Source organism: Durio zibethinus, chromosome 5 (assembly GCF_047325235.1).
Source record: "Durio zibethinus cultivar Kanyao isolate XHJ-2024 chromosome 5, ASM4732523v1, whole genome shotgun sequence".
NCBI classification, from domain to species: domain Eukaryota; kingdom Viridiplantae; phylum Streptophyta; class Magnoliopsida; order Malvales; family Malvaceae; genus Durio; species Durio zibethinus.
In genome coordinates this window covers 2,295,340-2,358,736 of record NC_143166.1, presented here as the reverse complement: position 1 = coordinate 2,358,736, position 63,397 = coordinate 2,295,340, and the positions used below count along the sequence as shown (strand labels likewise).

At 32.1% G+C, this 63,397-nt stretch overlaps 6 protein-coding genes and 4 pseudogenes across 12 annotated transcripts; 2 read left to right on the top strand and 8 right to left on the bottom strand.

Moving 5' to 3' along the window:
* The first annotated feature begins 6,158 nt into the window (after window positions 1–6,158).
* LOC111282431 (ACT domain-containing protein ACR4-like) lies at window positions 6,159–8,396 on the top strand (annotated as a pseudogene). The gene is made up of 7 exons (XR_016342453.1): window positions 6,159–6,240; window positions 6,331–6,376; window positions 6,464–6,578; window positions 6,689–6,756; window positions 6,847–7,437; window positions 7,549–7,653; window positions 8,056–8,396. The product of XR_016342453.1 is annotated as an ACT domain-containing protein ACR4-like (transcript).
* Window positions 8,397–9,732: 1,336 nt separating this feature from the next.
* On the top strand, window positions 9,733–14,689 carry LOC111283165 (Chaperone DnaJ-domain superfamily protein). Of its 4 annotated transcripts, XR_016342062.1 has the most exons (7): window positions 9,733–9,871; window positions 11,005–12,518; window positions 13,178–13,291; window positions 13,402–13,551; window positions 13,780–13,937; window positions 14,037–14,119; window positions 14,498–14,689. XR_016342062.1 is itself a non-coding variant. In XM_022871598.2 (6 exons), exons 2-5 carry the CDS (start codon window positions 11,019–11,021, stop codon window positions 13,909–13,911), a joined length of 1,896 nt encoding a protein of 631 aa, XP_022727333.1. In that variant the 5' UTR covers window positions 9,733–9,871; window positions 11,005–11,018; the 3' UTR covers window positions 13,912–13,937; window positions 14,037–14,340. The 4 variants fall into 4 exon arrangements, 2 of the variants coding, with proteins under 2 accessions (XP_022727333.1, XP_089616662.1); XM_022871598.2 differs by lacking the exon at window positions 14,498–14,689 and having other exon boundaries at window positions 14,037–14,340; XM_089760536.1 differs by lacking the exon at window positions 14,498–14,689 and having other exon boundaries at window positions 13,780–14,340.
* A 383-nt stretch (window positions 14,690–15,072) lies between these two features.
* LOC111283168 (cytochrome P450 CYP749A22-like) lies at window positions 15,073–17,395 on the bottom strand. The gene is made up of 5 exons (XM_022871601.2): window positions 17,096–17,395; window positions 16,734–16,978; window positions 16,382–16,614; window positions 15,865–16,243; window positions 15,073–15,763 (listed from the first exon to the last, which is right to left on the bottom strand). The coding sequence occupies exons 1-5, from the start codon at window positions 17,370–17,372 to the stop codon at window positions 15,335–15,337; spliced, it is 1,563 nt and encodes a 520-aa protein (XP_022727336.1). The 5' UTR covers window positions 17,373–17,395; the 3' UTR covers window positions 15,073–15,334.
* Window positions 17,396–18,666: 1,271 nt separating this feature from the next.
* Window positions 18,667–21,017, bottom strand: LOC111283167 (cytochrome P450 CYP749A22-like). The gene is made up of 5 exons (XM_022871600.2): window positions 20,610–21,017; window positions 20,255–20,499; window positions 19,903–20,135; window positions 19,389–19,767; window positions 18,667–19,287 (listed from the first exon to the last, which is right to left on the bottom strand). Exons 1-5 carry the CDS (start codon window positions 20,893–20,895, stop codon window positions 18,847–18,849), a joined length of 1,584 nt encoding a protein of 527 aa, XP_022727335.1. The 5' UTR covers window positions 20,896–21,017; the 3' UTR covers window positions 18,667–18,846.
* A 2,407-nt stretch (window positions 21,018–23,424) lies between these two features.
* Window positions 23,425–26,157, bottom strand: LOC111282316 (cytochrome P450 CYP749A22-like). Of its 2 annotated transcripts, XM_022870346.2 has the most exons (5): window positions 25,481–26,157; window positions 25,106–25,350; window positions 24,754–24,986; window positions 24,234–24,612; window positions 23,425–24,132 (listed from the first exon to the last, which is right to left on the bottom strand). In XM_022870346.2, the coding sequence occupies exons 1-5, from the start codon at window positions 25,764–25,766 to the stop codon at window positions 23,704–23,706; spliced, it is 1,572 nt and encodes a 523-aa protein (XP_022726081.2). In that variant the 5' UTR covers window positions 25,767–26,157; the 3' UTR covers window positions 23,425–23,703. The 2 variants fall into 2 exon arrangements, with proteins under 2 accessions (XP_022726081.2, XP_089616661.1); XM_089760535.1 differs by lacking the exon at window positions 25,481–26,157 and having other exon boundaries at window positions 23,538–24,132; window positions 24,754–25,022; window positions 25,106–25,222.
* A 601-nt stretch (window positions 26,158–26,758) lies between these two features.
* LOC149518669 (cytochrome P450 CYP749A22-like) lies at window positions 26,759–27,979 on the bottom strand. Of its 2 annotated transcripts, none has more exons than XM_089761459.1 (2): window positions 27,596–27,979; window positions 26,759–27,470 (listed from the first exon to the last, which is right to left on the bottom strand). In XM_089761459.1, the coding sequence occupies exons 1-2, from the start codon at window positions 27,910–27,912 to the stop codon at window positions 27,035–27,037; spliced, it is 753 nt and encodes a 250-aa protein (XP_089617585.1). In that variant the 5' UTR covers window positions 27,913–27,979; the 3' UTR covers window positions 26,759–27,034. The 2 variants fall into 2 exon arrangements, with proteins under 2 accessions (XP_089617585.1, XP_089617586.1); XM_089761460.1 differs by having other exon boundaries at window positions 26,759–27,476; window positions 27,602–27,979.
* Window positions 27,980–28,066: 87 nt separating this feature from the next.
* On the bottom strand, window positions 28,067–29,155 carry LOC111281481 (cytochrome P450 CYP749A22-like; annotated as a pseudogene).
* Window positions 29,156–30,042: 887 nt separating this feature from the next.
* LOC149518668 (cytochrome P450 CYP749A22-like) lies at window positions 30,043–31,465 on the bottom strand. The gene is made up of 2 exons (XM_089761458.1): window positions 30,838–31,465; window positions 30,043–30,755 (listed from the first exon to the last, which is right to left on the bottom strand). Exons 1-2 carry the CDS (start codon window positions 31,285–31,287, stop codon window positions 30,315–30,317), a joined length of 891 nt encoding a protein of 296 aa, XP_089617584.1. The 5' UTR covers window positions 31,288–31,465; the 3' UTR covers window positions 30,043–30,314.
* A 20-nt stretch (window positions 31,466–31,485) lies between these two features.
* Window positions 31,486–32,406, bottom strand: LOC111282755 (cytochrome P450 CYP749A22 pseudogene; annotated as a pseudogene).
* Window positions 32,407–34,117: 1,711 nt separating this feature from the next.
* Window positions 34,118–35,949, bottom strand: LOC111281480 (receptor-like protein kinase FERONIA pseudogene; annotated as a pseudogene).
* Window positions 35,950–63,397: the final 27,448 nt, after the last annotated feature.

The following is a 63,397-nucleotide window of genomic DNA, read 5'->3' as shown; positions in this document are numbered from 1 at the left end:
TTACATCCATTTGGAAAGAAAATCCTCACCTTTTTTATTTTTGATAAGGATCGCTGAATTCTAAAAAAAAATAAAAATTTAAGCTCAGTTTATCTGACCATCAATGAAATTTAAGCCCAATTTATCTGGCCATCAATGAAATTTAAAGCTCAGTTTATCTGGCCATCCATGAAGCTTTAAGTCCAGTTTATCTGGCCTCAAATGACATTTAAGTCCAGTTTATCTGACTATCAATGAAGTTTTAAGCTCAGTTTATCTGGCCATCAATGAAACTTTAAGCCAAATTTATCTGGCCATCAATGACATTTAAGCCCAGTTTAGCTGGCCTTTTATAAAATTTAAGCTAGTTTATTTTACCCCAAAAAAAGTTTTAGAGTTTTAAAGTTCTATCCAGAATAAAAAAATTTTCGATGTATAACCTTTTGAAAGATCTTACATTTGCATTACTTGTATCATGAGAAAGACATTTGACCTAAAAAAAAAAAGATATTCAAATTTGTATCGCTCATTTGTGCATCATAAAAGGGATATTTGCATTTACATCACTTACATTTGTACCACAAGAGAGACATTTGTATTTGCATCACTTGCATTTGTACTTGCACAAGATATTTGTATTCGCACCATAAGAAAATTCGCATTTGCACTACCATGGCATCCGTATCCTAAGAAAAGGTATTTGTAGGAGCATATACATGAAAAGAACATTGCCATTGTCAAATATAGTTGCATCAAGCATTCGCATTTTTGTATTTGCATTGAGATTTGTATTTTTATCAACATTTGCATTAGCATCATTTGATCAAGATAGATATTTATATCATTGATTGCATTCATTAACTCTGATTGGGGAAAAGCCATTTTCAAATTTTTTTTTTAAAATTTTCAAAGTTCTATTGCCTCTGATTGAGAGAAGCATTTAAAGATCTTGATTTCTAAGACCTTCGAGTATAATTTTAATTTACGGTGTTATCCCAATCGATTCATTATTCTCGACTTACGGTGTTATCCCAGTCGATTCTGTAAGACCTTTGGGCATGATTTTGATTCGCGGTATTATCCGGATCGATTCTTTAATTTTGACTTGCGGTGTTATCCCAGTCGATTCTGTAAGACTTTTAGGCATGATTTCTAAGACTTCCGGGCATAATTTCAATTCGCGATGTTATATCGATCGATTCATTATTCTCAACTTGTGGTGTTGTCTCAGTTGATTCTGTAAGACCTCCCGACATGATTTCGATTCGGATTGTTATCCCAATCAATTCTTTAATTTTGACTTGCGATGTTGTCCCAGTCGATTCTGTAAAACCTCTGGGCATAATTTTGATTCGCGGTGTTATCCCGATTGATTCATTATTCTCGACTTACGGTGTTGTTTCAGTCAATTTTATAAAACCTTTGGGCATGATTTCTGTAAGACCTCCGGACATGATTTTTGTAAGACCTTCGGGTATGATTTTGATTCGTGGTGTTGTCCCAATTGATTCTTTATTTTTTGATTCGCAGTATTATCTTGATTGATTCTTTACTTCTCGACTCGGGGTGTTGTCCAGGTCGTTTTTGTTTACGTCTCGACTTACGGTGTTGTCCTGATCATTTTCTTTATCATTTGACTTGTGGTTTAAAAAATAATAATAAAAAAAATAAAAAAAGAAAAACTTTTGAAAAATTCATGATTTGCTTCCGGACAAAATCGTTGTCTTTATTTTTATCCTATTTTTTATTCTCAATATGTACAAAGAGGGGCAGCTGTAGGTACCGATTTTGTTCGGGTCTACTATTTTCAGTTATTGTTTATTAATAATAATAATATAAAATATAAAATATAGAAAAAACAAAAAAAAGAGGGTATGGATTGGCAGTGGTGCCTTGTACGGCACCACTGGCCACCCACCCCATTGCCAGCACCATACCCTTATCCCTACCATACTCTGATTGCCTAGAACCACCACCCATACCTTACCAGGTGCACGTTCAACCTACTACCACTATCCTAGTCCTATAAAAGATTAGATCACAACCTCTTTCAATCTGGCTGGAAGCTCTCGGACTGAGCACCCATTTGGTCACTACCAGAATCCACAAACCCAAACAACCCCTAAAATACCCAAATAGAAAAACAAATAGATCTACGAAAATCAACACAAAAAAACTATAAAACAGAAACCACAGTCCTCGTCGAATCGACGAGAAACCCAACCCCAAAGAGATCCCTACAACAAAAAAAAGGTTATTAGTTTGAGCTTTTTTTTTAAAAAGAAGAACAAAAAACTTTGAACCTTGATCTACATCGATTGGGGTCGTTTTCGGAGAAAAAGAAATCGGATCTAGAAAGATCGCATTGAAAGGAGCTTCCAGAAGGATTTCAAAATTTTCGATCACCAGCGACCACCACCGGCAGTGGCCCAAGTGACAGCAGGGTCAGCAGTTCGACGATCGGATTTCGGTGGGGCCAGAGAGAACCCAAAAGCTCTGAAAATTTTTTTTTTTAAGAAAATGGTGAAATGAGTTGAAAAAAAAATTGACTTTTATAGAAAACATTAAAAGCAAAACGATGTTGTTTTGAGCGGGCCAAAACGACGCCGTTTCAAGCGTAAGAGGATCCGTGCGTGGATCGAACCCGACCCGACATCCTCGCAAATCGACCTGCCAACCAGCCTCAGCCACCCTCCAGCCGATTCGAACGAACCACCAATGAACCGATTGAACCAGTCTGAATCGGTCCGAACCGTTCTTCAACTGGCTCAATCGAATCGTGTCTCGAACTGAACCTTTTTCGGTCCAACCAAACGACCGTTGATTAGACCGTTGACCGATCCGGTTCAGGTAAAAATTTATTTTTTTTTAATTTTTTTTACATTATTATTTTTTGTTATTTTAAGTATTTTTTTTATATATGTATGCATGATAAGTTTTAAATTTGTTAGGATAAATTTTTTTAATTATTTTAGTAATAATAAAAATGAAAGTAAGTAAGATAATAATTAAAAATATATATTAAAAATGCTTAAGATAATAATAATAATAATAATTATTATTATTATTATTATTATTTTCTTTGCCTAGATGTTGGAAGAAATAAAAAATATATTTCTAAATAAAATAATTTCGCCTAGATGTTGAAAAATTATTATTAATAAATTTTCGTAAAAAAAAATATAAGAAAATTTTAATTAATTTTTAAAAATCATTAAAGCCGAACTTACTTCGAAAATCCACCTAGATATTGGAGATTTTTAGAGATGTTCATATTTTCTTAAAAATGAAACTTTAAACACTAATTCTTAATTTTCAAAATCCTAAAGTCCAAAATCCCTAAAATCTAAAATTCCTTAAATCCAAACCCTCTAAAATCCAAACCCTTAAAATCCAAACCCTTAAATCAAAACTCCAAACCTCAAATTTTAAAATCGAAACCCTAAAATCTTCAAACTCTAAAATCAAAACTCTAAACTTTTCATACCTTAAAACAAAACCCTAAAACCCTCAAAACTTAAATCCAAACCTTCAAAATCTGAATTTTCAAAATCTTAAAACCCTAACCTTGAAAATCGCTACCTAAACCCTTACTTAAAACATCCTAAAAATCCTAAGGATACGTGTGAAAATTTTATTTGAAGCTATTTGTTACTGAATGTCGCCTAAATGATGGAGTATTTAAGAAATTTTACTTCGTTAAGTCTTTTCACATGATTTCTTAATTTGCATTAATAATAAGATTAATAAATAAAAAATATAATAGTAAATAAGAATTTTAAATATAAACAGTCGCACCTAAGCTCTACCTAAATGTTGGAGAGTCGGGGATGTCTCATTATATTTAAGAATTCAACTTTTAAATTGCATTTCATTTTACATAACATTCATTAGCATACATACGTTAACGTATTATCATTGATAATTGTCTACAATATTTTCTCTTTAATTTTTTTTTACTATTTGATGATAAAATATTTTATAATAAAAAAGAATAATACATTTTGAAAATTTTTTTTGTGATATTATAAAAAAAAATAAAAATAACATTCCGAAAGAAATAATTCTTGGTATTCTGCCTAGATATTGGAGAGTCACTAATAATTATTTTCTATAAAGATTGTTATTTCATTTTAAGGATTATTGTGTTAAATCTTAAGCGAAAAGAGTTATTTTAAATTCTGCCTAGATGTTGAAGAATTTTAAGATAATTTTTTAACTTAAAGATTTTCTCAATATTTCTAAATAAAAATTTTAGCAAAAATTTTATTTTTTCAAATGAAGGGAATTAGTGTTAAATTTTAAATTAAAAACTTTTATCCAACACAAAAAATAGCGCGTAATTAAATGCTATCAATTTATGGGCGTTGTGAGGGTACTAATCCTTCTTCACGCGTAATTGATTCTCGGATCCAACCTGATTTTTTATAGATCAAAATTTATCTTTTTGATAAACTTTAAATTCATTTTTATAATTTTATTAAAAAAATAAAATTTTGAATGACCAATCACATCTTAAAAAAAATTGATAATAATTTTTTTTTTTTTTTTAATTTTAAAACATCTTACGTCTGGTTTCAAAATCGTTACAACACCAATTACGAGTGGTTTAGTGGCCAGATATATACAATCTTATTCCAATGACAAAGAAGTGAGTGGCACTGGCCTCCTCAAGATTCCCTGGAGTTGCATTAAATCAGAATGTTATGTGATACCATTGCTGAGGATAAGTTGCTTTGGCGAGCATCCAAGTCTGGTTTCTTAGCCACATATAATATTTGACGGATAGAGCACTTTATCTCGACTTAGCATCAGTTTGAATAAGACCACCTGTCTTTTCTGTGATGATGATGAGGAATTACGTAATCATCTCTTTCATTCTTATAAATCTACCAAGCATATTTGAAGAATGATAATGGAAAAGCTTTTTATCTTTAGGAGCTCGAGGACTGACAAGATGAGTTTCAATGGATTGTTAGCATTCGAAATACAAAGGTATTGTAGTCTGTTACGAGCTACCTAACCAGCATACAAAAAACTTGAGGAAGCTTGACAATGTTGCTCTTACAACTGATGGAATCTTATATGCCATTGTTAGTGATGTACGAATTAAATTGTCTGTTTTTATTGAAGTTATTGATATTCCTGATAATAGATTAATTTCTAATAATTAAAATATTGGGATTGGAAGTACTCGTTAACTTTAAGCAGTTTGTCAGTAGCAGCTGGCATTTTTTCGGGCCTTGTATCATTGCCAGACCTGTGAAGAACTCAGCTTGAAAGTTGTTTATTTGTCTTGGAATCCAAAGGAAAGTTTCGCTTCACTTTCGCACTCCAGGGACAAGCTGAGAGCCAAAGATGTGGCAGGTCACCACTACCAACTCACTTGAAAGGTTTTTAACATACTAACCAAATAGTATTTTCTACCAGATAAAGTGACCACGTTCTGGCCTTTGGGCTAGTGGAAAGAAAGCCCTGGAGAAATAAGCCTATGGCTCACAGACTTCAATGCCCTATGTAACCATCTGGTTCAAATTGGCGCCTTTAAAATAAGCACAAATCACCCTTTGTTGCTCCCATGAGTCCTGCTAGTAAGAACGTTCAAATTGTCCTATTTTTTAAGAATGAAGAGAGAAAAAGAGTTTTGAGTAAGACAAAGCTATGGTAGATAAATGGTTCGAATTTAATTTTAGTCTTCATAACTTCATGTTCTTTATTCAGATAAATAAGTAAAAAAATTAGAGACTTTCGCATGATTTCAAAACTTTAAACTCATCAATTGAAGTTCTTTATATTGAGTTTCATTTCTTAGAAGTATATAAATTCAATTTCAGATAAATTGGTATACTGAAATTCAACTCCATTCAACGAATTTTATGCTCAAATAATTTTAAATGGTCGTGACATAGAATTCAATGTAATACTAATAATATATTTCAAATTCTTAGATATTTTATGCTTACATAGTTTGTTTTTCTTTCATCATACTATTGAAAAGAAAAAAAAAAGAACAAACTTTTTTTTTAAGAGTGAATCAAAGAAAGAGAGGAGCTTTTAGTTTATCCCAGATCACAAATTTCTCAAAAATACCCACATAGGGTTTTTCTTTTGGTTTCTGATTGGACGATCTTGTTTTGAAGTACTATCTTTAGATTCTATTATTGGCTGATCCTGTTTTCTTCTCCCGTTAGAGATGAACATGAGCTTTTCACATGACATGGATTATGAATATGAGCGAACAAGAAAATCGAATCCAACCAAGTAAGCAAAAAATCATCTTTTTTTTTTTGTACTTTCGTTAGAGTTATTGGAAATCTGAAGTAATAATTATTTACTTACCTTTTTTGTCAGAGTTGTGATTGATAATGAAGCCTACGAGAATGCAACTGTGATACAGGTATGACCTTTTGGGTTTTTTCTTTTTTTTTTTGACCATCTCTCCTTTTTATGGTACGTTTTGGTTTTTATTCCATTTGTAATGCAGGTTGACGGTTTAAACAAACATGGAATTCTTCTTGAAGTTGTACAAATCCTTACTGATCTTAACCTTAACGTTACTAAAGCCTACATATCTTCTGATGCCATTTGGTTCATGAACGGTGAGATATGTTCATCTCCTGTTTATTTTTAAATACTTTTTTTTTTTTTTTAAATTAAGTTGTTTACCAAGTAGCAATTGATTCTAAAATATGTTTTCTTTTACAACCAATTTTTAATATTACTGATCAAGATGGAAACAAAATCATAGATGAAGGGATTCTAGATTATATTACAAAGGTAAGCAGTAAAAATCATAATTGGTTTCCTTTTTTCTGCCTAATTTTCTTGCTTTTTTTTTCATGCCTGACTATTTATTTTTGTCTTCAGTCTCTAGAGGCAGAATCTTTCTTCACATCTTCAATGAGATCCGTTGGGGTGAAGCAATCAATGGACCACTCTACAATTGAGTTAAGAGGAAGTGACCAGCCAGGATTGCTATCTGAAGTGACTGCCGTCCTTAGCGATTTTAAATGCAATGTAGTGAATGCAGAAGTGTGAACACATAACGCCCTTGCTGCAGCTGTGATGCAAGTGACTGATGTGGAAACAGGAACTGCAATTACTGACCCAGAAAGGCTATCCAGGATAAAGATACTTCTTTGCAGTGTCCTAAGGGGAAGTGACAAATCCAGTTTAGCCAAAACTGTAGTCTGTCATTCAGTCACTCATACTTAGAGAAGGCTTCACCAGATGATGTTTGCTGATAGGGATTATGAACGAACGGGTGATGATGTCTTGGATGACAGGCAAAGGCCGAATGAGGATGTTGTTAATTGGTATGCGAAGGACTATTCAGTGGTTACCGTTAGGTGTAAATTTAGACCAAAACTTGTCTTCGATACGGTTTGCACCTTGACAGATATGGACTATGTAGTGTTTCATGCAAATATTGATACTGAGGGGCCAAATTCTTATCGGGTAATGCCATTTCATCTTCCTTTGCTAACTGCTTCTCCTGAGTTTGTATTGAAAATTGGTTCTGTTTGTTTTAATTACTTTGCTTATTACATCTTGTGTTTGTAATTGCAGGAATACTACATTCGGCATATAGATGGATCCCCTGTGAAATCAGATGCAGAGAGACAAAGAGTGACTCGGTGTCTTCAAGCAGCAATTGAGAGAAGGGTATCTGAGGTGAGTTTCTGTAATATATATCAGAATTTGGGAGTACGTTCTTGATTGTCTGGAATTTGTTTGCAGTTACTGATCCCTCTTTCCAGTTAAAATTATCTTATGCTACTTAAATAGATTGGTGATGATATTAGCACAAAGTGTATGATAAACATAAATTCATAAACACTATGATCTAATTATAAGTTGTCATAATCAAAACATTGTTGCAGACCTTCTAGTCAAAGATCTCTAGCTGCTGCATTGCTGACTCTTTTGTCAAATTATGGTATCTCATATCTAGTTGTGTCTCTAATAGATGATGTGCCTTGCTTCTGTCAGAAAAATTCTTTTTCTTTTGCTGTTCTATTGCCTGCTTTTAGGGACTCCATTCATTAATATTGCTAATTGACTTGTCTCTTCCAGGGTTTGAAGCTAGAGCTTTGCACAGAAGACAGATTTGGATTGCTATCTGATGTTACTCGTATCTTCCTGCAGAATTGCCTCACTATCACCCAAGCATCGGTCACAACAAAAGCAGGCAAAGCAGTTAACACATTCTATGTTGGTGATGCATCAGGGTATCCTGTTGATGCTAAGATCATAGATTCTGTCAAGAATGAAATTGGGCATATTATACTAAAAGTTAAAGGCAGCCCTGAAGACTCAAATCAATTTCTCAGGAATCTCCAGCCAGGTTCCTTTTTGGTGGTCTCTTCAAATCATGATCTTTTGTCAACTTCAGCTTGGTTGGGTCTTATTCTTAAAGAATTTATTTAGCTCCCTTCACATTTAAATCAAAACCCATTTTGATTTAGCTTAGTTCCTGCTATAGATCTTGTTCAGTCTAAGAATCATTTGTCAGTTCTGGTAAAGGAAAGTCATACATAGAAATCGTGTATCCAATCTAGTTGGATCCACAAAAGCAGAAAATGAAACAATGGATTCTGACTTTTGTATGCCATACTAGTCTCTTTTATATTGAATAGTCTCTTCATTTGGTTTAGCCATATTGACATATTTCTTGGGGTTACGTTTTGACCATAATTTTGGACCCATGTTCATAGCTTTGACATATTTTTTCTTTGCTGCAGGGATTATAATAGATAGTAAATAAACAGATATTCGTTATTATGGATAATTAAAAATGGATAATTAATGAATTTACATAAGAGATTTATTATTCACAACGGATTTAGAGTTGATTAAAATAATATCTTTTGCTTATCTAATATTCAAATTTATTTAAATTTTAATAAATAATAATGGATATCTAAATTCGTATATGAATTCATTATCCATTTAGATATGTAAAATATATAAAATTTTATGCAAAAAGGTTTTGGACTTTAAAAAATAATTTTTATTTATTATTAATTAAGAATAAACTTGAATTTTAAATTAAATTTTTATTTATTTTATATTTTGCTAAATATTTTCAATAAAAAATATTTTAATGAAATTGAATATTTAAACGAATAATATTTATTTTAAAGCTTTCGATTTGGATATTAATATTAAACGTAAACGAATATTTATATTTGATTTATATGAAATTTTTAAAAAATTGAATTTTGGTTTAAAACTTTTAATTTTTTTGTAAGGTGATGTTTATGTCTTTTAATGAAAAAAAGTATACAAGCTAATGATGAATGCAAAATTAGAATTAAATATTTTTAACAATAATTGTGAAACATAAAAAAATGAAAGAATGAAATTGAGGAAACATTAAAGCTAAATACGTATTTTGGGTTGAAGTTGGAAATTAGGCAGAAAAAGAAAGGGCAAAACAGGCACCATGGAATTCCATGTCACCGCTGACGTTAGCCTCCTAGAAAATCCCGGCCACACGCGTCAAACCCCAATCACGAAAAAAATATAAAAGGAAAATTTTGTAAACCATTTTTTGTACTTCCAAATTTGCCCCTTTGACATACCACAATTTACACCAATTGCCCATCCAATCATCAGCTCATTGTTGCTAGCTATCTCCTTTCGTCTGTCACGCTCCGTAAGTCACAGTAACGAAAACCGTCACGCCGTCCGTATCAAACAAGACTTATAAGTTTTATTATTTTATTTCCTTAAACTCCTTTTTCTTTTATCCAAAATTTTTCAAAAACCCTAACCTCCCAAGCGTGCCAATGCTCTCGCCTTTTCATCTCCTGCGATAAATCCCTCGTCTATTCCCTTTGAATCCTTCCTCTTTCTTTCCGTTTCCTTCCTCGTAACTTTGATTAAGGTAAGCTCGTTTCGTTGCATATTAGTAGTTTCTTACTGTCAAAATTGAATTATATACGGTAGTCGTTTCCTGGTTATCTTTTGTGCTTTCTCTTCGGTTTTGTTTCTCCGTTTGCGATGGCTGACTGGAATTAGGGTTTATATTTGCTAATTTTGTGCTCTTTGTGGACGAATTTACTGAACCTAAGTTTGTTAGGTTATTTGACTGCGTTAATATATATATATATATATATATTTTACATTAGTTTAATCTTTTTGTCATTAGCTATGTTTGTCAGAATTTCGATGTTTAATCTTTTCATCAAGCTTCATTTTTAAAACTTCTTTTAACAATTAATTAACTTCACGATCACTGAATGTATTACATTATGCGCTTGAATGTTGCGGCCAACAGTGTTGTGGGTTGTACCAGGGACAAGGGTTTAAGGATGTGTTTGGTATACAAGATTATGATAGGATAGGATAAGATGATATTAGGAATATGATTGTATTAAATAATGTCATCTTATCTTGTGGTTGATGTGTGCAAGGATTATGATAAGATAATTTATTTATTAGTCAAAATTATCCTTCCTCAAAGTTTATACAATTTAAATTATTGATGTAATTTTTAAGGATACAATAGGACATATAAGTTCAATCTAATAGATTAAAAATAATCCTCTCCACTTTGGGGGGACTGAATCATCCTATACTAAGAGGATGATTAATCCTCCTTGTAATCTTATCCCTTTCTTTAGATACAAATCAAACATAATATAGGATAATCATCCTATCCTATCTATCATCTTATGCACTAAACATGACCTAAATCCTTTATACATTGGAATAAAAAAGCTATGTTTTGATTATGGTTGTTAGTGGGCTCATTTTTCTCATTGTAAAATGCTAAAGCTAATGTTGCTTAACTGGAAAAAGTCATTAATAGTCGAGCAAAATTGTGAATGTGATAGTGCCAAAATATATGTTAATGTTTTCTTTTTTGTAAGCTTAACAAAAGGGGAGATGTGTGCTTATGAAATCTTGATGTGAGATTATTGTTATGGGTTGATATAGATTTGTGTCTTTGCTGTTGACCCTGTGATGTTATTGTTACTAACTAATCATGGGTGTTTTATGTATTTGTATATGCAGAAAGTGAAAGTAAAATGAGAGGCAAAGGAGTTATGAGAGGGTTTTCTCGACCTAAATCTTGTTCCAGGAAGAAAACGCTGAAAAGATGCAACATGAAAGGGAAATTTGAGAATGTTGTTCTCATTGACGTTGATGGTGATGGATGTGAGAATGTTATTATCATTGATGCTTTTGAGTCTGTAGGGGAAGATTTACAAGGTTCCAGTGGATCAAAAGGAGGCAAACGATTTCCTTCTCCAGGTGTAATTAGCATTGATGATGATGAAACTGATACTATAGATGATCCTGAAATTTGTGTTGAATGTGGTCCCTCAGATAGTGATGCCTCCTCAAGCAAAAGTTGTCCTGCCCCTGACTTTATGCGGAAATCTGCTGGCTTATATGATGATGAGTGCCAGTTCGTCAGGGAAAAGAAATCTGCTTTTAAATTATCAAAGTGCAAGAAAACCTACACTGGGAAGACTCCTTGCAGAAAATGTTTTGGTTTAAGTCCCGAGTCTGAGGATAGCTCATCCGAAAGTGATTGTTCTGATTGTGAACTTATGGAAGGTTGTTTTGGAAAACTTCGTGAACAGTGGGAGAAAGCTTTCCAACAAAAGAAATATAGTGTTAGAAATGGTCAATCTGGTTTAGAGGATCAGACTAGTGCCTCAGGATCACGTAATGATACTCCTCCAGGAGTTGAACAAGAAAATAGGACCCAAAAGCATTCTGAAACCCCCTCATCCTCTGGTTCAAGTGGTTCAAATATTCAGAAACAGAGGTCTTATGCCTTTGAGACTAATAGTGCTTATTACTCATGTCGTACTTGTCTTAATCGTGGGACAGAAAACCCTTTTGTTGAATCTGATAAGAAAGTTGAACATGAAAGCTTTTCACAGTCAAAATATGGGCCAACTGCTGAAGCACAGTTTTCTCATGTTCTGGCTGATGTCATATTTGAAAGAGAAACATTTATGAAGAATCCTCCTTCAGGGGATGGAGATCGAGTGTTTGCGCAGGCACCCTCAAATCGTGACCCATATCCAAGTGACTTGCAACATGGGAAAAAGGGTTCAAATGGAAAAGAGAAACTACAATCCAAAGAACCATTGATGTCAATGCCTAAATTATCAGAAGAAAAACAGGTTGATGATGGCATGACCCCTTCTGTTGTGGAAGTTGAAACTGTTTTTGACCAATCCTCTTCCGTTAAGACTCCATTAGGGGGAATGCCAGTAGTCAGCAATAAGAACCATTGTGATAGAGAGAAGGTAGTATCTGAGAACAGTTCTGAGTGTGATGAAACTCAAATTACGCAATCTTATACTGAAGCAGAGAAATCAAGTATTAATTCTGTGGCTAACAGTAAAAAATATGATGGAAGGAATAAGTTACATGTTCAAGGTGTTGATGCTGCAGCTTCTGGTGAAAATGATATAATTATTGACCGAGAAAAGCTAAAGGAGACTGATGAATACAAGAGAGCTGCAGAAGAGGAATGGGCATCTAGGCAGCGAGAATTACAAATTCTGGTTCGGCACTTAAACTATTAGTTCTCTTTCTTTGGTTGGAGGCTATTCTCTTTGTTTTCAGTATATTGCTAGGATTTTATGGAACAAGTAATTTTAATTGTTTAAGCAGTTGCTCAGATGAGGTAATCTGCGTTCTACCTCAAGTTTGAATGCTCTAAGTTTAGACAGTGATCTGATATTTTAGGTGTGATGTCAGAAAGTGTGCTGTTGCAATCAGTGCTTCTTCATCACTCATTTAACTTCAAGACAGTTTCTTTTAGCGTCTGTTTGTCATCCTCTATAATATTGACTCAAAAGTTTTATTTTGTAAACATCATATTAGTTATCGTTTTGTTTTATCAACTACAAATAATTTGTTAAACAAACTTTAATTATGGCCTTTTTAACAGTCCTATGTTTTGCTCTTTGGCATTAGCATAGGGTTTAAACTTAATAAAGTTGGATTAGGAAATTAGTTTGCAATTGACTTAATCTTTTTCTAGGTAAAATTTACTTAGGTTTTAAAACATAGGTTTTGGAATTTTTACCTTTTCCATTGAATATAATGTTTAATATCACATGAAATACAATTTTTTGGTTGTTTAAAATTTTTGTTGCAATACATGTAATAAATGCTTGAACTTGTTGCATAACATGTATTTAACTTGCTTCTTTTGCAGGCAGAAGAGGCTCAAAGATTGCGGAAAAGAAAAAGGGCTGAAAGCATTCGTCTATTAGATATGGAGAGGAGGCAAAAGCAGCGTCTTGAGGAAATGAGAGAGACACAAAAGAAGGTTGAGATATTTATCAGTACTTTTTCTTATTATCCTTTTGCAAGTTACTTGTACTTGATTCTTATGTTTGACTAATTATATCTTAATCTGTTAAATGATTTCTACTTCAGGATGAGGAAAATATGAACTTGAAAGAAAGACTAAGAATTGAAGTAAGAAAGGAACTTATTAAATTGGAAAAATCATGCATTGATATGGCCTCATTGCTTCGTAGCTTGGGAATCCCTGTAGGTGGTGGTATTTGTCCCTCGTCCAATGAGGTGAGGGAAATTGGATTAATTTATATATCTTGTTATTTCAGTTCCCAATATATCAAACTGGGTGGTCTGTCCCTATTTTGTTTCGGCAGTTGAAATAATAATCACGTTATTGTTTCATTAACTTCTGCATTCCTACGCTCTTGGGCCACGAGGAGATTATAACTTGTAAATTTTATTCCCATCTCTAAGTTTCAAGTTGTTTCTAATAAAGATTAATGGTCATCTCAGGTGAATGCAGCTTATAAACGAGCCTTGCTAGGATTTCATCCTGACCGAGCATCTAGAACTGATATTTGCCAGCAGGTTGAGGCCGAGGAAAAATTTAAGCTTATTTCTTGCATGAAGGAGAAATTTTTGTGACTTAATGTCACTGATTCTTAACAAAGGTTCAAATATTTTTACTACAATGCAAATTTTGTTTGTTTCATAGGCAACTAGGGTTTCACATTTTTTTAATATTCATATGTTAGAAATTTTTTTGCCAGTTCTGTTCAGGTGTACTGGTCAAAATTGTAAAGCAGTTGTAAATACTTGCAAAGATATCATTGCTAGAGGTCTGAACCATCAGGTTATATTCTACAGCCTATCTTTGAGAATTGAGTACGCGCTGATTAATTGTTTCCTAACTGTGATGTGCTCATTAATTGGATTTTGAGATAAGAGGGCTGTGAACTTGTTTGCTGTGTTTAATCAAAGTGTTTGTACTTCCTATAAAACTTGGAAATAATGTTGTATTTACATTACATTACCCATGACAATGCCATATTATTCTATGAGCGTTTCACTTCACTGACAATTTTTTTTATTATATTCTTACAATTGTCCAATTATAATAGAAATTTGTGTAAGGTTTCATCACTTATTAAGTATGAATTTTACGTAATATTTTGGTGAATCTTATATAATTATAAATTCTGATTGGTTAATTGTATTTTAACTGTTGAAGGTGAATGCTCCCTGTTATTCTACTTTTGGAATATGAAGAACTCTTCCTTCATTGCCCATACCTGAATGTATGTGTAAATGTTACTAGTTTTTTCATTCCAGAATTTTCTTTTATCAAGTATGAAGCGTATTGTAAAAGTAACAAGAAATTCAAGCCAATATTCTTATAAAATTAGATTATTCATTCTATTAACCCTCCATTGCCCTGTAGAATAGTCAAGGGTATATCATACAAGACAATCCAAGCCTTATGGTGCCTATGATAAATCTGTACTTGTAGAAATCAATGCTAAACTCAGCCAATCAGACACTTTTCCTATCTAAGAAAATCGTTTTTTTGCTTCGGGAAAAAAAAAAAAAAGGGATAAACAGAGAGGATTCGTTTCCCCTGGTAAAAATAGAGAGGGGCCTGTTTCTGAATTTCTGGCAATCTATAAAATGCCAATGTAAGCCCTGTAAGAGGGTAAAATCTCTTTCAACAGTTCCAGGCTAGTTCTTTATTTGAGATTTGATGGGAAGCCTGAGCTTATTTACAATTTCTCTTGACATCAGAATAAAAACAATGCTCTGGGTGAATTTTGTTACAGAAAAAAGGATCTAGAAAACTATCAGAATATAAGATAATAAAGTACACAGGAAGAGCATGATCTCCACACTCAATTGCTAAAACATTTAGTTCCAGTACCATCATTTACTACTAAATGGATGGAAACAAGTGCAAATTAATCAACATCACTGTAAAATACTAAAAACCATATTTCACTTTCATTGAGTGAAATTATTGGTTGCAGCAACTGATGTACAAGGCCTTACTCGATTAACAATTCTAGGCTTCATTCTATAGAGAATGAAGCATTAACTGAATTCCATGTTGTGGCTGAAGCATAAGAAGGGTAAATGGTGCGTGGCAGTAGGTTGGGGAAAGGGAAATAGTGTAGCGTTGTAGAATCATTGAAAGAGCAGTCTTTGTTTCTGTCATTGCAAAGCTCATACCCACGCAAGATCGAGGTCCAAACCCAAAGGGCATAAATGCAGCAGCATTATATTTGGTGGCATTGGCAATCCCTTCTGCGAATCTCTCAGGTTTGAAAAGATTTACATCATCTCCCCATAACTGAGGATCATGGTGAAGTGCCAGAATTGGGACAATCACTTGCAAATCAGCTGGCAGTATGAGCTTTCCCAATTGAATTTCATGTTCAACTCTTCTTGCCAGGTTGTTTAATGGAGGATATAATCTTAGAGTTTCATTAATGATCATAGTCAACTGTGGAAAAGGAATAAACATATTCAATCTATTCTGAATTTAATATTCAATCTACTAAATGTTCAGTAATGTGTGCAGGCAAAAGGATTAGATTTGCTTACAATCTTTAGTCTGCCAATGCCTTCAGAATGTGGATTTTGGTTGCCAAAGACCTCGATCACCTCTCTCCGTGCTTTCTCTTGCCAATCTGGATGGATTGCTAAAAGAAAGACAGTCCATGCAAGTATAGAATTAGTTGTTTCTTGTCCACCGAAGTAAAATGTCTTGCATTCATCTACCAAATCTTGTACAGAAAGCCTGTTCTTTTGGTCTGCATCATGGTAAACATTTAAAAGCAATCCAAGAAAATCAGTGCCAAAGCTGTTGGCTTCTCCACTAGCAACTTTCTCTTCTCTCTTCTTAACTATCTCCATCACAGAATTGTGTATTCCTTTTACAAGTTTGTCTGATTCAATTACATCAGCAGTTCTCCAGAACTTACTGCAAAAACAAACAAATTTCTACCATATATATATGAAGGAAAAATAAATAAAAAATTCAACATTTAAGCCAAAGCTGCAGAATATGACTTCTAGTTACTCTCTAATTTTTTCAGTAAATCTAGATTAAAGAGCTTACCTAATGCCAGGAAACCTTGCTTTAAACATGTTTCTGTTCGTCAAGACAGACAACCTCATCAACATGTCAAAAATCTTTTTCCCATCTAAGTAACTGCTACCAAAAGCTGTCCTTGATATCACTTCTGAAGTCAACAACCTAAATTCTTCAAACACCTCAATTTCTTTGCCTTCATGTTGTTTCCACCTTTCCATCATCATCTCAACACTCGCGATCATTGCAGGAGTCATACTCTGCCAAAACCATCATCCACACCACCGTATAAGTAACTATAATTGACAGAATTTGAAGCTTCAATCAACACATCTATAACAAAAATAATTTATTTTATAGAATATGATTAGAAGTTTACTTTTAAGCTGTCCCCATGGAAAGCATGATTGGCCAACTTCCTTTGCCTTGCCCATTTCTGACCTTCGGATATCACAAGTCCATCTCCGAATATCTTACGAGCGAAATCGTCTTCATTCTTCTTCCTTTCTCTACTTGTCCTTTTTGGAAAATCTCTTTCATTATTTTTCAACATCTCTTTGATAAGCTCAGGTTCTGTGATGACCAGTTGAGCTTTAGTCCCTAGCCAATTAAGATAATTTTTCCCTAATCCCACCAAAGTAAAAGAAGAATAAATTGATTTTAATAAAACGGTCAGAAGTAAAAAAAAAAAAAAAAAAGAAAATGAAAATCATGGTGGAAAAATGAAATTTTAACACTTACCATATAAGTTGATCCGTGAATGAATTTGGGGTTGGACTCTGGGCAATATATCATGTGATAAAGCAGCCATGGGCTTGCGTAATGCTTCCTGTTTCATTTTTATAGTCTCCTTGCTGTTTCCCTGGATGAACTTGTAAGGGGGTCCTTTGATTCCTTGCAAACTCATTAGATGCTGAATCCGAAGTTGTGTCCACCAAAATTTATAAAGGACTTTGACTAGAGCTACAACCAGACACAGGCATAGAGAGCCTGCAAGAAGAACTGATAAGTTTACCATGGAATTCACCTGCTGATCCTAGCAAGAAATTGTGATTTTTCTTCTGTCAAGTTTTATGGAGATATCAGGTTTTGAATTATTTGTTGAAGATGAAAGGGCAGATAATGGCCGCCACTTTTGGCGTTATCTGAGATCACAAGTCTACTTCACGCCCGTGACAAGATTGATAATAGCTTAGCCAAAGATGCAAAACCAAATAGAGATATGTCAGAATTAAATGACCTACAACTTTTGTCCATGCTTGCCGCAGCGTTGTCTCTCTAACTGCCACAATTTGGTTTGTCATTACTTTCGTCCAGACAAAGCCTGGGAATCTTTCAATGGAAGCGTTTCACCTATAATTTTTTATATTATCATCTTACAATCATTCAATCAAATCATCATTTATAAATATAAATTCATATAATCTTACATAATTTTTAATTTTAAATAATTAATTATAATACAATTACTTTTACAATTGTCTAATCACGATCATCCCTAATAAACGTGAATTCACATAATATTTTGAGGAATTTTATATAATTTTAAATTATAATTAATTAATTATAATATAATAATTTTATTTTAATTTTGAAATATTCAACAGGTATTTAGCGATATTTTTTTTTTCACGTTTAAACATTATTAAAAAATTCAGTACGTTTACCCAAATCTCATCTAAGATCGTCGTCTATACCATGTCGGAGAAAAAGACCACTTTTTTAGAAGAAAGGAAAACATTTTTCAGACTCGGGGAACGATTGAAGAACACTTTCTTTCATTGTCCAGACTTGAATGTATGGTAAATATTGCTAGTTTTTTCACTCCAGTTTTTTCTTTTATCAAGTATGAAGGTATTATACAAGTAAACAAGAAATTTAAGCCAAATTTCTCATGAAATTAGTTTGTTCAATCTATTAACCCTCGATTGTCCTGTAGAATAGGTCAAGGGTATATCATACAAGACAATCCAGGCCTTATGGTGCCTATGATAAATCTGTACATGTAGAAATTAGTGCCAAACTCTGCTTCTTAGACAGAGTTTTCCTATTTAAGAAAATCCTATTTTTGCTTTTCAGAAAAAAAAAAAAAGAGAGGATTTGCTTCCCCTGGGAAAGAATAGGGAGGGTTCTGTTTCTGAATTTCTGGCAATCTATAAAATGTCAATATAAGCTCTGTAAGAGAGTAAAATCTCTTTCAACAGTTTCAGGCCAGTTCTTTATTTGAGATTTGATGCGAAACCATTTACAATATCTCTTAACATCAGATAAAAACAATGCTCTTGGAGAATTTTGTTACAGAAAAAAGGATCTAGAAAAATATCAGAACATAAAATTAAGCACACAGAAGGAGCATGATCTACATACTCAATAGTTAAAACATTTAGTTCTAGTGCCATCATTCACTGTAGAATAAAAACTATATTTCACTTTCATTGAGTGAAGTATTGGCTGCAGCACCAGATGTACAAGGTATTATTCCATTAACAATTCTAGGCTTCATTCTCCAGAGAACGAAGCATTACCTGAATTCCATGTTGTGGCTGAAGCAGGAGAAGGGTAAATGGTGCGTGGCAGTAGGTTGGGGAAAGGGTAATAGTGTAGCGTTGTAGAATCATTGAAAGAGCAGTCTTTGTTTCTGTCACTGCAAAGCTCATACCCACACAAGATCGAGGACCCAACCCAAAGGGCATAAATGCAGCAGCATTGTATTTGGTGGCATTGGCAATCCCTTCAGCGAATCTCTCAGGTTTGAAAAGATTTACATCATCTCCCCATAACTGAGGATCATGGTGAAGTGCCAGAATTGAGGCAACCACATGCAAATTAGCTGGCAGAATGAGCTTTCCCAATTGAACTTCATGTTCAGTTCTTCTTGCCAGGTTATTTACTGGAGGATATAATCTTAGAGTTTCATTAATGATCATAGTCATCTGTGGCAGAGGAATAAACATGTTCAATCTATTCTGAATTCAAAATTCAATCTACTAAATATTCAGTAATGTGTGCAGAAAAAAGAACTAGATTTGCTTACAATCTTTAGTCTGCCAATGCCTTCAGAATGTGGATTTTGGTTACCAAAGACCTCAATCACCTCTCTCCTTGCTTTCTCTTGCCAATCTGGATGGATTGCTAAAAGAAAGACTGTCCATGCAAGTATAGAATTAGTTGTTTCTTGTCCAGCAAAGTAAAATGTCTTGCATTCATCTACCAAATCTTGTTCAGACAGAATGTTCTTTTGGTCTGCATCATGGTAAGCATTTAAAAGCAATCCAAGAAAATCAGTGCCAAAGCTTTTGGCTTCTCCACTAGCTACTTTCTCTTCTCTCTTCTTAACTATCTGCATCACAGAATTGTGTATTCCTTTTGCAAGTTTGTCTGATTCAATTACATCAGAAGTTCTCCAGAACTTACTGCAAAAACAAACAAATTTCTCATATATAAAGGAAAAACAAATAAAAAATCCACCATCTGAGCCAAAGCTGCAGAATATGACTTCTAGTTACACTCTAATATTTTCAGTAAACCTAGATTAAAAAGAAACTTACCTAATGACAGGAAACCTAGCTTTAAACATATTTCTGTTTGTCAAGACAGACAACCTCATCAACATGTCAAAAATCTTTTTCCCATCTAAGTAACTGCTACCAAAAGCTGTCCTTGATATCACTTCCGAAGTCAACAACCTAAATTCTTCGAACACCTCAATTTCTTTGCCATCATATTGTTTCCACCTTTCCAGCATCATCTCAACACTAGCAATCATTGCTGGAGTCATGCTCTGCCAAAACCATCATCCACAACACTCTATAAGTAACCATAATTTACAGAATTTGAAGCCTCAATCAACACATCTATAACAAAAATAATTAATTTTGTAGAATATGGTTAAAAGTTTACTTTTAAGGTGTCCCCATGGAAAGCATGATTGGCCAACTTCCTTTGCCTTGCCCATTTCTGACCTTCGGATGTCACAAGCCCATCTCCTAGCATCTTAAAAAGGAAATCGACTTCATACTTCCTCCTTTCTCTACTTGTCCTTTTTGGGAAATCTCTTTCACTACTTCTCAACATCTCTTTGACAAGCTCAGGTTCTGTGATGAACAGTTGAGCTCTAGTCCCTAGCCAACAAAGATAGTTTTTCCCTAATCCCACAAAAGTAAAAGAAGGTTAAATTGACTCAAAAACAGGGTCAGAAGTAAAAGAGAAACTGAAAATGAAAATCCAAGTGAAAAAATGGAATTTTAACACTTACCATATAAGTTGATCCGTGAATGAATTTGTGGATGGACTCTGGGCAATATATCATGTGATAAAGTAGCCATGGGCTTGCTTAATGCTTCCTGTTTCATTTTTATAGTCTCTTTGCTGTTTCCCTGGATGAACTTGTAAGGAGGTCCTTTGATTCCTTGCAAACTCATTAGATGCTGAATCCGAAGTGGTATCCACCAATATTTGTCAAGGACTTTGATTAGAGCTATGAACAGACACAGGCATAGAGAGCCTGTAAGAAAGGCTGATAGGTTTGCCATGGAATTCATTTGCCGATCCGAACAAGAAATTGTGATTTTTTTATTAAGTTTTATGGATATATCAGGTTTTGAATTATATGTTGAAGATGAAAGGGTTGTTAATGGCGGCCACTTTTGGCCTTACCTGAAGCAATGACAGATATGGCAAAGACTTGAATAAATATTCATTAGGAAAGTTTTTTATTAAAAATAGATAAATTAAAATTAAAATTAAAATTAAAAATAATAACTTAAAAGATTTAATTACATAAATTAAATATATAAAATGAAAAAAAACAAATTTTTTGATATATTTATTAAATAAATAGTTTTTAATAAAAATATTAATAAAACTTTTTATCATTAAATAAATATTAATCAAATTTAAATTATAAATAATATTTTAAATAATATTTATATATTATTAATTTATATATTAAAATTTATCATTTTATTAATTTAAATTTTTTGTTAATTTATTTTTAATAAAAAAAATTTTAAGTTTTATCTATAAAATTTTATATAAAATTTGTAATTACGTATATAAGTGATGGTACCAATAAATGCGGCCTATTCAAATTAATACATGGACATGACATATAAGAGTAGTAATTAAAAAACGTAAAAAAATCTTGTTTTTTGAATAGGATGATAAAAAAATTATAGGTACTAAGATTTTTTTGTTGAGCAAAAAAAATTAAATATCAAATCAAAAAATGGGTTTCGTAAACGTTAAAATTTGCAACAAAGGAAAAAAAAAAATACAATCTCATTTTATTAGGTCGATAATCTAACTCGACGAGTTTTGATTTGATTCGATCTTATGAAATAAATTTTTTTTTTTAAATTTAAATTTAAGATAGGAATAGATGGGGTAAAATTAAAAAATAATGGAGGTCAAATCGGATCGGATTTAAATTTTAGATAAATTTAATCCGATTTGATATTATATAAAAAATTATTTTTAATTAATTATTTAATTTTTTATTTATATATATTTATATAATGATATTTTTAAATATTTATATTTAAAAAAATATTTTATATTTTAAAAAATAATATTTTATTAATTTCAGATCAAATTATATCAAATATGATTTATATAATATCGAATCGAAATCAAATTTAAATATAAAAAAATAAAATAAATTTTAAATAAAATAAAATTTAAATTTAATAACGAATAAAATCAAATCAAATCAAATTAAAAATTAAAAAAATTCACCTCGAATCCGATCTAACGCCAACCTTATATTTTATCTCATGCAAAGCAAAACTCTGTCCAGATAGAAAAAATAATACAAATCCATTGCCAAACGTAAAAAGGTTATAGTTTAAAGATAAAAAATAATTATAAATATTAAAATATAAAATATAAAATACAAAATATTATTTTTTTAAAATAATTAAATAAATCGATAAAATTAAATTACAAATTTAATTTAGATTGGTCCGAATGGAAAGAAAACATAAAGAAATGACTGTTGAGTGTTGTGTACGTCTTTCATCTTTGTCCAAATCTGCGGTTGTCTTGTAGCTGTGAAGTCGTTTCTGACGATATCTGGAAGACAAAGCAGAAACATTTGTGTTTGTAGTTTTTCTTTTTGAATGAATTTGTGTTTAGAATTTACAGCAAGGATTGTCTGAATTACATATACAAATGCAGCTGATTTTGTCCACTCCGGTTATATGTAGAGTAAATATTGAATTTGCTACTGATTATCTCTAAGTATATTTGATCAGCTAACAGTGAAAATGTTTGAAACAATGATTTGGCAAAGAAAATATAATAATAAAGAAAACTATGTGTCAATAATTTTTGTCAAAAAAAAAAATCAAAATAAAAAAAATTATTCTTGTTCACCCATTTAGCTAATCTTGCTAAAAGTAAATTTTATTTTTTACAAAAATAAACTTTAAACCTGTTAGACGTGAATCTAAAATTATAATCGTGTTTCTTTGTTGCCAAAACATAAAATGAATATGTTTGATAATTTATTTAGGCTTTATTATTGAAAATTCTAACAAAGTTTTTACTGTTCAATAAACATTTATGAAATTTGTAACAAAGTAAATGTTGCTAGTTTTTTCATTCCAGAATTTTCTTTTATCAAGTATGAAGGGTATTATACAAGTAAACAAGAAATTCAAGTCAATTTTCTCATGAAATTAGTTTATTCATTCCATTAATCCTCCATTGCCCTGTAGAATAGGTCAAGGGTACATCATACAAGACAATCCAGGCCTTATGGTGCCTATGATAAATCTGTACCTGTGGAAATCAGCTGTCAATTATACAGTTTTCCTATTTAAGAAAATCCTTTTTTGTTTTTCAGAAAAAAAGGGAAAAGAAAAAAAAAAAACCAGAGAGGATTTGCTTCCCCTGGGAAAGAATAGAGAGGGTTGTGTTTCTGAATTCTGGCAATCTATAAAATGTCCATATAAGCTCTGTAAGAGAGTAAAATCCCTTTCACCAGTTTCAGGCCAGTTCTTTATTTGAGATTTGATGGGAAGCCTGAAGTTATTTACAATTTCTCTTGACAGCAGAATAAAAAAAAAAAAAACAATGCCTTCGGAGAATTTTGTTACAGAAAAAAGGATCTGAAAATATCAGAATATAAGACAATAAGTAGTCAAGGGGAGCATGATCCTCATACTCAATTGCTAAAACATTTAGTTCTAATACCATCATTTACTACTAAATGGATGAAAACAAGTGCAAATTAATCAACATCACTGTAAAATAGTAAAAACTATATTTCACTTTCATCGAGTGAACTATTGGCTGCAGCACCTGATGCAAAAGGTATTATTCCATTAACAATTCTAGGCTTCATTCTACAGAGAACGAAGCATTACCTGAATTCCATGTTGTGGCTGAAGGAAGACAAGGGTAAATGGTGCGTGGCAGTAGGTTGGGGAAAGGGAAATAGTGTAGCGTTGTAGAATCATTGAAAGAGCAGTCTTTGTTTCTGTCACCGCAAAGCTCATACCCACACAAGATCGAGGTCCCAACCCAAAGGGCATAAATGCAGCAGCATTGTGTTTGGTGGCATTGGCAATCCCTTCTGCGAATCTCTCAGGTTTGAAAAGATTTACATCATCTCCCCATAACTGAGGATCATGGTGAAGTGCCAGAATTGGGACAATCACTTGCAAATCAGCTGGCAGAATGAGCTTTCCCAATTGAACTTCATGTTCAACGCTTCTTGCCAGGTTGTTTACTGGAGGATATAATCTTAGAGTTTCATTAATGATCATAGTCATCTGTGGAAGTGGAATAAACATATTCAATCTATTCTGAATTTAAAATTCAATCTACTAAATGTTCAGTAATGTGTGCAGGCAAAAGGATTAGATTTGCTTACAATCTTTAGTCTGCCCATGCCTTCAGAATGTGGATTTTGGTTACCAAAGACCTCAATCACCTCTGTCCTTGCTTTCTCTTGCCAATCTGGATGGGTTGCTAAAAGCAAGACTGTCCATGCAAGTATAGAATTAGTTGTTTCTTGTCCAGCAAAGTAAAATGTCTTGCATTCATCTACCAAATCTTGTTCAGACAACCTGTTCTTCTGGCCTGCATCATGGTAAGCATTTAAAAGCAAGCCAAGAAAATCAGTGCCAAAGCTGTTGGCTTCTCCACTAGCTACTTTCTCTTCTCTTTTCTTAACTACCTCCATCACGGAATTGTGTATTCCTTTAACAAGTTTGTCTGATTCAATCAAATCAGCAGTTCTCCAGAACTTACTGCAAAAACAAACAAACTTCTACCATATATACGGGAAGGAAAAACAAATAAAAAATCCACCATTTGAGCCAAAGCTGCAGAATATTACTTCTAGTTACTCTCTAATTTTTTCAGTAAATCTAGATTAAAGAGGAACTTACCTAATGACAGGAAACCTAGCTTTAAACATGTTTCTGTTTGTCAAGACAGACAACCTCATCAACATGTCAAAAATCTTTTTTCCATTTAAGTAACTGCTACCAAAAGCTGCCCTTGATATCACTTCTGAAGTCAACAACCTAAATTCTTTAAAAACTTCAATTTCTTTGCCTTCATGTTGTTTCCACCTTTCCAGCATCATCTCAACACTAGCAATCATTGCTGGAGTCATGCTCTGCCAAAACCATCATCCACGACACTCTGTAAGTAACTATAATTGACAGAATTTGAAGCTTCAATCAACACAACAATAACAAAAATAATTTATTTTGTTGAATATAATTAGAAGTTTACTTTTAAGCTGTCCCCATGGAAAGCATGATTGGCCAACTTCCTTTGCCTTGCCCATTTCTGACCTTGGGATGCCACGAGCCCATTTCCTACTATCTTACGACCGATTTCGTCTTCATTCTTCTTTCTTTCTCTACTCGTCCTTTTTGAGAAATCTCTTTCATTACTTTTCAACATCTCTTTGATAAGGTCAGGTTCTGTGATAAACAGTTGAGCTCTAGTGCCTACCCAACTAAGATAGTTTTTCCCTAATCCCGCAAAAGTAAGATAGTTAAATTGATTCTTAAAAAAGGGTCAAAACCCAAAAAAAAAGAAAAAAAAAAGAAAAAGAAAATAACAATGAAAGTCATGGTGAAAAAATGGCATTTTAACACTTACCATATAACTTGATCCGTGAATGAATTTGAGGATGGACTCTGGGCAATATATCATGTGATAAAGTAGCCATGGGCTTGCTTAATGCTTCCTGTTTCATTTTTATAGTCTCTTTGTTGTTTCCCTGGATGAACTTGTAAGGAGATCCTTTGATTCCTTGCAAACTCATTAGATGCTGAATCCGAAGTGGCGTCCACCAATATTCGTGAAGGACTTTGATTAGAGCTATGACCAGACACAAGCATATAGAGCCTGCAAGAAGGGCTGATAGGTTTGCCATGGTATTCATTTGCTGGTCGTAACAAGAAATTGTAATTTCTCTGTTTAGTTTTATGGAGATATCAGGTTTTGAATTATATGTTGCTGATGAAAGGGTCGTTAATGGCGGCCGCTTTTGGGCTTACCTGAGATCAAAAGTCTTGATTTGCGCAATTACAGATATATAAAATTTAACTAGGCAGTTAGGTGGTGTTGTACCAATAGAAAATTATTATGCAAAACTTTGTCCGGACAGAAAAAATAATACTAATCCATTGGCAAACGTAAAATCCTCTATAAAAATATTACAGAAAAATTCATGAAAAATCAAAACTGCTTCTTGTATAATTCATAGCCCCTTAAAAATCTGTTTTCCAAAACCAATAAAAGCATAGAGTGAGTCGGTTAGAGGCTTCTGTATTGCTAGGCTGAAGTTGACACAAAAATTAAATTATTAATTGCTGTAAGCCAAACATTACATATTTATTTATTAAAATTAATCATAGCTATCTTTTCTTGTTTTCTTGCTTATCTGGTAAGACATAACAGCACAAAAATCAAGTCAGCCAAAATTTTAATATTTTTATATAAAAAAACCTTAATTTAAGCGTAAAAGAAAGAATATAAATATAAATATTAAAATTAAAATTTTATATTATTAAATATTATATTTAACCGTAATTCCAATCTTGGCATCAGCTCAGAAATTATTCAACTCTCAAGAAAGAAAATTAAAAAAAAAGAAAAACTGTTCTAAATAATCATTGATAATTTTTTTTTTTTTTACAAGAAGTAGAAGGGGTTGCAGTTGTGATAATTTAAACCTCAAATTTATTGGATGTAAATTTAAAATTATTTATTTATTTATTGACAAAAAAATTCATGATAAATAAAATGTTTAATTTTTTAAATTAAGATAAAATATATCATATTTGATAATTTTAAAAATAATAATTATAAATTATATATTTGAGATGATACAAATAAAATATTACTAATTGAACTCAAATCCAAAACCACTTAATTGAGCCAGGTGAATCTAAAATTATTATCATGTTTCTTTGTTGTCAAAACATGATATCCCCGTATTATATAGCATCACATGGCCGATAAATACAGTAAATCGATCAGCATTCATTGCTAGAAACTGTTTCACATCACTTATTATTGGTAATACTATAGCATCACATGGCTGATAAATACAGTAAATCGAACAAAATTAATTACTAGCAACTGTTTCACATCACTTATTATTGATAAAGCTATATTCTAGCATTTTGGAGTGAACAGCTGAGTACTCTAAGCATCATTATGCAGTGAATGAAACACCAACTGAATCCCATGTTGTGGCTTAAGTGTAAGAAGTGCTAATGGTGAGTGGACGTAGGCAGGAGAGAGTGTAATGGTGTAGCGTTGCAGAATCATGGAGAGAGCAGTCTTCGTTTCAGTGATTGCAAAGCTCATGCCCACGCAACATCGAGGTCCCAATCCAAAGGGAATGAATGCAGCCGCATTGTGTTTGGTGGCTTTGGCAATCCCTTCAGCGAATCTCTCTAATTTGAAAAGATGAACATCAACTCCCCATAATTCAGGTTTATGGTGAATTGCCAAGTTTGGGATGAGGAACTCTATATAAGTAGGGAGGATGAGTTTTCCCAATTGAACTTCCTTTCCAACTTCGCTTGCCATGCCATTTACAGGAGGATACAATCGTAGAGTTTCATTGATGATCATGGTAATCTTTTTGCAAAATAGGAATCAAAGGTATCCAATTATAATTCGGCCACAGCTTAAGAATAGAGGAAGAGGTTGGAAATGCTGATATTCGAACTCCAGAAAATGATTAGAGTTTGCAGTTTTCTTATAGTTTTTAGTTTGGCAATCCCTTCAGGATGTGGGTTTTGATCACCAAATACCTCAATCACCTCTGTTCTTGCTTTCTCTTGCCAATCTGTATGCATTGCTAAAAGCAGGACTGTCCATGCGAGCAAGGAGTTAGTTTTTTCTTGTCCAGCAAAGTAGAATGTTTTACACTCATCAACCAAATCTTGTACCGAAAGGCCGTTTTTGTCGTCCGAATCATGATAGGCATTGAGAAGTAGTCCCAGAAAATCACGGCCAAAGCTGTCAGCTTCTCCGGTCACTACTCTCTCTTCCCTTTTTTTAACAACTTTCATCACAGAATCATGTATTGCTTTCGCAAGTTTTTCTGATTCAATTTCATCAGCTGATTTCCAATACTTGCTGCAAAAGCAAACCCATACTAATGTCCACTGCCATGTATGAATAAAGTCAGATTAGAGAAAGTTACCTGATGACTGGAATCCTGGCTTTAAAATTTTTTTTCTTTTGGTTACATCAGGAGGGCAAAGTCCTAGTACAAGTAAGGGGAGGGGGAGGCTTGGTTCGAAAATAAGCCCTTGATGTCTCCTCAAGTGCCCTTAACCACTAGACTAAAAGCTTGGGACCTGGCTTTAAAAATATTTCTGCTAGCAATTATTGACAACTTCATCAACATCTGAAAGATCTTCTCCCCTTCCAAGTAACTGCTACCAAAAGCCGTTCTGGATATCACTTCTCAAGTCAATAATCTAAATTCCTGGAACACTTCAATCTCTTTGCCTTCCTGCCTTTTCCACTTCTCCAGCATTGTTTCAACGCTTGCAACTACTGCTGGAGTCATGTTCTGCCAAAACCATCCTCCACTTTATCAGTAAAAATTTCAATAATCATAACTGCGGATTTGATTGTTTTTGGTATTTGTAAGAAATCAATCAACCAAGCAGTCAATGGCAACAAAAAGTTAAACTTTTAAGCTCTCCTCATGGAAAGCATAATTGGCCAGCTTCCTCTGCCTGTGCCATTTTTCACTTTTCGTTGTAGCAAGCCCGTCCCCTAGTATCTTGCTGAGGAAATATGTAACCTTCTTCTTTGGAAATACTTTTCCTCTGTTTTTCAGCACCTCTTTGATTAGTTCTGGTTCTGTAATTACCAGTTGAGCTCGAACACCTACCGAAGCAAGATAATACTTCCCTAACCAAATAAAAAACAAAGAAAGAGTTAAACACTAGTTAATAATCCTAGTGAAAATTTTCATCTCGTCTCACCGTATGTGTTGATCCAGGAATGAATATGAGGCATCACTCTGGGAAATATTTCATGTGTCAAGTCCATAGGTTTGCTTAATGCTTCCCTTTGCATTTGTATAGTTGCTTTCTTGTTACCATGGATGAATTCATAAGGAGGTCCTCTAGTTCCCTGTGAATTCAGGATAAACTGTATACGGTGAGGAATCCGCCAATATTTGTAGAGGACATAGAGCAGAGCTACGATGAGGTAGAGGCGCAAAGAGCCTGTGAGAAGGATTAAAAGCTTTCCCATGGTGATCATTTCTTCTCTTAACCGATGGGACTGATCAGATTTAATTTCCTACGTTCTAAGGTTTTCGCTATAATTTGAGGACTGAAGAGATTTTGCTTTAGAAACAGGCTTGAATTTGGTTCGATTTGTAATCATTTCCTTTGAAAAGTACACCAAAGTTATTACACTAGTGAAATATTAGAGGCGTAAAAGACTTGAAATTTTTATTAAAAATGATCAAAATAAAAATTATTTCTCATTATGTAACTCAATATAGAAGTCCTCATTATGTAACCCAATATAAAAGTCATGAAAGAAAAAAAAAAAACCTTCATTATAGAAAATCCAAAATTTTTGCAAGATCCTAAAATTTTATCCCTTTTATATCTAAAAAAGATTAATTTCCTTTTCTTGCTTACAATTCACAAAAATTTTGCATTTGTGTTTGTTAATTTTCAAAGAATTCTTAGTTTTCATCACAAACTCAAATTTCTTGCATCACAAAAACTTGCAGTAACTATATGTACAACTTGTCATATATAAAATATATAAGACCAGAAATATAACCAAAATCAATCTATAAAACCTTGTCAAGATCATCCCTTAAACAAAGAAAAGAAACAAAGAACATGCGTTCCATAATCACCCGGAAAATGTCATGCATAAAAAAAGGCTAAAAGACACATAAGTATGACAATGATTGACATTACCTTCGTTTAACATAATCTTGTAGTCATCATCAATCCAAATCTCCCTTTTGTTTGTTTTTGAACTATTTACAGCATTCTTGCTCCATTATGCCGTGGATAAATATATAAATATATATTTCAATCGTTTTGGTTTTCAGCTTTTATTTGGTATTGGAAGGAAAAAAACCAGATTGCTCCAATAATTTGGAAGTGGAGAAGAGCTAGATTGTTCAGGTGAACAATTAAGAGCAGGGGAATGCCACCAAGAGTCATTTTACAACTTTTGCAACAGTAAGTAGCCAAAAAATATGGAAAAGAGAAACTAATTATTTAAAACTGAAAGGCTCTGACAGCATATCAAGGATCACCTAATATAAAAACTGGAATTGATACATAATTAGGAGCCAAAAATGGCTGGTAAGAACCGTGTGTTGTACATTGACCACACCTTTATTTAAAACAGTTTCTCACTTACTATGAATATTTTACCATCTTGGACACTAATGGAAGCAGCTATTGCGTTAAAAACTTTAGGCATCACTCTGTAGAGAATGAAGCATTACTTGAAGTCCATGTTGTGGCTGAAGCAACAGTTGAGGAAATGGCGCATGAATATAGGCTGGGGAGAGAGTAATGGTGTAGCGTTGTAGGATCATTGAGAGAGCAGTCTTTGTTTCTGTGGTTGCAAAGCTCATACCCGCGCAAGATCGAGGTCCCAATGAGAAGGGAATGAATGCAGCCGCATTGTATTTGGTAGCTTTGGCAATACCTTGTGCGAATCTCTCTGGTTTGAAAAGATGCACATCATCACCCCATAGTTGAGGGTCATGGTGAAGTGCTATGATCGGGATCATAACCTCCGTATTAACAGGAATAATGAGCTTTCCCAATTGAACGTCTCTTGCAACATTTCTAGATATGGCAGATACAGGAGGATACAATCTCAGGGTTTCATTGATGATCATGTTCATCTGTGAGCAAAATAAATTTAAAATTTATTAAATGCTGGTAATGCACGCTATTGAAATGGTCAGAGATTGCGGTTTTGCTTACAGTTTTTAGTTTGGAAATGCCTTCAGAATGAGGATTTTTGTCACCAAATACCTCGATCAGCTCTCGTCTTGCTTTCTCTTGCCAATCTGTATGGATTGCTAAAAGCAGGACTGTCCATACGAGCAAGGAATTAGTGGTTTCTTGTCCAGCAAAGTAGAATGTTTTGCATTCATCTACCAAGTCTTCTACGGAGAGCCTGTTTTTCTCATTCGAATCATGAAAAGCATTTACAAGTAATCCTAGAAAATCACGGCCGAAACTGTCAGCTTCTCCATTCACTATTTTCTCTTCCCTTTTCTTAACCATTTCCATCACACATTCATGTATTCCTTTAGCAAGCTTTTCTGATTCTATTTCATCAGTAGTTTTCCAAATCTTGCTGCAAAAGCAAACAAAGGTATAAGCCCTATACATGGACAAAAGGAGAAAAACTAAATCCTTTGGGATCATATTTCGGATTTTGCACTGAAGTGACTTCTAGTATTTCCTTTCTATTTGGAAATCAGGGGCAAACTCTATAGTCTAGATTAGTCAAAGGTATAAAGACCGCATCTAACCGAGATATTATTCAATTTGACATATATCATAGCAGATCTTTATAATATCTTGACGTAATATTATAACAAGATTATAACATTACAAATTAACTTACCTGATGCCAGGAATCCGAGATTTATGAAAATTTCTGCTAGCAAGTATTGATAATTTAATCAACATTTGAAAAATCTTCTCCCCTTCCAAGTAACAGCTACCAAAAGCTGTTCTAGATATAACTTCTGAAGTCAGTAACCTGAATTGTTGAGACACTTCGATCTCTTTCCCTTCTTGGCCTTTCCACTTCTCTAGCATTGTCTCAACAGCAGCAATTATTGCTGGATTCATGCTCTGTCAAACACAACCATCCATTCTGTAAGAAACTAATTCATAACTCTTAATTGTCAGTACAAAATAGACTTTGTTCGAAGTTTTACTTTTAAGCTCTCCCCATGAAAAGCATGATTTGCCAACTTCCTTTGCCTGGCCCATTTTTCACCTTCGGTTGTCACAAGGCTGTCCCCGAGTATCTTATAGATGAAGTTTTCAGCCTTCTTTTTCGGAAAAGATCCGTCGCTATTTTTCAGAACCTCTTTGGCTAGTTCTGGTTCTGAAATTACCAGTTGGGCTTGAGTTCCTTCCCAGGTAAGATAATTCTTCCCTAATAAAAGAACAAAAAATAAAGGGTTCATTTTTTTTATTTGAAGTTATAAACATATTCCAAGTGAAAAACATCGGAATCTTCTCACCATATATGTTGATCCAGGAGTAAAACTGAGGCAGCACCCTGGGAAATATATCATGAGTCAAGGCAGCCATAGGTTTGTTTGATGCTTCTTTTCTGAATTGGACAGACGCTTTGTTGTTTCCATGGATGAATTCATATGGAGGTCCTTTAATTCCCTGTAAACTCAGCGCGTACTGTACGCGGAAAGGTATCCACCAATATTTGTAAAGGAATTTGAATAGAGTTATGAGGAGAAACAGGCACAAAAAACTCGTGAGAAGGATTAAAAGCTTTGCTGTGGAATTCATTTTCGTCTCTTAACAATGAATTCAGATGTTTTTATGTACTAAATATTAGTTCCTTTGATATAAGATTTTATGGGCCGAAAACAGATGCTTTAGAAGCCGGCTTTTGGCTTCATTTGTAGCATTTTTGATAGAATTGTATGATAAAATTTAATCAGAAAATAAAGTCAAGACTCAAAATTTTCTTGCATTGTTGTTGTCATTTTTAGAATCTTATCAACCGATTATATAAATTAGATTATATTTTAAAAGTATTTAATCAACCAAAATCTGTCTGCAGAAGAAGCCACAATCACACCTTATTCATGAAACAAGAAAAGAAAGTAAAAAAATAGTCATATCAGTAAAAAATAATCATATCTTCCAGTCACCTGCAAAATGTCCTGCATCCAAAGGTTATAAGACAAACAATAACCAACATTTGACAATTCATACTTTAATATAATCTTGTAATCACCATCAATCCATTTCTTGCTTTTTATTTAAAGTTTCTAATGATTCAATGATAAAACGCACATGACGATGTGGTGAAAGTCTGCTTATCGGACTCTCAAATGAACCGTTAGTCTTTGACTTGTTGCAGCTTGCATCATTATGACATGGATAAATGTTCCATCTGTTTTGTAGAAAGGCATAAAAATTATCATAATAATGATAAAAAATACTTGCCTAATTGATTTTTTTTTATTATGTTTAATTTATCCTTTTAGTTTTTTTTTTTTTTTTTACCAAAATCTTTTCAAATTCTCACTAACCAAAAAATGCAATGAAACGACATATTGGGAAGATCTCATCATTGGATTTTTTGGCCAATCAAAGCATTAAGTACCAATTTAATTTGAAAAATGGTCCTCCAAAAAAAAAAAGAGTTTACTTTAGTTCATCATTAGTTCTTAATGAGAAAATAAAATGATTAGTCAATATTTTAATTTAAGAAAGAAAATTAATTAAGGAAAGTTTATTTTAAAAATTAAAAACTTCAGCGTTAATAAAAAATAAATAAAATGAATCAATATTTTAATTTAATAAAAAATCATTAATTAAGGATAAAATAATTAATTTAACAAATTATCAAGGATAAATATATCTATAACATTAATTGGGTTGGGTTAGGTTGGATTGGAGCAGTTTCTTGTAAAATATCACCCATTTATCACGTGAGAGAATTCGAAAAGAATTTAATTATTTAATTCAATCTTTAAATTGTTTTAATTTAATTAGATATAAAAGAATAATAACTAGACTAGATTAAGAGTTTTCGAATTTTAATTAGTCAAATTATGGTTCTTTTATCTTGATTTAGGCAACTGATAAATCTCCAATTAAAATTTTTAACCAACTAAATATTTAATTTAATTGATTAAAAAATTTTCACCAAATGTGGACATGTACATGCATCTTAGGAATTTATTGTGGCATTCAGTTTCTATTATAATTTGTGCGATTTGTATCCCAAATATCAGTGCTCTGCTACTGCTATCAATGTTGTGTCATGCATCTTTGATTTGGACATTAGCATCAGCCTTCTCCTGGAACAGCAATGCTTGTTCGAGTTTACAGAACACATCACTTATTATGGCCGGTCTATTTCCCTACTGGCCTGGCACCTTACTGCAATGTCCACAAATGTGGTAAGGCACTCGGACATGATCTTTCCTCTTAGGTATGGTTCAATCAGGACATCAATTTTTTCACTCCGATGGCCATGAACAGCTCATCTAGCCAAGCTTACGTTCGACTGATCATCCTCGTTTGGCTCACGATTAACAGCTGGTCTTCCACATAAGACTTCACATAATACCACACCAAAAGATTAAACATCTGTTTTGCGAGTTAAAATTCTGTTTCTGCCAAATTCAGGGTCCAAATATCCAAAGGTACCATTTGGTCCAGAGCTGACTTGGTTCCTAAAGGATCTCGCAATCTTGCCTACTTTTGACAGGCCAAAATCTGAGACTTTGACCACCCAATCTTGATCCAGGAGTATGTTTGTTAATTTTATGTCCCGGTGAATGATGGAATGCTCTGTGCCCGTGTGGAGGTAGTGTAATCAACGAACAGCACCAATGCAAACCTTGAGCCTCTGAGTCCATGACAGCGGTGGATTTTGAGTCCCGTAGAGATGATCACGTAGAGTGCCATGAGCCGTGCAATCATATATCAGGATCAACTCATTGTCCTCTTGACAATATCCAAGCAAAGATACAATGTTCATGTGACGAAAAGTGGAGAGCAATTCGATTTCAGTTTTGAACTCTTGGACTCCTTGGTGGGACTCAGGATTTTTGCGCTTAACTGCCACTTTGGTGAACCCATCTTCCAGCAGACCCTCATAAACCTAATGCAATGTTTAGATAAATATTAATAAAGGAAAGGAAAGGAAAGAAAAGTAAAAAAAAGGTTTTTAAAAGAAAAAAAAAAAAGATATATGTTCTTCTTATTTGGATAATTAAAATTAATAAAAAAAAGAAAATAAATGAATTCTAACAATTATTGTTTGGATAAAGAGTAAAAAAGAAAAGAAATGATTCATTATAATAATTTTTTTCAATTATAACCTTTCATTGCTTGTGATTTTAGAGCATTCCTGGACTATGATATGTTTGTTATCTTATCTAGCCTTACAATTGTTGCTATATCAGTGGTTTTTATATTGAAATAGACATGTGAAACTTACTTAAAAAAAAGAGAAGGCTTTGAAAAAATTATAGGAAAATTGTGATGTGATTAGGTTTATTTGATTGAGTTTTTAGTATTAATAAAAAGATAGATATAATAGTCTTTTTATAAAAATAAAAATTTTTCAATTTTCCTTTTCTTAGCTTTTCCCCCAAATTGAGGTATTAAAAAGTGAGGAATATAAAGGAAACCCAAGGTTATTGAGTTTCTACCTCTTTCCTTTCTTTTAAATTAAAAGTTTATTCAAACAAAGGAAGGGTTTTTCTGTTTCCATTACTTTCTTTTATTTTCCTTTCCTTTCTTTCCTTCCCCCTTTCCAAACATAGTGTTAGTGAACCTGCCACAATCAAGCATAAGAGCTTCATTGAAATTGTTAGTGGTAGCTTTTAAATCTTTTAAGGGAAATCGATGGCAATGATATGAAGATTTAACTTTTAGGCTACTTGTTTTGCCTGTTAGGAATATGTGGGGTCTAGCCCCATTTGATTAGCCAATTAAAGGCCTAAAGCCTTATTGCCTTCGATCATGAAATAAAGCCCTACATATAAAGTGGGGCAATTTTTGCATGAAAAGAAAGTAAGAGAGTGCACCAAAAAGGGAAAAGAAAAGCCAAAAAAATAGTGAGAAAAGGGAGAATGGAGAATTGGTTAAACGAAAATCGATTTGTGGTCAATTGAGCTAAAATTTTATCAGTAGGTTTATGATTCGGTGTTCTACATTCTGAATGGTGGAGATCGGGTTTGAAGCTTTTTAGGAACAAATCCAGTATATATTTGTTAAGTCACCTATTTGGTGAGATTTCTCTAATTGTCTCTCTAGCTGTTGATTAGCTTTACTTTTATCTAGAGGAGAATTTTGTGTATCCATTATTTGATAATAGAGAATTTTTTGGTGGTCCATGATTTTTCCCTCTATACTAGAAGGTTTTTCACATAAATTTTGGTATATTTTATTTTTTCTGCGTTATTAATTATTGATTGTTGTTTATTACTGTGGGTTTATTATGATATATTACTTTTGCATTGTTATGTTTATTTCTTTAGGCCCAACAATTGGTATCAGAATGAGGTTTATTTTGAGATATCGATAAAGAAGCAACCGAAGATAGAAGCAAATTCTGTTTGAGATCATAGATGGTAATACAAGTTACATGATAAAATTGACAGTAGTAAATTATTCAATTTGAAAGCCTATGATAGAGGATCGTTTATACTGTAAATATTTGTGTGAGTTGATATTGAAAGATTTAGCTAAATTAGTAGATACAAAAGATGTAGGCTAGAAGAAACTAGGTAGAAAGATGTTGGCTATAATCAACAAATGGGTTGATATCAGTGTGTTCTATCATGTAGCTTAAGAGATAGATGCTCTTCTCGTTTGAGAAAAATTGACAGCATTGTATGAGAGGAAAACAAGTATGAATAAAGATATGCTTGTTAAAAAGCTTGCAACTTTTCAATATGATCGGTTACATAGCACTTGAGTAATTTTTAAGATATATTTAATTGAATAACTACTATAGAGCTTAAGCTGGATGATGAAATGAAAGCGTTATGTCTTTTAGGGTTATTATCCGAAAGTTGAAATATTCTAGTTGTGACTATTCTTAATTCAGCTCCTAATTACAAGATGATATTAGAGATGGTAAAAGATAGTATGCTTCATGAAGAAGCAAGGTGAAAAGATTTAAACCTTGGGAATTAGTGGTTGGTCACAGAGAATAGAGGTAGAAGCATCAACAGAGGTTAGAACTTAAAAAGTTGTAGTAAGTTTAAATATAGATCCAAGTTTAGAGATAAAGTAAAGTACTTCCATTGTGGTCTAACAAGCCATATAAAGCCATATTGCAAAATCTTGAAACAATAGCGAAAAGATGAGAAAGGCATTGAATTTAGATAGTGATTCAGTTACTTTGATTTGTACACATGGTGATTGTAATCATGTTGGTGATCTCGACATTGAATGGATAGTTGATACAAGAGCGACATATTATTCTGTTCCTAAGAGAGAGTTGTTTACAACTTATAAAGTAAAAGACTTTAGTTGCACCAAGATGAGAAATAAGAGTGTGTCGTAAATTGTTGGGATCGGTGATATTGTTGTACAAACTAATATGGGTTGCATTTTGATTTTGAGGGATGTTAGATACATTTCAGATATGAGAATGAACTTACTTGCTATTAATGTCTTTAATAAGGAAAGATATGAGAGTTGATGCAAAAATGGGCAGCGTAAGTTTCTCAAAGGATCTATGGTAGTTGCAATAGGAAAACTATACTACACAATGTATAAGACATTGATGCAATTGAATGGCAACTAGATAAATATCATTGAGAATAATGCTTCAGCAAATATGTCACATAAGAGGCTAGCATACATGAGTGAAAAGGGATTATAGGTTTTAGCAAGACAGTTACTCATTATCTTGACCAAATGTATGTCTCTCAATTTATGTGATTATTATTTATTTGGCAAGCATTGTAGAGTTTCATTTCGTAAGCATTCTCAGAGAAAAAAAACATATTGGAATTGATTCATTCTGATGTATGTAGTCCCATTGAGGTTGAGTCATTAGGTGGTAGTAGGTATTTTATTACTTTTATTAATGATATTTCACATAAGACTTAGATGTATATATTGAAAAATAAAAGTCATGTATTGTAGTATTTTCAAAAATTTCATACCATGGTGAAAAGAATGACAGGGTTACCCTTGAAGTATTTTTAGACTGATAATAGTGGAGAATACACATCTAAAGATTTTGGAGAATACGATTTAAAACATGGGATCAAGCATGAGGTGACAGAACTTAGAACATCGTAGCATAATGGTGTAGTTAAAAGGATGAACCATACCATTATGAAAAAAGTTAGATGTATGTTGAGGATGACAAAATTACCAAAGCCATTCTGGGGTGAAACAGTCAACACAACTTGTTATTTGCTTAACAGATCACCATCAATTCTTTTAGGCTTTGACATTATAGAAAAAGTGTAGATAGGAAAAGATGCTTCATACTTTCACTTGAAAGTTTTAGGGTGTAAAGCATTCATGCATGTGCCAAAAGAGTAGAGGTCAAAGCTTGATAGTAAAACCATACAGTGTGTGTTTATAAGATATAGTGATGAAGAATTTGGCTACAGAGTATGTGATCTAGTGAAGAGAAAAATAGTAAAAAACATAAATATGATCTTCCATGAAAAATAAACCATAGTAGATCTTGAAAAAATTGAGAAAACTACATGGATTACTATTGAGTATGATGTTTCAACACCGATAAGGATTTCATTAGAAAAAGCTACAGATGATGAAAATGAGCAATGGACAGAACTTGGGGATATGAATGAGCTAGCTATAGCTAATGATGAGCTAGATGCAATCAATTTTGATTAGGGAGAGCAATCCTCTTTACCTGAGAGTGTTAAGTAGGGTGAGTAGTCCTCTCCAGTAGAAAATGTTGAGCAAGAGAGGTTACCTTCGAAATCAAGTAGTATAGAGTCTCAACTTAAGAGATCTACCATAGAGCATGGGCTATCCACTAGGTATCTGAGTTTAAATTTTATTTTAGTTACTAGTGAGAAAAAGCTGAAAGTTTTCAAGATGTGCAAACTACTTTAGATAAATAGCACTAATTAAAAGTAATAAAAGAAGAGATAGAGTGATTGTAAAAAAATGGTACATATGATCTTATTAAACTTCTGAAAAAGATGAGGCTATTGAAGAATAAAAGAGTGTTTAAGTTGAAAAAAAATGGTGACAAACTAGTATAGAATAAAGCTCGATTGGTGGTGAAAAGTTTTTCTCAAAAACTCGATATTGATTTTGATGAGATCTTCTCTCTAGTTATGAAGATGTTCTATTCGAGTAGTATTAAGATTAGTAGTTAATTTGAATCTTAAGTTTGACCAACTTGATATTAAGATTGCATTCTAGCATGGTGACTTATAAGAGGACATTTATATGGATCAACTTGAGGGTTTTGAAGTGAAACAGAAAGAGCACTTGTTTGCAAATTAAAAAAAAAAAAAGCTTGTATAGCTTGAAACAAGCATCGCAATAGTGGTACAAAAAGTTTGATTCTTTTATGGTGAGCCACATTTATAAAAGAATAGCATCGGATCCTTGTGTGTATATCAAAAAATTCTCTGATGATAACTTCATTATTTTCTTATTATATGTTGATGATATATTAATTATGGGATAAGATGCTGGTATGGTTTGTAGGTTAAAAGAACAATTGTCTAAGTCCTTTGACATAAAAGATTTAAGTCTAATAAAGTAGACTTTTGGTATGAATATTATCTGAGATAGGAGAGTTGAAAAGCTGTGGTTATCATAGAAAAAGTATGTTAAACTGGTGCTAAGTAGATTTAACATGCAACATTCTAAATCTATTAGCAATCCTTTGGCCAACCATTTTCATCTGAGTAAAAAATCTTATTCAGTGACTAAGGAAGAGCAACTACCTATGTTTAGTATTCTTTATTCTTTTGCAATCGGTTCTTTGATGTATCTTATAATTTGCACATGGCCTGACATTGCTCATACAGTCGGTGTAGTGAGCAAATTTTTTTTTTTAATTCAAGAAAGTTTCATTAGGAAGCAGTGACATGAATTTTTAGATATTTGAGGAGTACCAAAAAAATGTGCTTGAATTATAGAGTTTTACAACTAGTTTTATAAGAACTTACTGATGCAAACATGACAGATGATTTTGATAATAGGAAATTTACTTTAAGGTATTTGTTCACTTTTGCATGAGAAGTTATGTCTTAGCAGTTTAAGTTACAAAAGTGTGTTACCTTGTCAACTACAGAGACTGAGTTTATTGCAACAACTGAAGGAGGTAAGGAATACTTTGGATAAAACATTTTTTTTCTTGAATTAGGGTTAAATAAAAAAGAGTATGTGATGTTTTGTGATAGTTAAAGTGCTTTAGATTTGAATAAAAATTCCATGTACAATTTTAGAATAAAGCACATTGTTCTATCACAACGTAGTTGTGATAGAACAACATATGTAGTTGAAAAAAGTTCATATTGAGAAAAATGTAGCAAATATCTTGACTAAGACATTTTCTAGGAAAAAAACTTGAGTTCTATAGTAACTTGGTTGGAATGGGTTCTTTGGCTAAGGTAAGTTCCAAATGAAATTGCTTTTGGTGATGAATTTCCTTTTAATGGGCTTGGAGGGGGAGATTGTTAGAAATGTGTGAGGTCCAACCCTTATTGATTAGCCAATTAAAAGTCCTAAAGCCTTGTTACCCCTACATATAAAAGTGGGGCAATTTTTAGCATGAAAAGAAAGTGAGAGAGAGTACATTGAAAAGAGAAAAGAAAAGCCAAAAAAATAAAGAGAAAAAGGAAAAAAAGAGTTGGTTGAACGAAAATTGATCTATGATCTGCTTGAGCTAAAATTTTATCAATAAGTTCATGATTCAGTGTTCTATATTTTGAATAGTGAAGATTGGGTTTGAAGATCTCTAGGAACAAATTCAGGCTATATTTGTTGAGTCACTTATTTGGTTAGATTTCTCCAATTATCTCTCTAGCTGTTGATTAGCTTTAATTTTAGTTAAAGGAGAACTTTGTATATCGATTATTTGATAATGGAGATTTTTCTGATGGTCTGTAGTTTTTTTCCTCTACATTGAAGGATTTTTCATATAAATCTTGTTTCCTGCATTGTTAATTATTGATTGTTATCTATTGTTGTGGGTTTATTATGATATATTGCTTTTGCGTTATTGTGTTTGTTGCTTTAGACCCAACATTTTCAAGGCTTTTCTTGTAACATTTGGAAATCCAATGAGAAACTAGGTATACTATTAAAGAGACTAGACAAATTCCAAAAATTATACCCAGAACCAATCTAAGAAAGATATTAAATGGAGTAGTCTTGCCTCGATTCTTAACTTCAAGATCTCAACTCCATTCAGTATTACATCAGCAAGTTATGGCTTTGAATTGGTGTTAGGCTGCAAGGCAAGCTAAATATCATTTTTTCCTTTTTTCATTTCTGAAATCTTGATTTTATAGTCCTTATGAGTTACAACCAAAGGACTACCAGTTATAGAAATATATCCAGGCTATGCTTTCCATTTTCTTGTTGTTGATATACACATTGAACACTCTTTGTTTCACTTCTGTTACATATAGTTGAATCTTGTAGAAATGAAGCCTAACAATGTATTTGAAACCTGAGTAAATAAAAAATGTCCATGTCAGATTGTAACCCACATTGGTAACCTTATCACTACCACCAATTATCCTAGCTGTATTGTACAAGTCCCCAAGTGCTTCATATTCACTTAATGTCCAAGAACTTTTATTCTAGTCTATATGATCATCATAAGCTTCAATAAGAATGCCATTCTAAAATCTTTTTTGTTTTCTTGGTCATCCAGCCCAATCTAGAATAGCTCATTTAGACTGTCATTACTTATGTTGATTTTGTGAAGTATCTCAAGTGCAGGTTCATCTTGAATAGAGGTAGCATTGGAAGTTTCTTTCACTCTATAATAAAAAATTTTAAGGGACGTTGAGTAAATCTCTATCCCATTTACAAAGGCAAAAACATCTGAAACATGTGGTGATGGAGCGAAAGTGATATTCAAAGATTGTTTCTTTAAGTTAAGAAGGAAATCTTTAATAAAATAAAGCGATTTCAAAATGTTTGCCATTACAGAAGGGCTAAAATTATTTAAAAAGGTGTAATTGCCAGAGGTGATAGAGAATTCAACCCTAGACATTTAGTCTATGATAGTGCAAGAAGTAGGGTATAAATGAAAGCGAATAAACTTAAGATGGGGGGACATAAGGAAACATGCATTTGCATATGGATTCTCTGAAACCTTTACGATTATATTTGGGATCACATGGTTGGTACTTGGTTCTTTATAATAATTCGAGAAAAGATTTACATCCCCAATCCAAGTTTTACCATTAAATGATGAGTTTTCTACATATCCGCAGTCAAGAATTACTAGGTTTGAAGAGGAAAAACAATTCTAGGAATTGTAGAAGAAGCTGAGGTGAAACAGAGAAAAAAGTGATATCCATGAAGCGTAGCAATTGGGAATTTTCTTCATAGAGGCAATATTGTAACATTTGCTCAAGGAAAAGAAGAAGATAGATAGGCAAGCGTAACCAAAACATCTAATAACCAGGTTGCTAAATTGGTAATCAAATGTAAAAGGGTTGTTAGTCCAATGTTCCCATTCCAAATTTGTCTGATCTATAGTTATTGTCTTGGTTCTCCAGGAAACTTTGGCCTTTCATTTTTTGAATTGATGAGAATCAATTCGAGATCTTAGTTCCATGGAAAAGCACAGGGATGTTTCTTTGATTATTCCTCAAAAGTCCCAATTGCTTCATTGCACTTGGAAAGTAACTTGTATTTCAACAGTCATAACATAAAAGCATTGCCATTAAAGAAATGAAAACAAGGAAATTATAAGAATCTTGTTGTTGCAATTGAGAATACTAGCTTCATAGTTTCATTAACTAAATACTGACAATAAGTATTTTTCTAGTTTTTCGCAGAGACTAATTGGGTAAACTTTTCTTCTCTAGAAAACCATTAAAATTCTTGGAAGGTTTTGTAAATTAATTTGTGTTAACTGTGAGGATTGCATCATGGGTTATTATTTTTTCTTTGAAAGTAAATGTGCATATGTTCTAGCTCTGATTTATTCATATAATTGACGGTTTTGATTCAAATCCCTATATTTGTAATTTATTCTTTTAAAGGATAAAGGATAGAGAGGATGGTTATAGAGAGAAACATCTAGCGAGGATTGGATTATTGAAGTCAACTTTGAAAATTTTTTCTATACTTTGTCAAGTTAAGTAAAGAATTAAAAATTGTTTATTAAGTCTCTTTTTACCTATGTAAACGATGACTTGAAGAGTGAAAAACTAATATTATTTCTAGGATTGTAAAATACATATATACAAATGTATAAATAGGTTTAATGCCCTTAAGATATATCCAAAAATAAAGTCCAACCTTATAAGTCAACTAAAAATGATATATATTTTAACAACTCCTCTCACACTAAAGATGGTTCAAAATGAAATATTTGGAGTTTAAAAACTAAATATAAAAACATGAACTTGAAAAAAAACTATGTAAAAAGATCCACCATGTGATTTAGAAGAAATATGCTGTAACATGAGGGTGCCTTTGCATATCTCCTATATGATAAAATGATAATCTATTTCAATATTGTTTGTCTATTCATGAAAAATATCATTTTGAGCAATTTGAAGTGCACTTTTACTATCACAAAAGAGTGGAATAGGAGTAGGCATGTCAACATTTAAATCCATAAGTAATTGCACAACCACATAATTTCTATTGTAGTGTCTGATAAAGCTCTAGATTTTGCTTCAACCCTTGAATGTGCCACAACTGTTTGCTTTGTACTTTTCCAAGATATTAAAGAATCACCCAAAAAAACACAATAACTAGTTGTAGAATGTTGATCATTAACATCACCAGCCTAATCAGAATCAGAAAAAATAAGAAGTTTAAGTTTAAAAGTTAATGAGAACAACAAACCTTTATGTAGTGTTCCTTGTAAGTATCTCAAATCCTAAGAACTATAGGAAAGTGAATTGTTAGAGGTGTTGTCATAAATTAGCTTACAACTTAAACCGTGTGACTAATATTAGGTCTTGTAACTGTTAAATATATAAGACTACGAACCAATTGACTATACAAAGTAGCATCATTGAGAAGTTCTCCATTTGTAGCTTTCATTTTGACATTAGTTTCAAGAAGAGTTTTAGTAATTTTATTATCAGATAAGCTAGCTTTAGAAATAAGATCAAAAGCATATTTTGCTTGAGACAAAACATATCCATAAGAGGAACAATAAACTTCAATTCCTAAAAAATTTTGTAACGGACCAAGATCTTTCATCTCAAAAGTTTTGTTAAGATGATTTTTTATATTTTGAATACCAAGGTTATCATCTTTAGTTATCACCATATCATAAATGTAGAGAAGCAAAAATACAATACCTCTTTCAGATCAATGAATAAACAATGCTGAATCATAAGGACTCTGCATAAATCTAGAGTTAAGCATAGTAGTATTGAATTTCTTAAACCAAGTACACATTGTTTGTTTAAAACCATATAAAGCTTATCGAAGATTGCACACTTGACTAGTTTGGCAAGACAATCCAAGAGAAGGTTTCATATAAACTTTTTCACAAAAATCTTTGTAGACACTCTAATTGGTCCGGGCCTAAGCCCATTGAGCCTGGCTTAATAGGGCCTAGTTATCAGGCCCAATTAGCTTTTTTATTTTTATTTTATTATTTTTTGGTTTTATTTTTTGATTAATTATTAATCTACGATTTTTTTGTTTTTTATTTTTATTTATCATTAGTTTTTTTGAGGTGCTAAAAAAAAGGAAAAATGAATATTTTGTCGTGAATGAATTCTAGTTGGACTTAATCTGTATTTTGGGATAAGTTTTAAGTGGATTCCTAATTAATCAGGAACTTCTCAATGTTGGCCCTATAAATATACGAGACATAAATAGAAAAAGGATATAGAAAAAGCAACACACAAAAATAGAAGCACAGAGAAAAACAGCAGCTAGAAAGCAAAAAAAGTTTTTAAAGTTTTTTAGTTTAAAAAACTTTTTTGGAAATTTTTTGAAAAATTTTCAAATTCTAGTAAAATTTTTCGACACTAGTTGAATTTTTCAGTGAGTTTTTCAACACCGGTTGAATTTGTCGACAAGGTTTTTCATATTTGGTTAAGATTTCGATGAACATTAAAATTTTCAGTGACCGTCCGATGACCCAACCCAGGTTCCAACCATATTTCCTAGAATCCGGTTGAAGTTCAATTGGAGTTCATTCGGTTAGAGAGAGAAAGTGACAAGAGAAGGGGGAAAAGAGAGAAGGGGAAGGAGAAATCTGATGGAAAAATTTAAAACTTAACCTTTTATAGCCTTATCAAAATGACACTGTTTTGGCATTTAAGAATACCCATGATCCGCACGTTTTTTATTCAGACGACCCGACTCAAGTAGTAACCCACTTCGGACCTGCACTTGACCCATTTACCAACCGATCCTTAGAGCTGAGCCGAGCTGCGTCCATTAAGCCGTGCCTTAAAATCGCTTTTTGTGCCTTAAGCCGAGCTACTTTTTTGGTATTATTAATTTATTTATATATATTTTTTTGCGTGATTAAATTTAGAAAAAATAAATAAAAAATAAAAAAAATTTTGGGAATAAATATTAATTATCTAATGATGAAATTTATAGAAATTTCAAATGATAAATTTTTATAAAATTCTTAAGTGAGAAAATTTATCTAAATTTGTCTCAAATGGTGGAATAATTTGGATAAAGTTTCAATAACAATAATTGATATTTATTTTTAGACAAAAAAATAAAAAAATGAAAAAGAAAAACTACTAAAAATTAAAATTTTTTGGTTGGAAATATTTGATAATTATCCAATAATGAGATTCTTAGAAATTTCAAATGGTAAATTTTTCAAGAGATCTCTAGGTGAGAAATTTTATCTAAATTTGTCTCAAATGGTGGAAGAATTTAAATGAAATTTCAAGAAAAATAATTGTCATATTATTTTCTTTAAAAAAAAAGAGAAATAAAAAGTATTTCTAAATAGGTCCAAATGGTATAAAATTGAGAAATTCCAAAAAAGAAGATATTTCTAAATTGATCCAAATAGTAAAAAATTTAAAAATTCTAAAAACAAAGATATTTCTAAATTGACCAAAATGGTGGAGAATTTGAAAATTCAAAACAAGAAAATATTTTTAATTTGGCCCAAATGGTGGAATAATTAGATATATTTTTTATAATAAAAAATATTAAACCTTTTCCGATGGCAGAATCTATTCAAGAAATCAAATTCTTGAATATTCTTGAATAAAAAATATTAAACCTTTTCCGATGGCAGAATCTATTCAAGAAATCAAATTCTTGAATATTCTTGAGGTGAGAAAGTATTTTTACAAGTGCTACCAGATTGATGGGAGAATCTTAAGAATTATTTCCAATATTTGAACATTAAATTTTAAAGCCATTAGAACCAAGACCTTAGGATAAATTTAAAATAAAATAGTACCATCCTTTGGATGGGCAAGTGGGGGTGCTATAACCTTCCCCATAAGTAACTAAACTTCTGAACCCTGTTTTGGTTTGTAGACCTAAACCTATTCTTTTAGGGACCCTTAGTCAAGCTTAAGAGCTCTTTAAGAGGATAGATTCCATAGATGACCAATCATACCTAGTTAAAAAAGATTGGTGGTGACTCCATTCATTTGTTAAGTCTAGCTATAGATTTATGGATTTATATGTTGTGATAGTTTGGCGACTTCACTGGGGATGCTAGAGAGTCAAGCCATAATTATTGAATTTGTCATATCTTTTGATCTAATGGTTTTAAATTGTAATTATTTGGTTACTAACGTTTTCCCTTTTTTAACTTTTATTTGAATTTTTGGGGCATGGAACTTATATGTTCCTTTACACACATTATCACATGCATTTGCATTACATGAGTTCTATACCTAAGCTCTGTCCCTCTTAAGAGAGAGTAAAGTACCTATACTTTCGCGAGATGATAATCTTCGTAATGGCTAGCGAAATACTCCTACTCAAATTAAATCCTTTTTGTTAGTAGTCTGTGATGGGTGAGGATTGGACTGTCTTACTAGTTTGTGATGGACGATAATGTAAGAAACAATTTGGGAACCTTTAGTGGTCAAAATCACCTAATCCTGCATATAGTGTACACTTAAGAGGTCAGCCTTAAGATAGAGCCTTTTCTACTCAGTAATAGATGTAATCCGAAGCTAAGACATAAGAAGAAATGGTTTGTGATCTAACTATTTTGTTTGTTTAACTTTGTGCATTTGCATTATCATGTCATGCTTCATTTTCATTGTCATATGTAATGTTATGCATCTGCATCATTTTCATTTCATCCATTTCATTTATACATCAACATACCAAATATAAAATTTTGATTATGATTGTGGTATTCAAGGTTTAAAGATAGCTCCACCAACCAAGAATCCCACACACTTAAACTCACTAATACAATACAAGGGCTCGAGCCAGATAAATGGAAAAAAAAATTTCAATTGCCTCGAGAGGATAAAGAAAGCTCAAGTGAAGCTAGAAGGGTAGTTGAATAAGATTTTAGCGACCTTGAATAAGTTGAACAAGGGAAAAAATGTAGAAAAAAAATTAGCCAGCATGATCATCCATCACAAGAGGTGACTGATCCTTTGTATCCTCTTAGTTTTGGGCATCTTCAAGCCTAACTCGCATAAGGTCCATCACCCCAGCAGTTCACGTACTCTGTAGGGTACACATACTTTGGAATGCCATCAACTTCAAACTCAAGACAATATCAGAGTTATGTAAATCTTGTATTTACCGAAAAAGTAGTATAACCAATACCAATCCTTAATTTGGATGATTCAAAATAGAAAGAAAAACTAAGACCCAAAGAAAAGGAGACTTTAGAAGCCTCAAAAGCTAAACAGAAGATGAACTTGTTAGAAAAAAGGCTATGAGCGGTGAAAAGAGTTAGTTTTTATGGTTTAGTGGATGCTGCTAGGCTTTGTTTAGCCCCCGATGTGGTTATTTCTCCAAAATTCAAAGTTCTAGAGTTTGAAAAGTTCGATGGTATGAAGTGTCCAAAAATCCACATTACCATGTACTATCAAAAAATGACTGTCCAGGCCAATAATAAGAAGCTATTAATGTATGTATTTTAAGATAGCCTCACGAGTTCTACTACTAGGTGGTATGTTTAGTTGGATAGGACCCGCATTCGATCCTGGAGTGATATGGCCCATGACTTTATTAGTTAGTATCAACAAATCATAAACTTAGCCCCAGATTGCCTTTCTTTATATAATATGGAAAAAAAATGACTGAATCATTTAAAGAATATGCCCAGAGGTAGAAGAATATTGCTTTTCAAGTGCAACCTCCTCTGACTGAGAAAGAAACCATAGTGTTGTTTGTCAGCACTTTGAAATCTCCCTATTATGAAAAGATGATAGGGAATGCAATAAAAAATTTTATCGATATAGTGATCTCAGGCGAAATCATTGAGAATGTCATTAAAAATGACAAGTTGAAAGGAGGGAAAACTAAGAAGGTGTCAGAGAAAAAAAATGAAACTCAAGTCGTGAGCTTTGATAGACAGTTCAGGGGATATCAACCCTACCCACTATAGGGTTACTCTTCATACTATCATGTTGTGAACAATATCTCACCTTACCTTTACCAACCATATCTACAATCAGTTTACCCCCAATCAGCTTTTCAAGTACCTGTATCAGCTTCAAAGCCTAATAATCAAGCAAGTGGTTTAAGAAGATCTTGGGATAACCAAGAAACAAATCGACTCTATCCCCATGACCTATATTGAGTTATTCCCAAAATTAGCCAAGAACAACTTGGCATCTCCAGTTATTCTAGAACCATTGAAGCCACCCTATCCAAAGTGGTATGATGCTAATGTAACGTGTGATTATCATAATAGGAATGTGGGTCATTCTATTGAAACTTGCCTTACTTTTAAACATAAAGTGTAAAGTTTGATCCATAAAGGCTTAGTGAGCTTCAACGAATTAGGAAGGTAAGATGTCAATAAAGATCCTTCACCTGATTGCACAGGGGCATGATTTTGAGAGGGATATTAAGGATGGTTGAAAGTTGTTTGTCATTTTAGGATTTCTTTCATAGTAATGTTAGGATTTCTTTTATGCAATCAGATTTTATTTGTTATCATTTTAATAAAAGGCAAGGATAATACATTTCATTACATTTTCTCTTTCATTTAACCATTGTTCCATGCTTTCTTACCTTTCATAACTTTTCATTCCCATATTTAAATTTTAGACAATGAATATTTATACAATGATAACAATAATTTTGAAATTTAATTTTGAGAACTTATTCACATTGATCTAAGAAGACTATTTAAGCAAAAGAAACTAACTATTAACAGATGTGGAATAGATATGTCTTAAAAATGTGCAAAAATCCATGAGCTTATTTTTATTCAATAGATGAAGTTCAAGGCAAGAATTCACATTTGAGATGAAAAATGGTCATATTTTTTTTACCATTCAAAAAACCATTCATTACTACCCTTTTAAGCCTATTATGATGTTCTTTTTTAAAAAACCTTGACCAAGATCACCTTCTATATTGGGGGGCATTTTTTTTTTGAAAAAAAAAAAGAGGTAAAAGATTGTAAAAGGTCTCAAAGAAAGAAAAAAAAAAAAAGCAAAATGAAAGAAAGAGAGAAAAGAAAAATGCCACAAATAAGTTGGGGCAAAGTAATGAGAATCCTTTTATGAGGAATGAGATGAAAAAAGGAAAAAGTAAGGAAATAATGTGGAATGGGGTAAAATGCCAAGTTATTTCGAATGATGAGAAATGATCTTTTGGTTTTGAACCCTTTAAACACATGTTTTGAGCTTATTTTACCCATTTCTTTCATGACCCCTCACCATGGCTTACATTACAACCTTTAAAAATCTATTTGGATTAAGTGTGAATGCTCAAATTGAATGATCATATGTTGGACTAAAGCATGCTCATGATGGAATAATGGAATCATGCTACATTATTTTAGAGATTGAAGTGTGAGAGATACCACTAATGGATGAGAAAAAGATGAAAAAGAAGAAAAAAATGAAAGAATGGAAAAAAGATGAAAATAAGAAAAAATGAAGACTTAAATTGAAAACTCGAAAGGACGATTTGGGTAAAAAATCTTTGAGTTGAGAGTTGGATAGACAGTTTACATGTATGAAAGGTCAAAGACATTTGAAGATCCTTTAAAGTTGAGGTAAAGTTCAATGAGATCAATGTGATTTTGAAAAGTCAATGAAATAAGTTTTTGAAAAAGAATTCTAGATTAATTTTAAGAATTGTTTGAGTATTCATTGTTTGGATATTGTTACTCCATTTATTTAATACCATTCCCAAAGGCATACTTTGAATTTAAACCTTTGCCCAATTGTTTTTGTACCAAACTCATTCCTCATTGATTACCTTTCTTCTAATTCACTTTGTGCTCTCTTACTATTGCATCCCTAGAATAAATTGAGAACATATATGGTTACATTATATTTGTTATGATTTGAAATGATAATGAATGAATGATAATGAATGAATGACAATGTGTATAAAAGAGGCTTGCATTTCTATGAAAAGAAATCCAAGATGATAAAGAAAAATGAAGAGAGTGCAGATACCTGAAACGATGATTTGAAAGAACATATGGCATGACCAAGTGATGGATTGGTCGACATAATTTGTGAAAGATGATCAAATGATGAGGATCAGTAGATGAAATCCATTTTGGAATGGCTAGTGCTAAGAAGCCTGTCAATAGTGATCAAGTAATGAACATAATATAGATTAGTGGACAAAATTCATTTTGGAATGGTTAATGATGAGAAGCCTATGAATGGTGATCAAGTGATGAACATAATGTGGATCAATTGATAAAATTTATTTTGAGATTGCTAATACTGAAAAGCCCATAAGTGATAGACGAATTTATTTTGAGATAGCTAGTGTTAAAAAGCTCAAAATGGTAAAGTTTGGAGAACCATAGTACCATAATTATTTATGATTTCATGACATTATTGACATATGCATTCCATACATTATGTTAGCATTATTGTTTAAATAGTACCTGCACATAATTTGATAAATTAAAACTTTGTTCGAACATGCATCAGCCAGTAAACATGTAAATCATGGTTGAGAATATGGTATTATAAGAATCTAGATAATTGCATTTGCATCATTAAGAAGGCATTTGCATCTTTGATCATGACATTCATTACATACGAAATTTTGAGTCACCTGAAAAAGAAATTGTGAATCTTTTAATGAGAATCTTTGAATTTCAAATGAGAATCTTTGAGTCTTAAATGAATCTTTAAGACGTTTTCAAATGAGAATCTTTAAGTCTTAAATGAAAATCTTTAAGAAGTTTTCAAATAAGAATCTTTAAGTCTTAAATGAAAGAATCTTTAAGATGTTTTCAATTGAGAATATTTGAGTTTTAAATGAGAATTTTTAAGATATTTTCAAATCAGAATCTTTAAGTCTTAAATAAGAATCTTTAAGAAATCCTCAAATAAGAATTTTTGAGTCTTAAATAAGAATCTTTAAGATGTTTTCAAAAGAGAAATTTTGAGTCTTAAATTAAAATCTTTAAGATGTTTTCAAATAAGAACCTTTGAATCTTAAATGAGAATCTTTAAGACGTTTTTAAATAAGAATCTTTGAGTCTTAAATGAGAATCTTTGAGTTTCAAATGAGAATCTTTGAGAATATTTAAGTTTTTCAAATGAAAATTTTTAAGAAGAACTCAAATGAGAAATTTTGAGATTTTAGATGTAAAACTTTAAGATTTGTTAAATGTGAGCCTTTGAATTCAAATGAGAAGCTTTGAACTTTTGGATGAGAATCTCAAAAATTCAAACAGAAAGGGCTTACTTCATGGATGTGAACCCCAAATTTGTCAAATGTGAACCTTTGAACTTGAATGAGAAGATTTGAACTTTTGGATATGAATCTCTAAAATTCAAATGAGAATCTTTAAATGTTGGAGGCAAGTCTTGTAATTTGCAAATGTGAATCTTGAAATCTTGCAAAACTAAAATTTTGAGAATTAGATTTAAGTGAATTCTTGCGAAGCTGAAAAGTTCTTGTGAATCTGAACCTTTAAATTTTGAACTCAAATTGTGAATCTTTGAGTTTCCATTTCATCAAACTTGATTTATGACTGATTTGGACATGATTGTTGAGGAGCATTTTATTTTTCTCAAAGTTGTTGAACCTCAATTTAGAGGAGCTTTGTTTACTTAAAAAAAAGAATAAAAAAAATAAAAGAAGTGTCGAGTTGAGTCTTGATTGGGTGTCTACGTCTTTACACAATTCTTGTTTCATAAAAAATGTGCAAAGAGGGATAGTTATAGACACCCTAATTGGTCCAAGTCTAAGCCCATTGGGCTTAGCTCAATAGGGCCCAGTTATCAAGCCTAATTGGCCTTTTTTTTATTTTTTGGTTTTATTTTTAGACTGACTATTAATCTACGATTCTTTTGTTGATTTATCTATTTTTTATTTTTATTTGTCATTAGTTTTTTTGAGGTGCTAAAAAAACAAGGAAAAAGGAATATTCTTCCATGAATGAATTCTAGGTGGACTTAATCTGTATTTGAGGATAAGTTTTAAATGGATTCCTAATTAATCAGGAATTCTTCAATGTTGAGCCTATAAATACACGAGACATACATAGAAAAGAAGATATAGAAAAAGCAACACACAAAAATAGAAGTACAGAGAAAAACAACAAGCAAAAAGCAAAAAACTTTTTAAAAGTTTTTTGGGTTAAAAAAATTTTCTGGAAAATTTTCATATTTTGACGAAATTTTCTAACGTCGGTTAAATTTTTTGATGAGTTTTTCGATGTCAATTGAATTTTTCGGCAAGGTTTTCCAGATTTTGATGAAGATTATGACGAACGTTAAATTTTTTGGCAATCGTCCGGTGACCCAACCTAGATTTTGGCCATATAAACTAGAATTCGGTTGAAGTTCAATCGGAGTTGATTCGATTAGAGAGAGAAAAAGATAAAAGAAGGGGGAAGAGAGAGAAAAGGAAGAAGAAATCAGAGGGGAAGAGCTGAAACTCAACCTTTTATAGCCTCATCAAAGTGATGTTATTTTGGCATTTAAGAAGACCAAGGATCCGCGCGTTTTCCATTCAGGTGACATGACCCCGAATGCCAACCCGCTTTAGACCCACGCTTGACCTGCTTACCAGTCGATCCTTGGAGTCGTGCCTTCAAGCTGCTTTTTGTGCCTTAAGCCAAGCCACTTCAGCCATAAGCTGAGCCACTTTTTTGGTATTTTTTATTATTTTTATTATTTTATTTTTATGTTTTTTTTGCATGATTAAATTTAGGAATAAATAAATAAAAAATAAAAAAATTTTGGAAATAAATATTAATTATCCAATGATAGAATTTATAGAAATTTAAAATGATAAATTTCTATAAAATTCTTATGTGAGAAATTTTATCTAAATTTATCTGAAATAGTGAAATAATTTAGATAAAGTTTCCATAACAATAATTAATATTTATTTTCAGACAAAAATAAAAAAATGAAAAAGGGGAAAATATTAAAAAATAAAAATTTTTGGTTGAAAATGTTTGATAATTATCCAATGATGAAGATTCTTAGAAATTTCAAATGGTAAATTTTCAAAGAGATCTTTAGGTGAGAAATTTTATCTAAATTTATCTCCAATGATGGAAGAATTTAAATGAAATTTCAAGAAAAATAATTGTCATATTATTTTCTTTCAAAAAAAAGAGAAGTAAAAAAATTTTTTAAATAAGCCCAAATGATAGAAAATTTAGAAATTAAAAAAAAGATATTTCTAAATTCTCCCAAATGACGAAAAATTTAGAAATTCTAAAAGCGAAGATATTTCTAAATTGACCCAAATAGTGAAGAATTTAGAAATTCAAAACAAGAAAATATTTCTAATTTGGCCCAAATGGTGGAGTAATTAGATATATTTTCGACAATAAAAAAAATAAACCTTTTTCCATTGACAGAGTCTTTTCAAAAAATCAAATGAGATTCTTGAATACTCTTGAGGTGAGAAAGTATTTTTACGAGTGCTACCAAATAGATGGAAGAATCTTAAGAATTATTTTCAATATTTTAACATTAAATGTTGAAGCCATTAAAACCAAGACCTTAGGATAAATTTAAAATAAAATGGTACCATCCTTTGGATGGACATATGGGGGTGCTATAACCTTTCCCATATGTAACTAAACTCCCGAACTTTATTATGGTTTGTAGACTCGACCTTATTCTTTTAGAGACTCTTAGTCAAGCTGAGGAGCTCTTTAAGATGATAGATTCCATAGGTGACCAATCACACATAGCTAAAAAAGATTAGTGGTGACTCCATTCATTTGTTAAGTCTAGCTATAGATTTACGGATCTATATGTTATGACAATCTCTATTCAAGAAAGCATTTTTTACATCCATTTGTGATAGCCCATCATCAAATATAAGCAATTGCTATAAGAGTTCGAATAGAAGTTATTCAAGCTACATGAGCAAAGGTTTCCTAATCGTCAATATCATATTCCTGTGTAAATCATTTTGCAACCAACCTAGCATTATATCTCTAGATAGACCCATCTGATTTAGTCTTTACCCTATACACCCACTTACAATCCACTATAAATTTTTCAAGAGGTAAATCAATAAGATCTCAAGTATGAGTTTTCTCTAAGGCATCTAATTCTTTTTTCATAGCTACTTACCAAGGAGGATTAGAACTTGCTTCATGATAAGATTTAGGTTCATAAACAAAAAGAATAATAGATAAGAAACAATAAAAATCATGATAACATTTTGAAGAAATTTACTCACATGTTGAACGTCTAAGTTCTGGGATAGACAACTTTGACGAATTGGACAATGGTGGTGTAGGATTGTTTATGGTAGAGTTAGTGATGGGACAAGCTTCATTTGGATGAATTTGATAAGGAGTTGGAGAACTTTGGGACACATGAGAAGATTGATTAGAGTATTTTAAATCAATAAAAGGATCCAAAAAGACAAAAGACTCATAAGAATCATTGGTAGATTTTTGAAAATGAGGCAATGAATACATCGAAATATTTTTCCAAAAAGTAAAATGGTGAGAGAATCTAAGTTTTTATGCAATAAGATCATAGAAGCGATATTTTTTTTTGTCCAATGCCATACTTTAAAAACACATAAATGATAGTTTTTTTAGATAATTTATCACATTGTACTTTAGGAAGTGAAACAAAATATGTGGAAGAAGAAATATGAAGCTCAGAATAATTATGAGTATTATACAAATGTTTAAAAGGAGAAATTGTACCAATGATAGAAGAAAGAATATGATTAATAACATAAACTAAAGTAAGTGCAGCTTCCCCTCAAAATTTCTTAGGAACTAATGAAGATAACAACAAGGCTATAGTGGTTTCCATGATATGACGATGTTTTCAGCAACACCATTTTGCTGTGGTGTATCAATACAAGATGATTCAAGAAGAGTACCTTGAGAAGCAAGAAACTCTTTTAAATTATTTGATTAATATTTTTCAACAAAATCAGCACAAAAATGTTTAATTGTTTTAGAAAAATCTTGATAAATTTTAAGCAAATTCGAACAATGTCGAAATAAATAAATCCAAGTGTACCTTGATTAATCATCAATAAAAATAACATAATAACAAGAACCCCCATAGTAGGTAAGCCAGATGGGCCCCACATATTAGAATAAATAAGATCATAAGAAGATAAAAAAATTGATTCACTTTTATTGAAAGATAAAGTAGATTATTTTGCTAGTTTGCAACTGATACAATTATTGGACATTTCTGACTTAACCTAACTTGCCACTAGATACCAAATATTGAAATCTATAACAAAGAAACATGTCTTACAATGCCAAAGGGAAAAAATGAAAGCTTTTGAACACCAGAAACTAATAAAGATTTTTGCATAAAAGGATGATCGAATTGACCAAAAGAACAATGTGACATATGTATGTTTTCCAAAACAAATAATCTTTTAATTTTATGACCTGTCTTAACCATTTTCCCCATCAAGCAATCTTGCATCACCCAACCAGGTGAGTGAAAAATGACATCAAGACCTTAATTACATAATCGACAAATAGATAGCAAATTCATGAAAAGTGATGGAACTAAAAGAACATTATCAAAAGACACATTTTGAGAACATGAGACAGAGCCAATATGAGTAATAGACATATTTGAACCATTAGCAGTATGAATAGAAGGTGACCAAGTAATAGGACTTAAAGAGTCAATGATAGAATTATCAAAAGTCATATGATTAAAAGCTTCAAAATCAATGATCAAATCCTTGTAATTAGTACCTGTAGTAGTTAACAATGTAGATGTAAAAAAATTATTACCCATAAAGTTGTTCCTCATACTAGAAATAACCTATTGAATAATCTCTTAAGTTTGATCTGCAGTGAAGTGATGGCTAACATTCAAAGTTTCTGTAGGTGATGTTGGAACAGCAATTGGCCCAATTTACATGAGACAATTTTTTTTCAATTCTTGGCAATTATGCTTTGTGTGTTTGAACTTGTGATAGTAGTAACATTCAATCTTATAAGAGTCCCTTCATTGAGATAAGCCAAATGAATTAGAGATAAAAGTTTTTGAATGTGCAGAGCTACTAAAACAGTATCATCCCCTTAATTGGATTGATTGAGGATGCCTCTCCTAGTTTCTTTAGCTATCAATTTTGACAAAACAACATCATCAAAAGGAGAAGAGACATGATGTAGAATAGAAGCATGAATAGACTCAAAATCATCTTAAAATACCATTATGAATTATGTAAGATGACTTTTTTCTTTGTATCGGTAATATAATTCTGCATCAACAATCCATTTAGGTTCCATAAAAGCTAATTGATCCCAAATAATTGATATTTCAGAACAAAAATAAAAAATTGATTATCCCTTTCTCTGTTTCAAAGTAGCAAGATCCATATCAAGTTTATATTTTCAAGCAAAATTAGTTTGAACATACGTTTTTCAAGAAAATCCTAAACCTCCTTAACAATGTCAAATTTTCCAAGTTGCATACTAATTGAAGGAGCAACAGTATTAACAATCCAAGTAACAATTTTGCTATTATTAATCTCCCATTATTCATATTCAGACAGAAAATTTTCCAATCCATCAAGAGCTTTTAGACATGTTTTATCAATTGTAACATATTTCCAAAATCCTTTTCCTTTTATAAAGTTTTACATCAAATAAAACCAATGAGTGTAGTTTGTTCCATCAAATTTGATTGTACTAGGCTGTGATAATTTTGAGAGATCCACGAGAGAAAAACAATTCAAAGCCAATGCACATATCAACCTGTAACAAGCCAATAAATTGATCAATTCGTAAAAATTGAAATAGACAACCTAATTACATAGGTGAGAAATTTATAACTAATAAAGTATTTAGTCAACCCTTAGCCAATGAATAAAAGTAAAAAAAGACAAAGGCAATTCCAATTTCACAAAAGCCAACTTGTAGTGAATGGCACAAAAATCAATTCCACCCAATTTCATAAAATGACAAAAAAAAAGTAGCAACCATTTATTAAGGAAACAAAGGTCAAAAAATTGCAAATCAAAGTGATATGAAACAAAAAGAAATAGCAGTCTCTGAAAAACTTTGATACTATGATGAGTTGAACGGTAAAAAACCAATATTATTTCTAGGGTCGTAAAATACATATATACAAATACATAAATGGTTTAAAGCCCATGAGATATATCCAAAATAAAGTCCAACCTTCTAAGACAACTAAACATAATATATATTTTAACAGTAAGAACTTGTTTCAGAGTAAAAATCCAACAACTTACGGTCATAAATAAAATATTTTAAATTTATGATTTTTTTTTTTAAATTTTTATGTATCACATGTAAGTTGACAAACCTCTACAAACGAATTTCAAAATATAAAAAATGGAATTAAATAGAATTTTATTGTAATACTAATAAACAAATTAAAGAAAAGTCTTATTAAAACAAAATTAACAAGATAGATATTTTACTATTGTGATTGCAATTTTTAAAAATTATACTAAAAATTTGAAACTTTGTTAAATTACTAAATAAAAAATAGTTTTGTAAAAAAAATTGATATTAATTGAAATTATGATTAAAAATAATTATCAAGAATTCCCCTTAAACTAGATATGATAATTCATATATTTGTGTTATGTAAAATACTAATAATTCATGTTTTTATGTTGTATTTTATGTGAAAATTACATGTTACAATTAGTGTTGATACAGAAATATAAAATATATATTTTTTGTTTTGTTAAACCTATTTATGGTTTTTGCTAAAATTTTAAATCATTTCAACTTCGTATCTTTTATTCATGTTGTTTTCATGTCGTATAAGCATATTGTGTTTGAGCTTGCAAGGCAATTAATAAGATTGTAGTGCAAAAGCACATATTTAACAATTAGGCATTATGGAATTATTGTGGTAAGAAAACAAGCTATTTAAAATGTTTAAATTAAAATAAATTTTAATCAAATAATTTGATTAAAAAAATTCACATAAAAGGTACTTATTTTAGTCATAATTAAGTAAAAGATAAAAATATTTATTTTAATATATTGAAAAGTAGGCATTTATTCACTACCTCATTTACTAATTAATTTACTTATTTAATTATTTATTCTCATATTTATTTTTCTTATTTACTAACAATTAGAAAAAATCAAATTTGTTATAACATACATTACAAACTATGTATAACTGATGAAAATTTTAGTGCTATGTACTTAATTTATACTAAGGCAATGAAATAAAAATTTGGATGAATTGATAGAAAATGATATGTATTATTGTGTAAACATTTTTGTTTGATCCATAGGTTAGGTAAAGAGTAGAAAATTGTTTAAAGTCTCTTTTGAATTTTTTTTCCAATTCTTAGAATATTTTTCTTGTTGTGGCTTGAAAGGGGGTAAGGGGTTACAAACAAAGGGCAAGTTTAATTAAATTTGTAAATAAAATTTTTTAACATGACTTACCTAAGTAATATAATTGGAAAAAAAATTTGAAACTGTTACTTCTTGTAAACATATATATTTCATTTAAATAATTGTATGTAAGTAATTGATGACTAAACCACATTGATTCATTTATTCATTTTCATAGAACTTTAATATTTATCTTTGTTACAAAATTTAAAGCAAATGTTGTTTTATGGTAATTAATCTTTGTAGGTGTTGAGCTCTGACTTAAGGGTATTCTTCTAAATGCAGAAGGGAAGAACGATTAGATGCAAAGGTAGGGGGTGTTCCCTTTGTTTGCACTTCGACGCACAAGTTAGTAAGGATTAGATAAAAAAAAAAGTGAGAAAGTAAGAAAGAGGGAAAGATATGAATTAGATGAACCTGGCTTCATGGTGTTTGAGTCTTCATATTTATAGATAAACTGAGGGGGATAAAAAGGGGACAATTAGGATAGGACCGAGCTGAGGTGGCACTAGATATTTTAGACCGACCTGACATGTCAGGTTGGCACAAATGACCAAGATACCTTTGGTTGTCTACTAAAACTGAAGGAGAAAAAAAGACCACTATACCCTTTTGACCATTATATGCCCCTAACACTCTATCTTCCTATCAAGTGATCTGAGCATCAGATTGCTGAATTTGTTATTGATGTCTCTAGTGTGGGGTAAGTGGTTGTATATTTCATCAAAGGCCGACATTGCAAGAGGTGGTCGGCTTTAAATGATGATAAGCTTTGAATCACAGTCTAACCTAATGGTTATTCGATTTTACACATATGTTTCAATATGACTGCGTAATTGATTTAAAGGTTGCTAAGGTGATAATTGTTTGGGGTGATTTAAGGTTATAGTTGGAGTTTGTATGGCCATAGTGAGACTTGTGTTTTTTTTTTTTAAATTTGGACTTGAGTCTCTACTTTGAACCTTGAAAGTGAACTAGGTTCTCGGTTTACTCTTGACAATTGTTCAATTTGACTAGTCTAAACTAAGGTTCATCTGATTAGGTCAGTTTGACAACATTAAATAAAAGATAGATGGTTTGAATGAGAGGATTTAAAGTAGTAAGATGAAAAGATGTCTACCCATTCGTGCTTTGACACATGACAGGGATCATGCCATCGTTCTAAGCTAAAGTGTATCTATATAAAAGGGCTGGTAAGGCTTTATCTTTCCATCTTTTATTTTTTTTTTTGCTCTTAATCTGACCTAAAATTTTTTATCTCCATAGCTTTCTTGCCTTCAAAGTTTTTTCTATGCCTACTTTAGTATGTATTTCTAACCATGTCTTATAATATGATTTTTTGAAGGGTTGAAAGCTATAGGGTAGAGCCAATGGGAGGTCAACAAGAGTAACAAGATGATGACCTAATCCTTTCTATTTTTAGAGGCTACAACTATACAAAGATGGCCTATTAGTTCAATCCGATGTTTGAGGAAGGGCAACAACATAATGAAAAGAATGTTAGGGTAAGAGGTGAGCAAGTTTTGAACACTGAAGAGCTGTGTGCTCAGATAGATTTCAAACTTAAAAATCCACCTGTTTTCCCTATCTCTTAGGTTGGTTCATCTTTTATTATTGACCTTTCTTTTTCTTCAGGTATTCCATAGAATTCAATCTCTTCCACCTCTTGCCACTTCTATTCTTCTCCCTCAATCAATTTTTCTTAACATCTTGTCCTCTCTGGAGAGGTCTTTAACTTGTTCTTTTTTTTTTTTCTGAGTTCTAGCTACTTTCATCCATGTTTTTTTTTTTTTTTGATCCTTCTCCCATTTCAAAGTCAGGTACTTTTGATAATGAGGGTTTTAAGGAGGATCAAAATGAAGGAGTACTTTGATAAAAAAAGTGAAAACCAGGGGGTGAGTCCTATAGAACAGGATGAACTCATCGAGGTCTCTATATACTCCATGTGACCTCGGTGTAATCCCCAAGGATATGATGAATGAGTTAAAAGTAGAGCAAATCTTAAAAACTATCCTAACATGTACTCAACACATCACATTTGAATTTTGGGTGCCACTTTCCTTTTCTTAGAGAGGGGTACTGTATAATAACACCAAACTTTTTAGACTGGGTCACTAATAAACTAGAGCCATATCGGCTTTATGTATATTGGAATTCATTTATGGTCAATTTGAGGTTTCCACTTCATCATTTATTCATTTTAATTTTTAATTCTTACAATTTAACCATTACTCAGCTAACCCCTAATTCTGTTTAGTACATAGTCTCTTTTATCATTCGTTGTCAATATTTAAATATTTTTCTTTCTCTTTGTCTATTTAGGAAGTTCTTTTCTCTTAAAAAAATTATAATGATAATAGGTGATTTTATATCATAGCTTGACCAAATAAAAAGATTCTCATCGATTGTCCGAGCTTGATAAATAATTGGATCCTTGAAAAACAAAAGGCCAATAATGATGGTGAGCTGAAGTTGAGGCTTGAAAAATAAGGAGTACACCTGGTTCATTTATGGATGCATTGGTGGCCCTCTCCATTCTTGATATGTTAGATTGAGATAAAATTTTAAATTTTATGCTTAAAGGGAGCTCATTATCGATGCTCACAGGCTGACTTCCCCAAAAGTAATAAACAATACAAAGTATTAGGGTAGGTTAGAGGTAACCTCGTCAGGTTTTGTTTGAAGTTAATTTTTCATCTAACTGTTAGCTTAGTTTTATAAATATGGCTGAAGCTAAGAAAGACTTCAATGTTGCCTTGTATTAACATGTCATGAGGCCTAATAGAGGAAAAACATCAGCTCAAGGTCCCTTCATATGACGAATACAAGGTAGTTAGCGCAACCATACCCCACATTCCCTTAGGTCAAAAATTAAAAGCTAGGATAGGTCGGGACTTGTCCTTCATGTTAGCATCAATGCCACTTTCCAAGCATAAGATCATAGGTGAAGGTGTTTTCCACTCTTTCTAAGAACCTCGAGGCTAGGGTGCTGAGACCTAGCTTAGAGAGAACAATTGTGGGGTTGGAGTTTGCTCTAACAGATGACTCAATCTTTAACCTCGATGTTACAAGAAGTTTTATAAGATTGTAGTTCTTCCTCTTGGTGAGTATCTCTTGATTTCAGTTTAGTTTCTGCCTACTATTTTTGTTTTTTATTTTTCTAAGTCTAAGGTCTTTTTGTGTAATTCAAAAGAAGTTCCCACCTCATCCCTCGATTGTATTTATCTTGTAATGGGGCATATGCTAAGGTTGAGAGAGATGTGGTTGCCCTTGCTGAAGAGCATAAAAAAGGCTCAAAAGAGTTGGGCAATGTCAGATTGAGTATCACTGCATCCTACAAGAATGAGGTAGAGCTGAAAAAAAAAGTAGACAATATGGCAATGAAGTTAAAAGCATTTCAATGGACAAAGCCTTGCTGAATCGATAAAGAAACAGGTCGAGCTGAAACTAAATGATGCTCAAGCTAAAATTGTAAGGTTGAGGTCCGAGTTGGAGGCTCGGGATAAATGAAAGATGAGTTGTAGGTGGAAGTTATGGAGAAGTACAAGACCTTCAATAAGTGTTTTCAGGTGAAATTGGAGTTTTTGAGAAAGAATGTACTTGGTGCCTTTCAATTGGCAAAAAAAAAGGTACAATTCAAATTCTTCTTTTTTAACCTCGACTTCTCTAATATTGATATCAACAATATTAGATCGAGGCCTTTTTTTTTTAGCCTAAGAAAGATAAAGATGAGGATAAGAAAGAAGAAATGAAAGATGAGGATGAGGTATTGGATGAAGAGCTGAAGGCTATCATGAAGACAGAAGAGGAAGACATGAAGGTTGTTGAAGTTGAGGTCATTCCTCCCACTACTACTGATAAAAATACTCCTCTCGTTATTGTTGCTGCCATTGATGAATAAATTGATGGTTTTTTTTATTTTTATTCTTGATTTTGTAAACTTTTTAACTTTGAGGTTAGGTTTTTGTAAAGACCTCCCATACTTCAATTGATGTACTTAGCAACATTGAAATGGAAAAAGAAGTTTTCTAAGTTTCAACTTGGTTTTACTACTATTTTTTCTTATTTGCATTAGTTGGACTACAGATTTGCATAGTTATTTTAGATTAGATTAATGTAACTTTGAGTTCTAGGTCAGATTTCTTCAAATGACTTCAAATCATTTATATATAAGCTTATTGAAGATAATTCAATTCATATGTTCATGCACAAAAGTGTGTTAAGTGTGAGCTCAGTTAAAGCCGATCTAGTGATATTTTATATCCTTAGGATAAAATAATACAAATGCGAGCTTAGTTAAAGCTGAGCTATTGATAGTAAATCTTTAAATTGTTTGTGTTCCATGTCCTAGGCACGATATCATTGTTCAAAATTTATAATTTGTAAGTCGCATTGTGGACCATCTCTTTAACAATATACGATCCTTCCTACATTAGGGTTAATTTGCCACTAAAGTTGTCTACCTCCAAAGCTTCAACTTTTCTAAATACCTGGTCACCCTTCCTAATGTGTTTACGCCAAACCCTTTAATTATAATAATTGGCTACCATTTATTGGTAGGCTTCAATTTGAGTTAGGGCTATGTTTTTTTGTTCTTCAGCAAGGCCAAGGTTAGCCCTAAGCATTTCTTCATTTTTTTTTTCT

Excerpts from the sequence above, each read along its gene's own strand:
- LOC149518669 (XM_089761459.1), bottom strand. The coding sequence starts at position 27,912 with ATGAAAGTTGTTAAAAAAAGGGAAGAGAGAGTAGTGACCGGAGAAGCT. Across the intron at positions 27,471-27,595 it reads GCCAAACTAAAAACTATAAG|CATGATCATCAATGAAACTC; the intron begins AAAACTGCAAAC and ends CAAAAAGATTAC.
- LOC111283165 (XM_022871598.2), top strand. The coding sequence starts at position 11,019 with ATGAGAGGCAAAGGAGTTATGAGAGGGTTTTCTCGACCTAAATCTTGT. Across the intron at positions 12,519-13,177 it reads AGCGAGAATTACAAATTCTG|GCAGAAGAGGCTCAAAGATT; the intron begins GTTCGGCACTTA and ends CTTCTTTTGCAG. Across the intron at positions 13,292-13,401 it reads TGAGAGAGACACAAAAGAAG|GATGAGGAAAATATGAACTT; the intron begins GTTGAGATATTT and ends TTTCTACTTCAG.
- LOC111283167 (XM_022871600.2), bottom strand. The coding sequence starts at position 20,895 with ATGAATTCCATGGCAAACCTATCAGCCTTTCTTACAGGCTCTCTATGC. Across the intron at positions 20,500-20,609 it reads TTCACGGATCAACTTATATG|GGAAAAACTATCTTTGTTGG; the intron begins GTAAGTGTTAAA and ends TTGTGGGATTAG. Across the intron at positions 19,288-19,388 it reads GCATTGGCAGACTAAAGATT|ATGACTATGATCATTAATGA; the intron begins GTAAGCAAATCT and ends CCTCTGCCACAG.
- LOC111282316 (XM_022870346.2), bottom strand. The coding sequence starts at position 25,766 with ATGAATACCATGGCAAACCTATCAGCCCTTCTTGCAGGCTCTATATGC. Across the intron at positions 24,613-24,753 it reads GCTAGGTTTCCTGTCATTAG|TAAGTTCTGGAGAACTGCTG; the intron begins GTAAGTTCCTCT and ends TTGTTTTTGCAG. Across the intron at positions 24,133-24,233 it reads GCATGGGCAGACTAAAGATT|ATGACTATGATCATTAATGA; the intron begins GTAAGCAAATCT and ends CCACTTCCACAG.
- LOC149518668 (XM_089761458.1), bottom strand. The coding sequence starts at position 31,287 with ATGATCCCAAAGGATTTAGTTTTTCTCCTTTTGTCCATGTATAGGGCT. Across the intron at positions 30,756-30,837 it reads GCATTTCCAAACTAAAAACT|ATGAACATGATCATCAATGA; the intron begins GTAAGCAAAACC and ends TTTTGCTCACAG.
- LOC111283168 (XM_022871601.2), bottom strand. The coding sequence starts at position 17,372 with ATGGTAAACTTATCAGTTCTTCTTGCAGGCTCTCTATGCCTGTGTCTG. Across the intron at positions 16,979-17,095 it reads TTCACGGATCAACTTATATG|GGAAAAATTATCTTAATTGG; the intron begins GTAAGTGTTAAA and ends TGGTGGGATTAG. Across the intron at positions 16,244-16,381 it reads GCAAGGTTTCCTGGCATTAG|TAAGTTCTGGAGAACTGCTG; the intron begins GTAAGCTCTTTA and ends TTGTTTTTGCAG.